At 38.6% G+C, this 72,089-nt stretch overlaps 4 protein-coding genes and 1 pseudogene across 4 annotated transcripts; 2 read left to right on the forward strand and 3 right to left on the reverse strand.

The window, feature by feature from the left end:
- Window positions 1-71: 71 nt before the first annotated feature.
- LOC104415448 (probable aldo-keto reductase 1) lies at window positions 72-2,061 on the reverse strand. The gene is given in 8 exon segments (XM_010026736.3): window positions 72-542; window positions 625-781; window positions 872-915; window positions 918-967; window positions 1,097-1,269; window positions 1,376-1,579; window positions 1,686-1,853; window positions 1,973-2,061. Coding segments are annotated over 8 exon segments (1,053 nt in total). The 5' UTR covers window positions 2,033-2,061; the 3' UTR covers window positions 72-345.
- A 14,823-nt stretch (window positions 2,062-16,884) lies between these two features.
- LOC104415449 (probable aldo-keto reductase 1) lies at window positions 16,885-19,106 on the reverse strand. The gene is made up of 7 exons (XM_010026738.3): window positions 19,009-19,106; window positions 18,722-18,889; window positions 18,416-18,616; window positions 18,137-18,309; window positions 17,909-18,005; window positions 17,645-17,798; window positions 16,885-17,563 (listed from the first exon to the last, which is right to left on the reverse strand). Exons 1-7 carry the CDS (start codon window positions 19,066-19,068, stop codon window positions 17,367-17,369), a joined length of 1,050 nt encoding a protein of 349 aa, XP_010025040.2. The 5' UTR covers window positions 19,069-19,106; the 3' UTR covers window positions 16,885-17,366.
- An 18,436-nt stretch (window positions 19,107-37,542) lies between these two features.
- Window positions 37,543-40,000, reverse strand: LOC104415450 (probable aldo-keto reductase 1). The gene is made up of 7 exons (XM_010026739.3): window positions 39,888-40,000; window positions 39,530-39,697; window positions 39,223-39,426; window positions 38,943-39,115; window positions 38,429-38,525; window positions 38,161-38,314; window positions 37,543-38,080 (listed from the first exon to the last, which is right to left on the reverse strand). The coding sequence occupies exons 1-7, from the start codon at window positions 39,912-39,914 to the stop codon at window positions 37,884-37,886; spliced, it is 1,020 nt and encodes a 339-aa protein (XP_010025041.1). The 5' UTR covers window positions 39,915-40,000; the 3' UTR covers window positions 37,543-37,883.
- A 2,629-nt stretch (window positions 40,001-42,629) lies between these two features.
- LOC104415451 (probable aldo-keto reductase 1) lies at window positions 42,630-45,015 on the forward strand. Its single transcript, XM_010026740.3, has 7 exons — window positions 42,630-42,772; window positions 43,024-43,191; window positions 43,303-43,506; window positions 43,592-43,764; window positions 43,954-44,050; window positions 44,150-44,303; window positions 44,625-45,015. The coding sequence occupies exons 1-7, from the start codon at window positions 42,713-42,715 to the stop codon at window positions 44,819-44,821; spliced, it is 1,053 nt and encodes a 350-aa protein (XP_010025042.2). The 5' UTR covers window positions 42,630-42,712; the 3' UTR covers window positions 44,822-45,015.
- Window positions 45,016-63,541: 18,526 nt separating this feature from the next.
- Window positions 63,542-65,648, forward strand: LOC120287424 (annotated as a pseudogene).
- Window positions 65,649-72,089: the final 6,441 nt, after the last annotated feature.

Raw genomic sequence — 72,089 nt, forward strand, 5'->3', positions numbered from 1 at the left:
TTGTCCAGCTAGAGTTAGAAAAGGCCGTCGGAGGCATGCATATCAAGCTGTTATGCCACGCAGAAAGAATCTACAACTTCGTCCAGGCGGTTTTAAGTTCATTGTCAGTTCAGTAGAATGAATATTTGCCGTTGATATTTTGATTTCTGGCACCTTATTGTATTAGAGAAGAATAACCAGCGAACAAATGCTTCATGAGTACAAAAGAAGCCAATAACTTAGAGTTGCCTGGTTTGGTTTTATTCTTATTCAAGCTATTCCGAGTTTTATTTTCTGGCTGCAGTTTCAAGGAGCAAAAGAGAGCAGAGAGCCCAACATTGCTTCATCACCACACTCAAAAGAAGTCTAATTAGCCGACGGTTTCCCATCTCTCGGGGGCGTGTTCGCGTACTTCCACGAGGAGCGGACAAAGTGCTCACTGACTCTGTTGCCGGCAATGTCATCAATTGGCACAGCATCTGAGATCTCTTTCACGTCTTCCTCTGTAAGCTTCACTCTCAAGGAACCAACGTTGACATCGAGATTCTTGATTTTCGTTGTTCCTGCAGAAACCGCATAATTTCAAAACAGATATCCCAATTCATGTTATCTGTGTTAATGATGTCGTAAACATCTGATCCTTACCAGGTATAGGGACAACATCATCTCCTTGATGGAGAACCCATGCGAGTGCAAGCTGAATAGGGGTGCAGTTGTGCTTTTTTGCTAACTTCTCCATTCGAGCGTAAACAACCCTGTTTTTGTCCAAATTCCCTGCTTGAAACCTAGGAAATATCATTCCCTGAGAAATGAGGGAAACAAATTAGCGAGGATTAGTGAAGAAGCTTTAAGGACATCTAAGAGAGAAGAGCCCATTTAACCATTAACATACCAGAGAACTATTTGCAGGCACAGTTTCTGTGACTCCCTTGCCCCGAAGAACCCTTGACCGAGAGGGCTAAACGGAACGATGCCAATTCCGAGCTCCCTGAAAATTTTGAGAGGCGGGCTAAAAGATTTAGGAAGGAACAACATACAAAGCGAAAAGGCTGTTTTTTGGAAAGCAACTTAGGAAAGAATTTGAAGTCTCCTCTGATGGAGATGAACAACAATATACCTGCAGAGTGGGACAATTTCTTGCTCGATTTCGCGAGTCCAAAGCGACCACTCCATCTGTAAGGCCGTGATGGGATGAACTGCGTGCGCTCTCCGTATGGTGTCAGGGCTAGCTTCCGACAAGCCGATATACTTGACTTTTCCTTCTTCCACCAACTTCTTCAGTTCTCCCATCTGCGTTTTTTCAACACCAGTTGGTTTTATGAATTGCTGATCGCTAAAGCCCATTTAGAGCATCGAAAATCATACACGAGCAGGAAAAGTTGCTAAACAAACTTACAGTTTCCTCTATTGGGATTGATGTGTCAATTCGATGCACATAATAGAGGTCAATGTATTCAACACCAAGGCGTTCGAGGCTCGACTCACAACACGAACGGACATATTCTGGCGTCCCCTTGATCACAAGATTGTCCGCTTCAATTTTCACAATACCGAATTTGGTGGCTAGCTGCACCTCCTCCCGGGGCAACTTCTTCAATGCCTGCGTCAATGATATCATGAAGTTTCTCCAATAACCATAAAACTAAAATGTATCGGTCAAAAGATTAAATTACCAGTTTTTGTGGGTTTCGGTTTAATCACATTACCTTTCCAATAAGAATCTCATTGATTTTGGGTCCATATATATCTGACGTGTCGAAGAATGTTATCCCCTTGGCGAAGGCGTCGGTGATGATTGAAATGCCGACTTCCTCCGGGACAGGATCATTGTAAATACCCGTGAGTCCCATGCAGCCAAAACCCAACTTCGAAACCTGCAATTATTCAAAAACAACAGAAGAAGAAGAAGAAACCATTACTCATACATCTCGGCACGAAGCAGCTTAAATGAATCCGCAAGAATTTGAACAACAGGAGAAGTTTCAACACAAACCTCAAGACCCTGAGTTCCGAGTTTCACTCGCGGAATCTGAACCCCCTGATGCTCAGCCATCTTCGGATGATATCTTGAAGTTGCTACTTGCTGTATTTTCTGGTTTCGTGATCGTTATATTTCGTGCATATTTATAGGAAGGCGGCAAGGATAAAGAAAGGGAAACTTCAAATAATGAATAGTAACAGGTAGTCTGGAAGGCGGCGTTTGACTATGAGCGTAAGCAGACGTGTCTTGAGCTGTTGGATACTTGAGTTTTGCATCATCCAATATGTCACGAGCATTTCAATTTTTTAAAAAGTTTTTTTTTTTTTTAATTTCCCTCCGCCAAACTGCAGTCTTGACGCCACAATGCCATCTCGACAGTGGCCGGTGAGGGCGTTGCTACTAAACGTCGCTGGCTCACAATAGAAAAGGAAATCGAAAAATGAAAAAGAAGTTCCAAAATATTATTTAAAATTGTTTAAAAATTATACATATCAACGTTGACTATTTCATATAGGATAGTCGACATCCATCTCGGTGATTTCCGACTATAATTGATTGAAAATACTGCATTGGTAAATCATCAAGAAGTTCATAATCGTTGGCAAAATTAAAAAGTTCAAAACTTTTGCTTGGCTTCTTGCATGTTATAGTTGGATATTTGCTCAACAATAAGGTTAATTTAGTTTGTATTCACATTTAGCAACCAAAAAAAAAAAAAAAAAAAAAGAGCAAATACTATAGTATATATCATTGGCGTCCAGCTAAGAGGTAATATTATCAAAGGAAGAAGCTTTTGCTCTTACGAGGGCTTTTGCAGCCTATGTATTTAATATACAAGCACAACAAGCTCTATGAATGCATTTATTTTAACGTGTCGGTGTCTGCATGTCTCATACTTGCGATATTCTGTGTGTCTTTTTCTTCTTCGAGAAAAAAGAATACTTTTTAATTTGTTAACATCCGGCTTATCTTGAGATTCAGACGAGAACTGAAATTAAACATTTTAAAGACATCATATGTTATTTTTCATAGCTATAATAATATACTAGCTCCTCAATATTTGTCGGGGTGTGTGAGCAAAAGTCATGAAAGGGACTTGTGATGTATTGGGTGATGCAAACCTTGGAGGATCCAACAGCACGTGGAGACAATAGAGTCGTAGCGTGTCTGCTTATGTTGACGGTTCTAACCCCTCTTCTACGGGGCTCATTAGGTCAAACTGTATATTGTTTTAATATTCCACCGTATTGCGGCCATAGAACCGTCAAGGATAAGGAAATCAAACTAATTCATAAGCAAAGTGTGACATCCCCTTCTTCCCCCTCTTTTGTCTTCTTCTTCTCTCTTTCCTCCTTCTCTTCTCCCCACGTAATTTCTCTTCCCCCCTTCTGCCATCCTTCCCCCTTTCCCCTTTCCCCTTTCCCCTTTCTTTCTCTCTCTCTCTCTCTCTCTTTCTTTTCTCCCCTTTCCCCCTCACGTCACCTCTTGCAGCCCCTCTTTTTCTTTTTCTCTTCTTTTTCTCTCTCCCTCCCTCTTTCTTCTTCCCCCATGCGGGCCTGGGCGCGGCCCATCTTTCCTTTTCTTTTTGCCCTCACGCGACCACCAGCCCGGCCCATCCTCCTTTCCCGCTTAGCCCAGCCCGCGCACAGCCGGTCGTCTCCCTCCTACTGTCCTTCGCGCGACTACCTTCAAAGAATAGAAAGGATGAGCAACGACAGAGAGCAGGGGGATCGGTGGCAGGCGAGCGGCGTGATCCGCGGGTCCGGGGCAGTCCGGCCGGCAAGCTGGCAGCTGCAGAGGCCATGCGCGCCGGCCGGTTGCTCTAAAAGGGAAAGACAACGAGCACAAGAAAGAGAGAGAGAGTGAACCAGAGGGAGGAGGGAAGCTCGAGGGAGCAACTAGCCGTTGCCGGAGGCCCGTCCACCCGCCGTTCCCCACCACAACTCTTCCCCGAACGAGCTCAGCAGAAGAACTCCACAAACAGAGGAGGAAACACAGGGAGACATCCAGAGAGAGATCAAGAGGGAGAGAGGAGGAGAGATCGGGGAGAAGAGAGAGTTTAGAGGGCCGAGAACAAGAGAGCCTTAGCTAGCGACTCAGCCACACTCCACCATTGTCCGACGACCTCTCCCAGCCGGCGCCCTTGAGCCAAACCGGTAAGCCCCAACCTTCTTTTTGCCATATTTTCAAGCATACCTGGCCGGAGCTCGCGGCCGTTCGGCTCACCGAGCTCTAGCCATCGCCCGTCGTGAGCGTCCTGGTTTAGCTATCAAGAGTCTCAACGCGGATCCCGATCCTATTCAGGCCGGGAATCTTTTGTTTTGATAGAGTACTCCACCTGTTCGGTAAAATGTCTGAATGAGATCTAGTCTTGTTTCGTCGTTTTGGACCGGAGCACACGCGGCGGCTCTTGTGGCCATCGAGTCGCCTCCGGTCGGACAAGAGCTGAGCATTAGGCTCGGCTTGGTCAAGGCGGTGCCGTCATGCCTCGGTTGGACTCAGAAACGCGGCATCTTGCTACAGCACCACCTCCGTCGTCGCGACTGGTCCGTTGCGAAGCAGCAGGTAGCGAGATGGGTCAGCAGGCCAAACCCGATGTTGTCGCTGGACTATCGTCGTCGATGCCCTGTGTAGAATATCAGTCGGCGGCCAAAGAAGTGTTGGTGTTAAAGAGTTTTAGGGCCTGTTTGGTTGTGTTTCTTTTTTTTGTTTTTAAACACTTTTTCTGTTTTTTTGTTCTCGGAACAAAAAATGAACAACGCGTTTGGGTGCGTTTTGTTTTTTTGTTGTTTTTGTTCCCGAGGAACAAAAGAAAGTAAATAAGAAACACAAAATTTGTGTTTCTTATTTCGAAACACATTTGAGAAACACATTTTATTTTCTTCTTCTTTTTCTTCTTTTTTCTTCTTTTTCTTTCGCCGGTCGCCGGCCTCGCCATGGCCGGCGGCTCGCCCAGCCACGGCGAGGCTCGCCGCCCCCTCGCCGTCCCCGGCGAGGCCGAGGCTCGCCGTAGCCGGGCGAGGCCAACCTCGCGCCGGCCCGGGCGAGCTCGATCTCGCCCAGATCCGGCGAGGCCGAGCTCGCCCCAGTCGGCGAGCCTCGGCCTCGCCGGATCCGGGCGAGTCGGCGTCGCGCTCGGCGGTGGCCCGGCGAGGCCACGCCTCGCCGGCCGGCCGGGCGAGCTCGGCCTCACCGGATCTAGGCGAGCTCAAGCTCGCCCGGCTACGGCGAGCCTTGGCCTCCCGGGGGACGGCGAGGGGGCCGGCGAGCCTCGCCGTGGCTGGGCGAGGCCGCCGGCCAAAAGAAGAAAAAAGAAAAAAAGGAAAAATAAGAAAAAAATAGAAAAAATAAAATAAATAAAAAAATTATACAAATTTACCAAACGTGTTTCTGTTTATTTTTTATTTCCGGAACAAGTTTACCAAACGCGTTTTTTTGTTCAAAAATTGTTCCCCGGAACAGAAACACTTTTTTTTTTATTTCTATTCCCTGGAACAATTTTTAAACAGAAACGCAAACAAACGCACCCTTAGTTTCTAGAAATAAATTGCAGACGGAGGGAGACGTTCGTTGAAGAAGACGTTTAGTAGAGGAGTAGGGGAACGAGACCAAAGGGAAGAGGCAAATAAAAAACAAAAGAAAAAGCAAGAGAAAAAGTGCAGCCAATTTTTTTTTTTTTAAAAAAAAAAAAAAGAGAAAAAGAAAGCAAAAGTTGCTTCGGGAAGGAGAAAAAAAGTGGCAGAAAAAGAAATAGTGCAGAGAAGAAGACGAAATGGGGAAAAAAGAAAGAAAGAAAGAAAGAAAAAAAAATTTAAAAGATTAAAAAAAATTAAAAAATTAAAAAAATCTTTTTGTCCGAATCTGGGTCTAGGCCGGGTCAGCGGGTCGGATCGGGTTCATCCGGTCCGAACCCGCTCCCTCGAATATTATAATATAAAAAAATTAAAATCAAAATTAAAAATTTTAAAAAATTAAAAAAATTTTTAAAAAAATAATAAAATAATAATAAAATGCAAAAACTCCTCCAAAAATTCAAAAATTCAGAAAACATAAAAGTTCGAAATTTAAAAAAATTCAAAAAAATTGTAAAATCTAGTTTTTTGGGGAAATTTGAAAATTATTTTTTTATATAAAAACAGAAAAATCCAAAAAATTTGAAAAAATTAAAAGTCTTCAAAAAAGTTAAAATCAATCTCTTGGGTTATTTTCTCCTAAAAAATGGAAGTATTCCAATTTAGAATTATGCTTAAATCCGATTAAGCCTTTAGGGCTTTACCTTAGGGGTTTTAGTTGTCCTTGAAGACAAATACCTAATATTGCGCAATTTTGGTATATTAATTTTGACTTCCCTTTAGTCTAGTTAGGATTAGTATTTATCCTTTCTTTGATGTAAAATCTTTGCTCTCCCATGCAATTTATTTAAATGCTTTCATTGGTTGTTAATTGTTATTTTAATGATTGCGTACCCACATGATCATTTCACATGTCAGTGGATAAGTATAAAATCAATCTAAACTGCATGACAAAAATATTTTCTTTTAAAATGAACAAAAATTAGGTATCGAAAGAGCACTAATTTGTCAATTAGTGTAATCAAGTTCCCGACCCTAGATTCTCTGGTTGCATGGGAAGTGAGATACACTCTCATGCCTCACTTGATTTCTAGCCGAATCTAATAGGCTAATGACGACTTCTTTTTGCAAAATTCTCAAGAATACCCCAATGTCGCGAGAGGTATGGGTTTAGGAGAGCTCGTGCCTAATCATGGGCCTTAGGTCTGTCCCTTAGGTAATACCCCTAAATCTGTTCCCTCCCCCCAAGGATAGGTTGAGACAGCTTGACGACTCAACTAAGGAATTAGTTTAAATCTTAGAGGACTTAGACCTAAATCTATCTTGTTCAAAAAAATAAGTTTTGTTTGGCAGCGAGGATATCAAGTATGTCGCTAAAGTGAGTGTTAAATGTTTTTACAGTTGGGAGTTATAAAGGGAGGAGTGATTGTTAACCTCTTGTTTTGCAGGTGTGGAGTTGGGAATGGATGTTTATGTTTTGAATTTATGAAGTGCTGTTTGCCTATAAATTGTCATTCATGTGTTCCTTGCATTGCACTACACGATGGCACACACTACCTGCCGCTGAACCTGGGCCGCATAGTATCACCTAGGATGGTGTTAAGATGGATACTACTCCGACTACAATCATGTAGTACAAGTTGCGAATCTCGACTCTAAAATTTCTTTCATGATGTCAAATGTCCATACCCTCGTCTACAACCACGAGACATAAGTCGGTCATTTGACGAAGCCGAAGTCATGGGTAACACGACTTAGCCATGATCTTGTTGGTTTGGTCCGATGATCCTATTGCTCCATTTTGAGTTGTATAGAGTGAAAATTGAATCACATCTCATGTGCATGTCTATGTAATTAAAAAAAAAAAAAAAAAAAAAATTCGTCCCTCATTGTAAATATCATTCTTCTTTTTATTTGCTTTTTTTAATTCAATTTTCATCTTGAAATTTGCGGAAATCAATCGAAAGCCCTCGGTGATGTAGGCTTATGATTGAAAAAAATTGGCAATCACTTTTGATAAGTTATCATTGAATGCAAGTTCTAAACACTTTGATGTGGCCCTGTTGAACAAATGGTTTTGTTTAAATTTCTAATTATGGGCTCAAAACCGCATTAAAAAAGGTGTCAAAAAAATTTCAAATCAAGATTATGTATTGGGGCAAAAAAATTAAAATGTTAATATCATATTTTTGATCAAATTCTTTTTTCTCACATTCTCGGATTGAAATTCATATAATATTTTGTGTATAGATTTCTCAAAACAAAAGTTACTTCATTTGTGCAAGAGAAATCATAAATCAATCTTTAAAAATCAATGCCACTTTTGCATATAAAACTTTTAGAATAAGTGTGGACATTCGATTGATGACCGATGATCAATTTCCAATGATGTCTTCTCTTATGATAAAATTTTTGTGAAATACTAAAACCCCGTAATAGGGACCATGAGACATGTATCATCGCCTCAATTTTGTTATAAGAAGTGACCTCATTGAGAGATCATTTTCTCATTCACATACTAACATGGTTGTCTTCTTTGTAGGTTATGTTTAATGCTCCTTGACATTCTTGTGTTTGACCTCATAGAGAAGTGAATTCTAGAGTTATTACAAGAGTTGATTTTCTCTTATCTATACAAGAGTTATGTATTTTATCATTGTTTTTATTCTTGTTAAGAATCTTGTTTTTCATTTTGGGTTTTGATTGCGAATCCAATTGATGCTTTTGTAAATCATGCAACTCACATTTTTAAGTAATTAAATTCGAGTTCATAAAAAACATCATTCTTTAAAAAGCACTTGAAATATTTCAAATGGATCCTTGGAGCTGAATTTGTATATCTTAGCTTTGAAATGTTTTGAAGGAGGAGTTTCAAGAACCTGCATAAAATTTTATCTCTTCACTTAGTCACTTTCTCGAGTTGGTCCATAAATGATACTTTGATATGGTAAGGTTATAATTGTACCAGTAGGAACTTCTGGTATAACAACTCATTCGTTCATCAATTTTTGTTAAATAGGCAAAATAAAGGGATCATCTAAGATTGCCAATCACACCTTCTAAAGGACAAAAGTGTAGGCTCATGGAACTCGAGGAGCAAGAAGGCTTTGGTGGCACCAATCTTCTGTAGAGGCGGAACGATGTTGAATTCCATTCTGGGAAGTTTCTTTATTTTGAGATGTTTTAGGTGCCAAATTAGCCCATCGATCTCGCTCACTTTGCTTAATGAGACAAATGAAAGGAGTTGCCAAGCATCCAAACAAGGCGAATTCGAACAAAAAGTAAACTATATTAATTTCAATTATCCATTCTTGATACCATTTCTAACATGACTTCTTCTTCATTGTCAAGGAGACATCAAAAGTAACTAAGTTTTGTAACGTTTCAACAAACACGATGAAGCAATATTAAGTCACATTCATCTTAAACAAATAAAGATTCAAATGAAACAAATGAGCAATATTATCCCTTCCTCCATAAGAGATACCTTGGGATGTTGATCGCTCGACTTTAGAAAATGATGTATTTCATTCCTAAACTTGATTCTTTTCAGCATAAAAAATGATATATTCTTTTCTTTGGTACAAGATGGACTCAAATTGAACAAATATTTGTCAAATAAAGAGTGGGAGAGCAACGTTTGATTTAGAATAATCTCTCCTTCACCCACCAATGAAATGTGCTGGAACAACATTGTCAAATTCATCAAGAATGATGTATTGTTCCTCAATTGAACCTAATTAAGAATGGAGATAACTCGTTTCATCTCCCCTTCTTATAAGGTGATATAAAAAAAGTTACACATTAACCATAGAAGTGACGCTTTCTACCAAGGAATCAGGAAAACATCAAACACTTAAAAGCGAATGCAAGGAAAGGGTATTTTGTTGAGTTACCAAATACCCACGAAATTGGTGAATTCAAGAGATGTTAGCGCTCAAAGGATGAAAGTGAATGAAGGGCAATAATGTATCTTTTCCAACATTTCTATCCCTAAAGATTTTTGCACTAACATATTCTTTCACATTCTTTACAGGGTTATTAGGTTACCATGCCGCAGGTTAGTACCCTCATTCTCAAAATTTTAAAAAAAATAAACGGAGAATTTCCATTACAAAAAAGAACCATTTGTGCTTTTCTAAAGACAAGTACAAAAATGAATAATTGAGAAAACAAAAACTTTCTACAAGCTTTTTGAACATCATTTTTATCTCAAAATTGTTTTCTCGTTTTGAGGATTATTCATTTTAAATCAAAATTTCCTATGGAGATTAATCTATTCAGACGATCTCAGTAGAGTGAAATGGAGATGCTAACATGCCAAGCAGAGGATACTTAGGATGAGGAAAGGCAAGTCATTTCCAAACACATCCTTCAAACACTTTTGAGAGTTGAGTGAAAGGCGACATTCTCTTAGGACAAAGGATTCATTCGCATTGTGATAAAAGCTTTTTCTTCATCAATCTCAAGCATCAAGCTGACATCTTGCAACCCTTTTGGGTCGAATAAAGATATCTCTGTCAAGAACGATCCTATGTTGGGGTAGCATAGGAGGTTATAGTGATGTTGTGTAACGAAAGATTGAAAAATATTCTATTACTTTCACTCACATCAATTTTTTGACGATAGCTTCAGAGGAATTCTCATCAAAGCTCGACTTATCCCAAAGTGAAGAAGAGCATTTCCTTCTCTACCCAAACATTGATACCCATTGCTTTAACCAATTTGGGCCTGATTATTCATTTTTGAATCCCAAGCGATGATCATCTCCCTTCACTAGGGTAAGGCATAAGGATTGACCACATACAATTGGCATTTACGAGAAAACATGAAAAGCATCTCGAAAGTTATAAGAGCTCCAAGAGTTCAAAGAGCAAAAAGTTCGACAAACTAAGGGGCATGAAAAAGCAGTGTGCCTGATAAAAGTAAGGCCAATGCCCGTCAAGAAAAAGAGCCAAAAAGCTGCATCTTATGTGAAAAAATAATTATAGTCCAAGTGCTTGTATAAAAAAATCATCACAAGTGCAAAGGAAATTAGAAAAATGAGTTAAGCTTCCATGCATACATGATTAGTCAAGGGACTTTCGAGATGCGCTGTGTTTCAAAAGTCAAATGATTTTGAAAGATCGAGTGACCTGGTCATGATGCCATGATAATCACCGACTCTTAAAAATCCTCTTGAAAATTGTAAGCCTTTCAAGCCTCTCTCAAGCCAACATTACAACCTCCTTCTGAAGTCTCTTCTGATTGGGATGGTTTGAGTGAGAATAAGAATGCCACAAAGAAGCTACTACTTGAAGGAGTGGAGGTAATCTATCTTGTCTTATCTTCCAAGTTCTTGACTTGTCAATCTGATGAAGATAGCGACAAATGTTCCTTTATTGGCCTCAAAGCAATAATTCCTTTGTGTAAGCCCTAACCGAGCCTATATTGCGGTCCTTTTAAAAGGCCCTTTTGATCGATCGGATTGTGCTCATCGTGAATGTTTCTGAAGGCCTTTAACATGGGTTATGTAAGATACCCTTAGCAATCAGTTATTTCCCATGCGAATAGATGAGATCAAGCAACCATTTTATCAAGAGTGTGTGAAAAGCCCTTTCTGACTAAGAAACTCTTGTTCAGCATGCTTAATGAGCATTTTTCACGAGTCGTAGCCGTTCTAATAAGAACTTGACTTCCAGAGAATTTGATGATTAATGATACATGCCCGAGCAAGATGATAGTTTTGCACCACATGATGTTGATTAACATCGAATGTTCTTCTAAAGTAGTCGGACTTAGCTTGATTAGTTTGTTCAATTAATGCTACAATATTGCCTATACATCTCTTGATGACGTCTCTAATGACATTTTCTCAAGTTGAATTTGACAAGATTCCTTAATGAAGCCATGCGGTTTTCAAGGGATTAGTGGGTGCTTTCCTAAAAACCAAAGGTTCATGGTCAGCTTTAAACCATGTTATCTCCAAAGATTCATAATCAGCCTCAAACCATGTCATCTACAAAGTTCATGGTTAGCCTTAAACCATGACATTTCCAAGGTTGATGGGTTTATCTTTATACCATGGAGTTGTTGGCTTTTCCTAAACCACACGGTTCATGAGTCATCCTTAAACCACAAGGTTAGTGGGTCTATCTTTAAAACCACAAGGTTGGTGGCTTTTCCTAAACCACATAGTTCGTGGGTCATCCTTAAACTGGTGGATCTATCCTTAAAACCACGGGGTTGGTGGCTTTTCCTAAACCACACGGCTTGTGGGTTCATCCGAAAACCACGCTTATCCGCATTCGGTCAAGACTCGTTTTTATACGGTGAGACATTTCTTCCAATCGAAACCCGTTTGTACATGGTGAGACTATCATGCAATCGAAACCCATTTTTACACAGTGAGACTATCACATCCGATTGAAACTCGCTTTTTACACAGTGAGACCTTTCTTCCAATTGAAACCCATTTGTATACGGTGAGATTATCATCCAGTCGAAACCCGTTTTTACATGGTAAGACTATCACATCCGATCGAAACCTGTTTTTTACATAGTGAGACCTTTCTTCTAGTTGAAACCCATTTGTACACTGTGAAACTATCATCCAGTCGAAACCTATTTTTACGCGGTGAAACTATCACATCCGGTCGAAACCCATTTTTATATGGTGAGACATTTCTTCCAGTCAAAACCCGTTTGTACACGATGCGATTATCATATCCAATCAAAACTTGTTTTTACACAGTGAGACTATCACATCCGGTCAAAACCCATTTTTACACGGTGAGACATTTCTTCCAGTTGAAACCCGTTTGTATACAGTGAGACTATCATATCTAGTTGAAACCCATTTTTACACGGTGAGATTATCACATCCAATTGAAACCCGTTTTTACACGGTGAGACATTTCTTCCAGTTGAAACCTGTTTTTATACGGTGAGACTATCACATCTAGTCGAAACTCGTTTTTACACGGTGAGACCCTTTTTTCTAGTTGAAATCCGTTTCTACACGGTGAGACTATCATATCTAGTTGAAACCTATTTTTACATGGTAAGAACTTCTTTTTTCCAGTCTAAACCATAGGGTTTATGGGTCTATTATTAAATCACACGGTTCGTAGGTTTATCCTTAAACCATAAAGTTAGTGGGTCATCCTTAAACCACGGGGTTCGTAGGTCATCCTTAAACCACAAGGTTCGTGGGTCTATCCTTAAACCACATGGCTCATGGGTCATCCTTAAATCATGCTTTTAAAATGTTCATGAGTTTATCTTTAAACTGCGATTTTTTAAAAAGTTCATGGTCAACCTTAAACCATGTCATTTACAAAGGCTCATCGGTTTTCTTCAAATCATGCATTTTCAACTTGGTCGAAACCCGTTATTACATGGTGAGACCTCATTTCTTTCTTCTTCTTATAACACAGCGTGCTTCTACAGCTCGGGGTTTTTCTTTTTTCCTATGACACAACGTGCTTTTGTAGACCGTGGTCTTTCTTCCTCTTATCAAAACGACACACTTCCATAGCCCTAAATCATTTCTGTCGACTTGGTGCGTGCCTATGCACCCAGGGTCCCTTTCTTGTCGAAATAATTTCGGCGTCTTCTATCTTTAAATGCAATCTCTTCGAGCTTCCATTTAAAGAGGGACAGCTATTGACACCTAAATTTCATCATTTTATTTAAAACTTAATCGCATACAAAATTAGGAATTAGTCGCTAAAAAGTTTAATAAATTTTCTTAAAAATTAATACTAAAATATTAAAAATTAAAATTAAAAATTAAAAAAATTTAAGAATTGAAAAATAATAAAAATTCAAAAACTCCTCCAAAAATTCAAAAATTCAGAAAACATAAAAAAATTCGAAATTTGAAAAAAAAAAAACCAAAAAATTGTAAAATCTAGTTTTTTTGGGAAATTTGAAATATTCTTTTTTTTAATAAGAAAACCGAAAAATCCGAAAAAATTCTAAAAAAATTAAAAAAATTCAAAAAGGTTAAAATCAATCTCTTGGGTTATTTTCTCCTAAAAAATTGGAAGTATTCCAATTTAGAATTATGCTTAAATCTAATTAAGCCTTTAAGGCTTTACCTTAGGGGTTTTATAGTTCCTTAAAAACAAAAACCTATTATTACGCAATTTTGGTATATTAAGTTTGATTTCCCTTTAGTCTAGTTAGGATTTATATTTATCCTTTCTTTGATATAAAATCTTTGCTCTCCCATGCAATTTATTTAAATGATTTCCTTGGTTGTTAATTGTTATTTTAATGATTGCGTACCCGCATGATCATTTCACATGTTAGTGGATAGGTGTAAAATTAATCCAAACTGCTTGACAAAAATATTTTCTTCTAAAATGAACAATATTGGGTATCAAAATGGCACTAATTGGTCAATTAGTGTAATCAAGTTCTCAAATCCTAGATTCTCTGGTTGCATCGGAAGTAAGATACACTCTCATGCCTCACTTGATTTTTAGCCGACCCCAATATGTTAGTGGTGATTCCTTTTTGCAAAATTCGCAAGAATACCCCAATGTCACGAGAGGTATGGGCTTGGGAGAGCCGATGCCTAATTATGGGCCTTAGGTCCGTCCCTTAAGTAATACCCCTAAACTTATTCCCTCCTCCTGAGGGTAGGTCGCGACATATATATAATATTGTGTAGAATATATACATACATACACATACATGAAATGGAGGGTAGTTCTAAGAATACTATTCACTTAATATGTATTCGAAAAGTTAATTTAAAAGAAAATATATACTAAACCATTGATTTATTTAGGGACATGTTAGATGCAAGTTTCACTAAACTTAAAAGGGCATTTAATATTTTTATAATATGTTTGACAAACTCTTTAAAACTTCATAGGCGGAAGAACAGCCCAAGTGCCATAACTTGGCACGGGGACACTTAAGTGTCATAACTTCAAATGGTACACTTGAGTGCCGGTTTGAAGTTAAATGGGACACTTAAGTGTCACTCCGGCGAAAATCCGGCCAAATGGCTGACGTGGCAACTTTCCGGCGAGTTTGATCCGGCGTCGTTTTGCATGCCGACGTGGTGGAGAAAATGTAAAAATGACGCCGTTTCGCGTCGACGTGTAAATAATAATATAAAAATTAATTAAATTTTATTTAAACTTAATTTTATTTAAAATATTCAAAAAAATTTAAAAATTAAGAAAATTTAAAAAAATTTAAAAATTAAGAAAATTAAAAAGGGGGAGATCGAACGGGCGGGCTGAGGGTCGAGCCTCGCCACCGCCGCCTCCCCGCCGTCTCCGGCAAGGGCCGTCGACGGAGAGGGGAGGGTCGGCCGGGGGTCGCATAGAGTGAAAATTGGAACTCAAGTTCTTGAGGTAATTTGAACAAAAACTACTTATCGATCACATAGAGTGTGAAAATTGATCATAAGTTTTTGTCGTTTTCTTATTTTAAATTCGACTTCTAAGTCCAGAATGAATGGCAGAAGTTCAACACAGATGATAGATTCATTCAGTTCCTTTGTTTTAGGGGGAGAGATCATGATTCTTCAAAGCATATTTTGCGTTCTCTTTGATAAGTTCACCAAGGCATATTCTACTATAATATTTGCATATCTTTGTGACAATGTATTAAATACAGGATTGATATTCGTAATGGAAAAGGATCACAAATCCTTTCTTTTCATAAACAGCACCAACGGACTTGAAGATGAGCTAATGATGATGTTTGTGTTGATACTGAAAATATCATGTCATTGGTGATATTAGAACAATGATTATCAGTGGATGATCATTTGGATGCTTGGATATGCGTAGCAGAAGAATAGGAAGATGTCAGAAGAATTGGAAACGGGCTTTTGTTAGAATTGTCAAAGTTATCAGCGACGGGACAATAGCAGCAAAACCTATTTTGGGATAGCTAGCTAATGTTTATTTGAAAAGATTATATAGGCAATCCATCTATGAACAGCTACACGAACAGATTTCTAACTACTATATACTTTTCTAAAGCATTTCCAACGGGAAGACTGAAAATGCCTACATTAAAGAAGATCTTGAAGGCCAAATGATAGATGAGCAATACATAGAAACCAAATATTACTTTCAGCTATTCTCCTAGCTAATATTGTTCCTCTATTTTGTAAACTTCACTGTTGCGCTCTTGCTATATTTTTATCGTGTAAAAAATCAAGTGTACAAGAGTGATGCCAGCATCTAACTTCTGATAGTGTGATCCATCATTGGATAAGATCAATGTTTACTAATTGTAACTTAGCAGATTATTAGTGCAATCCAATACAACTTAAGGCTATTAGTGTGGAAAGTGGGCATAGGATTTTTGATAAAACCGAACTACTATATATTGTTGTGTGCTACTATTTCTCTTACTCATTCTAGCACACAATCAGCTCTCAGCATTTGAAATATTTGCTTGACTTGATTTTCATAGTAATTGCCAATTTCCGCAAAATTGTCAAAGCTTACTAAAATAACCTATTCATCTCTCCTCTAGGTAGTGTTGTTAGCCCTAACATAAGTAAAGAAACATGTATTATTTTCTAGAATGAGGTGTCATAAGCACATTGAAACATTAGGCGTGTCAAGGAATGGACTTGACAAAAAAATAAAAAAAAAAAACCTATCTACTTTGATTGTTGGGGGCAAATGATCATCTATCTTGAAGTTGAAGCTTGTGCCAAGAATTCGAATCCCAACACTCTCTCTCTCGATCTAATTCCATTTATCTACTTATGACTACTCTTTCTACCCTGGTTCCCAGTTCAATATGTCACCTAAATATGATGCGTTCCCCTCTTTCTACCTTGGTTGCTAGTTCTATATGTCACCTAAATATGATGGGTTCCACATATAAAGTCCAATTTATATATTAGGAATTGAGAAGAACAGTAGTTGGGAAAAAAACTCACATGGAATTTTGGTGATTCCAAAATTATACTTGGTATTAATGCCTATTATGATAAGTGCGAATGGTGTGATAATTTTGCATATGTCAATGTTTACAAATGTCAATATGACAAGTAGCTCATGGTGACTTGTAGATACCAAGGTCAATCTAGTGTTTTGGATAAGTCTTTGGAGACTGATTAAAGTCAAAAGGATCATTGAACTTGTAATCGCGTCATTTCATCAATACTGCAACTGAACTTATTGAATGGGATGATAACACCATGAGAAGAGGACACGTATTCATCGGGCCAGGGTGGAGTGGCCTAAACCCGAAACTGTTTGCATTTGGTGGCATGTAAAATTGAATTTGTGTCGTGAGCTTCATCCGCAAGCACATGTTCATTCTTGAAGAACAAAGCCGTACAAGATCAAGTGATTATAAACCATTTGCCAGAAGAGATGAAGAAACGAAACAGGTATAACATGACCACATAGTGGAAATGGTAATTCCACTCAGCTACTACTTATCAAGTGTGGTATGTATTTTTCTGGTGCAAGCACGTGCAGGGCTCGTGCCATCGTCCAACAAACTTGTCCTTCTCAAGTTAGAAAAGGCCGCAGGAAGCATGCATATCAAGTTGTTACGCCACACAAAGAGACAGAATCCGCAACTTTGTCAAGGCGGTTTTAATTTCATTCTGTTCAGTAAAATGAAAATTTACCCTTGACATATTGATTTTTTGGCACCTTCTTGTATTAGAGAAGAATAACCAGCAACCAAATGTTTCATGAGCAGCACAAAAGAAGCCAATAACTTAGACTTGCCTGGTTTGGTTTTATTCTAATTTAAGCTATTCTGAGTTTTATTTTCTGACTGCAGTTACAAGGAGTAAAAGAAAGCAGAGAGCTGAACGAAGCTTCATCAACACACTCGAACGAAGTCTAATAAGCTGACGGCTTCCCATCTCTCAGGGGCGTGTTTGCGTGCTTCCATAAGAAGCGGACACTGTACTCATCAATCCTGTCACCGGCAACGTCATCAATCGGTATAGCATCCGAGATCTCTTTCATGTCTTCCTCCGTAAGCTTCACTCTAAGGGAAACAATGTTATTATCGAGATTCTTAATTTTCGTCGTTCCTGCAGAAACCACATAATTTCAAAACAGAAATCCCAATTCATGTCATCTGTCAGTGAATGTCATAAAAGTTCGATCCTCACCAGGGATGGGCACAACATCATGTCCTTGATGGAGAACCCACGCGAGTGCAAGCTGTACAGGGCTGCAACTGTGCTTTTTTGCTAACTTCTCCATTCGAGCGTAAAGAATCTTATTTTTGTCCAAATTCCCTGCTTGAAACCTAGGAGTTTGCCCCTGAGAAATAAGGGTAAAAGTTAGCGAGGATTAGCAAAGAGCGCGTAGACCATCGTGGATATGAATGTGAAACATCAAAGAAAGATGTGCCCATTTAACTATTAACATACCAGAAGACTATTAGCAGGCAAGGCTTCTGTGACTCCCCTACCACCGAAGAACCCACTACCAAGAGGGCAATATGGAACAATGCCGATTCCGAGCTCCCTGAAAATTTGGACAGGCGGGCCAAAAAAATTAACGAAGAAACATCGTACCAGGCAAAAAGACTGTTTCTTTGGGAAATAGCTTAGGAAAAAATTTGAAGTCTACTCCAATGGAGGTGAACAGCAATATACCTGCAGAGCGGGAGTATTTCTTGCTCGATTTCGCGAGTCCAAAGCGACCACTCCATCTGTATGGCCGTGATGGGATGAACCGCATGCGCTCTCCGTATGGTGTCAGGGCTAGCCTCCGACAAGCCAATGTACTTGACTTTTCCCTCTCCCACCAACTTCTTCAGCTCTCCCATCTGCATTTTTCCAAAACCATTTGTTTTATATTAGTTGCTGATTGCTAAAGCCCATTTAGAGCATAGGCAATCATCCACAAATAGGAAGACTGTCAAATAAACTTACAGTTTCCTCTATTGGGACAGTTGTGTCAATCCAATGCACATAATAGAGGTCAATGTACTCGATGCCAAGGCGCTCGAGGCTTGACTCACAACATGAGCGGACGTATTCAGGCGTCCCCTTGATCACCATATTGCCCTCTTCGAAATTCACACCGAATTTGGTGGCTAGCTGCACCTCCTCCCGCGGCAACTTTTTCAATGCCTGCAATAGCGATGTAATGAAGTTTTTCTAATAACCATATAACTAAACTGTATCGGCTAAAAGACTAAATTACCGGTTTTGCATGTTTCGGTTTATTCACATTACCTTTCCAACAAGAATCTCATTGATTTTGGGGCCATATATATCCGACGTGTCAAAGAATGTTATCCCCTTGGTGAAGGCATCAGTGATGATCGATATGCCAGCTTCCTCCGAGACGGGATCATTGTAAATACCTGTGAGTCCCATGCATCCATAACCCAACTTCGAAACCTGCAATTATTTGAAAACAACAGAAGAAGAAACGGAAACCACAACTCAGGCATCTCCGCATGAAGCAGTTCAGATGAATCCACAAGAATCGAATCAACAGAAATAGTTTCAATACAAACCTCAAGACCCTGAGTTCCAAGTTTCACTCGCGGAATCGTAACTCCTTGATGCTCGGCCATCTTCAGATGATATCTTGAAGTTGCTACTTGCTGTTTTTTCTGGTTTCATGATCGTTATATTTCATGCATATTTATAGGAGTTCAGGCGGCAAGGACAAAGAAAGGGAAACTTCGAATAATGGAGTTCAAAAAGTGGCGTTTGATCATGACTTACGTGAGGTTTGCATCATTCCATACGTCAGGAGCAGTGCAAATTTTTTTAATTCTAATTTTTTCTTTTTTCTTTTAATGTCAGTCCGCCAGTCCATTGCCTTGGCGGTGGCCAGTGAAGACGTTGCGACTAGAAAGGGTCGTTGGCTCACAATAAAAAGAAAAAGTTTCAAAAAATAATTTAAAATTATAAAAATTATTCATGCAAATGTTGATTGTCACATAAAACAATGGGCATCATATCCGATCAAAATTGGCCAAAATTATGTAAACATGTCAGCGCTAGTTATTTAATTAATAGTCAAAAAATTTAGAATTAAGACAAAATTAAAAAGTTTTAAATTGACTTTGTCATTTTTTAATTAGTTTAAAACTTTTTGAACAAATTTCTCCAACGATAAATAAGGATACCGGGTGGCCCTTGCTTGGCTTTATGAACCCATACATCAACAATCATGCATTACAATGGGATTTCTGCTCAACGGTAGGGTTTATTTAGTTTGCATTCACATCTAGCAACAGAGAAAAAGACAAATACTATAGTAGGCGTCCTAGTTGGCACATCATATGTTATTTTCTTGGACTTCTATCTCATTTATAAGATAACTTGGCAGTAATATTACTAGTTTCTCGATATTTATGGTTGTGAGAGTGGTGTCGTAAAAAGAACTTGTGACATATTGGATGATGCAGATATACTGTTGCTTCTCTGCTTACATTGATGGCTCACGGTCAGACCCGTCTTTTGCGGGAACCGATAGGTCAAACCATCTCTTGTTCCAATAAATTTTCGCCATTTTGATTCATTGATTAAGAAGAGAGGGTTGGATGCAGTTCTCCTGAGCTTAAAAGGACATTTGACTTTTTATAAAATGTTTAATAACAACTTGACAGCTTCCCGTATAATGGCAGATCAAGGGAGCATGTGATGGTCCCGCGCCTCCAGTCCCAAAAATATTCATATTGTATTCGTGAATTATTCTCTTTTTTTTTTAAATAATGTAATTAAAAGGTCAGTTGAAAAATTTGGTCTCAGCTTGCCAAACCTAACCTTTTAGATTTGCAAATTGGTCACACATAATTTTTTAGGAAGCCGCTCCTCTGTCGTGGTACGATGTTGAAAACTCTCCTATTGTACCTGAGGTTTTGCATAATCCAATACGTCACGAGACTTTTCCTTCTTCTTCTTTTTTAATGAAACTTACGGTCTCTTCCATTGGTTTTGCATCACCCAATAGAAGAGCTTTTTCTTGCGGAATAAGGCAAGAAATTAATCATATAAATAGCTTCTTGATTATGGACAGAAATTTACGGGCTCCACATCATTCAATAAGCTACCTCTGCAAACCAATCTTAATATATATGGCGATTAGCATTGTATGTTTTTGTAATTAAATAAGACTATTTAGAGTAAATAAATCTCAGAGCTCATAAAATACCATCTTAAGCCCGAATGGAGTGACCTAACATCCCCAAGTTCCTGCCAAGGTCTAGCTTGCCTGACGGACCAATCCGACGCCGGCGATTGTCCAGCTCTGTTAGGCCCCTCTGGATCGACGCCTTCAATTCGTGGGACGACGTAGTTGCGGTTCTGGAATCTTAACCAAGAATCCAAGCGGTGGACAGTCCAAGCTTGAAGAGGAAAATCTTAAAAAAAAGAAAAAGGAGAAGATCATGAGACCAAAGAGGAGGCCACGTGTTGGGATTCTGGAGTATGCAACGCAGGCTTCTAAGGAGTAAGAAGAGGGCAACAAGAGGAAAAGCCTAGCATTCGCTCACCAGGATTGCTCTGTCAATCCCATCAGGGCGTTCCCCTTCCGCGAGCCGAGTTGTTCGCGCTAAATTGCAACCTGCGCCGCTGCGCACCGCTCCCAGCCGTGACACCCCCGGAGTCCTTTTTTTTTTTTTTGGGGTCAATCCTACGCTATTCTTACTCTACACTCACTCTCAGACTTTTGCCCTGCTTCTTGCATAGCCTGGGAGTCGAAACCCACTCTTGAAACTCACACGTCCCCACCCCATCCTCCCTTGAGAAGATGGGGACTTGAACCCCTCACCTCCCCCTTCCATGTTGGAAGGGTGGCCACTGGGGCGAATCCCAGTGGTTTGACACCCGGAGTCCATCCGTGCCATTTTTATATGTTTTCGTAGGTTTCCTAGGGACGCTTCATGAGCCCACCACCCGTCGCCGCTTGCCACCGTCAAAGTTGTCTGCTACCATGCCGTCGAGAAGCCGGTCGTCATTCCGGTCTTATTGTGTTGCAGTCAAATTTGGCAAGAATATTCTCAAATTAGGTAAGGTGCTTATCTTTAGTATATTCTGTAAATTTTACACTCTTATTTGAGTGATTGGATATATTATGATATATCCTATTAGATATTACAAATATTTTGTTGGATACTAAAATATTCAATTAGATGTTTACTTAAATAGTGTGATATCCACAAAATCCCAAGATGTCCCTCAAGTTAGAAAATTTTCATAACTTAACAACATACCTTGATAGCCGTCCATTCTCTAACTATGAGATACGGGGTGCGGAAAATCTTTTATATATGATGATTGAATTACCCATTTCCAAATTTGAATGGATAACCTTTCATTAATATTCATAGTCACTTGGATATGATTGTTAGATTATATTGTGTCTTTATCGAGAGACAGATTACGTAAGATTGTGGATTGCATTATTTAATTAAATATCTATCTATTGTTTGATTGCTCGCCTTAAAAAGAAAACACAAAAAATTATGTTTGAATTAAATTTGATTCTTGCTAGAATATTGCTTATTTTAGGCCAAAATTGCAAGTCTAGATTAGGTATTTTATTTATTCCGAATTTCTAAAATAAAAAATGCCAAAAATATTACTCTAGGATGTTAGATTTTCCTTTTGTTAATTTAAATTGCATTTTTTAATTATTGGGTAATTTATTTTCGATTTTTTAATTAAAAATAAAAGAAATGTATCTAATGTAGAATTAGGTCATCCCTTGCACACTATTTAGTCATTGCATGTTTAGGATCATTTAAATGTGTGACCTAATAAGATAGTTTCATTTATTATTTGCCTGTCATTAAATTAGGTCATTTAATTAATGCCGCATGACATATATTTTGCATGTTAGTTTTATTTAATTGTATGTTGCATGTCATGTTAGTATAGACTCATGTTTATACGTCATTGCATTGTATTATACATATATTAGGTTTTATTAAATCAGAGAAAATCCTAAAAAAGATTGAGTGATTGCATGTCAATTAAAAATCATATATGAGGCTGTTAATGTAAATTATGAGCAAACATTGCAACGCTTCCATAGTTATGAGGTAAGTCTTGTAATTTATTTATTACTTTATTGGATATTAAATTGGTGAATTGTGCATTCACGTGATCACCTCACTTGTTATGAAATAAGGGAAAATTCCAAAAAGGGACTTAAAGTGCTATTTTTTTCTCAAATAAGAACCCGAAGTGGATTTTGTTTCAAATAAGAACCTAAAGTAATTTTAGTTGTTTCAAATAAATGCCCAAAGTAGTTTTGGTCGTTTCAAATAAGGACCCAACCTTGCCGATCGCTCATTAGCTAAATTTTCCGACCAATCAAGGGTATTTTCGTCATTTGGCATTCCCTCCCCACCCCGCCTTCTTCCTTTTTTTTTTCTTCTGATTCTTCTTCTTTCTCTTCGCTAGTCACCCAGCCCTCGCTGACCGTGGCGAGGCCACCCTCGCCAGATCGGTCTCACCTAGGGTTGCGAGGGCCGACCTCACGAATGGCCCCTAGGTGAGGGTCGCCTTGCTTGTGGCCGGCATGGGTGGCCCTCGCTAGCGAGGGCAACCATCACCTAGCCCTTTATGGGCATTGCCGGTGTTTGGCCAGCCATTGGCGAAGAGGAAGAAGAAGAACCAGAAAAAAAAAAAAAAAAAAAAAAAAAAAAAAAAGGAAGGAAAAAGGGGGAAAATGACAAATCACGAAAATACCCTTGATTATCAAAAAGTTGAGTCCTTATTTGCAATTAACATAACCATTTCAGGCCTTTATTTGAAATAAACATAATTACTTCAGGTTTTCATTTGAAACAATATACACTTTAAGCCATTATTTGAGAAAGTAATGCCACTTTAGATCCTTATTTGAAATAATATCCACTCTATGTCCTTATTTAAGGGAAAATGGCACTTCAAGTCCCTTTTTAGAATTTTCCCATGAAGTAATAAAATGAACTTTTTTTTTTTTTTTTTGGTCAGAAAATGAACTTAAATTGCCTAATAAACATTTTTTTTTTCATGAAAGGAATATTAACAAAAGGATATTATAAAAATCTAATGAAATCAAGTCCTTATACTGAAAATCTCTAGTTCGTAGAATAAAAGTAATTCTCCTATTATTTTACTTAGATTTCTAATCAATCTACCATAAACTGAGTAGTAGCACTCCATATTAAAAATGATTTGCATTTTAAGAAAATGAATATTGAATTGCAAATTGGTATGGAATTGGGAGAGCTTAGGTTAAATCTAAACTTAATAATCTATTAGCCGAATCCCTAAATGGTGCATTGCAAGGGTAAGATTGCAACAGGTACTAAATTTGATAAAGTGTTTTTGAAGGTCTTTGGAGACTAAAAAAGCTGAAAGGATCATTGAACTTGCAATCTCATATCATTTCATCGATACTTCCATTAAAGGTGGTCAACCGATTGACTAATAATTTGCACATCCTAATGATGAGATTTGGATCGTGCTAATATCAAGTCACGAGTGACGATGGGAAATTATTCATCTAAGTATGACCGTCGATGATACAGAAAATAAGCCATTACAAGCTTGAAATCTGCATAAAAAAAAGCTAGAAAAAAATTGGAAAAGCAACTAACAGCTTTCAACATCAACCCGAGTACAGTGAGTTGACATCTGCAGTAGACCCTATTTTAGGAAATCTACAGATGTCAAAGGAAACGATTATATGGCCAATCCCAATTCTGGCAAGGGTCTCCATTGCTCTCAAGCGGCCATCTTGATCTTCTTCAAAGTCTCTAGTCGGCTATTTGAAGACGTCTATGAAAAGAGGACCGATCAAGCATGAAGAGGTTGGAAAAGTGAAATACTAATAATACTATAGTTGTAATTTGTTATCAGATAGGAAATCTTCGCTGTTCTTTATCTGATATTACCAGTAAAGGTTTCTTATTGTATTGTAATTACAAACAGTCAAGTGTACAAGTGTAAAAACAGTCTGTGTCCTAATAGTGTAATCTATCATGTAAGAGCCTAGTGGTAACTTGCACTGCAAATTACTAATAGAATCCAGCCTATGTTAATGATGTTATTTGGAAAGTGCACATAAGTTTGAGGATAAAGCCGTGCCACTATAAATCGTTATGTGCTTTACCTTTCTAGCTCATTATCTGTGGTATCTGTTCACTATCACCACAAACATTGATTATCATCTCATCTCACTTTCTTATTGCTTCTGACAAATTCCGTGAAATATTTTCATAATCCTCATTAAAATTATTCGACCTGCTCTAGGACGTATTGTTACCCCAACCAGTACTAACAAATAAATGGAATTTAGAAATATTGATTTACTTACTGAATGGGATGATAACACCATGAGAAAAGCACACGTATGTATCGGACCCGGGTGGAGGGGCCCTAAACCTGAAACTGTTTGCATTTAGTGGTATGAGAAATTGAATTTATGTCGTGAGCTTCATCCGCATGCACAAATTTATTCTTGAAGAACGTAGCCGTACACGAATTGGAAAATGAGGAAGATTATAGGAACACCGATCAACCTTTTGCCAGAAGAGGTGAAAGAAACGAAACAAGTTTAACATGACAACATAGTGGAAATGATAATTCCAGTCAGCTAATACTTAGCAAGTGCGGTACGTATGTTACAGATGCAAGCAGTCGCAGGGCTCGTGCAGTCGTCGGACAAATTTATCCAGCTAGAGTTAGAAAAAGCCGTGTACGTATGCATATCTGATTGTCTGTTCAGCGGTATAAATATTTGCCATTGACATTTTGATTTCTGGCACTTTATTGTATCAGAGAAGAATGACCAGCAAACAAATGCTTCATAAGGACAAAAGAAGCCATTAACTTAGAATTGTCTGGCTTGGTTTTATTCTTATTTAAGCTATTCTGAGTTCTTTTCTTACTGCCGTTACAATGATCAAAAGAGAGCAGAGAGCCAAACAATGCTTCATCAACACACTCAAAAGAAGTCTAATAAGCCGACGGCTTCCCTTCTCTCGGGGGCGTGTTTGCTTACTTCCACGACCTGCGGACATTGTGCTCATTGCTCCTGTCGCCGGCAACGTCATCACCCAGTGCAGCATCCAAGATCTCTTTCACGTCTTCCTCAGTAAGCTTAACTCTCAAGGAACCAACGGTGACATCGAGATTCATAATTTTCGTTGTTCCGGCAAAACCGGCGTCATTTCAAAACAGATACTTAATTCATGTTCTCTGTTATGATGTCGTAAACATTCAATTCTCACCAGGGATAGGCACAACATCATCTCCTTGATCGAAAACCCACGCGAGCGCAAGCTGTATAGGGGCGCAATTGTGCTTTTTTGCTAACTTCTCCATTCGAGCGTAAAGAACCTTGTTTTTATCTCTAGATTTCCCGGAAAGACTTCCCTTTCATTTCTATTTCTTAAATCCATACTATTTACTATATTGTCAATTCTTTTACTTGTTGATTTAAGAAATCTTCTCTAAAACGAAACCTTGTATTTTCCATATTTGTGCAATATTACTTTATAACGTGAAATATATTTGATAAAGGGTACTAGGATGCAACCGTCTTACCAATATCTTTGCATGGGTCCATCACCTTCCGCACTTGATAACTGGGGATAACATCCTTCTCTTTTCACGCCTCACCAGGATTAAGCTGGAAACACACAACCACCTGCCTTCAATCAACAGCACTCCATGGATCCATACGCTATTGAGAGAGATTGGATATCAAAGGAATAATTGTATAATTTGTGCAAGGGAGGGATTTATTCCGTATGATAAATATGGTTACAACTGTGCAGTCCTAGACCCCAAAGTACGACAAATATGGTTACAACTGTGCAATCCTAGACCCCTAACGGTTCTAGCTGCTCATAATAACTCTATCTAGAAAGTAACTATGAAGGAAAGGACTAGAGAAAGCTTCCCAATCCTTGGCAGTCGGGTTTGCTTGCTCGAATGCTCGAGGGTTCCGATTGTGTCCTTCTTTCCGGTTGCATCTCCCTATTACAGCTCAAGGAAGGATTCATTACATTTATTGAAAAGTAAGAAGTAGTTGGATATACCTACCCACGCATGGCTGCGTTGGTGGGGCGTTCCCCCTTGAACCAAGAGAACTCCATATATGCTCCGTGATTTAAGTGGAGGGGCCCCGGCGGTAGTTTGCTGGGCCAGTCTCCCCCGAAGTATAATCGATACTATGCTCCCGTAAGATGAGCTAGGTGTTAGCTGGATTCACTTCTATGTGGAGGAAGCCCAATGAGTTGCAAGCCCAAAAAAGGCTTGAGCCCATATAATAAGTTATATGAGGAAATATGGTTTCTCACTAACTATATAAAGAGGTAGTAGCAGAAAAGGAAATAGTAACAAGAGAAAAAGAGAAAGCAGAAAATCTGGGGTTTTGGGCAATATCTAATTTACATCAAGCTAGCGTCAAAGGTCGATTCGTGGTCCGATTGAGCTGAAATTTTGTTAGCATGTTTGTGGCGCAATTTAATCGAATCTGAACGGTTTGATTTTTATTTGAAGCTCCATACATCAGGTTTTTCGTGGATTGATCAAAACCTGCGTTTTTTGTCAGATTTATCCTTGATCTCTTGTGAAGTTCATGTGTATTGCCAAGAATTATGTTCTTGAGGTGTTTACTGCTATGTACCTCTAGTATTTGCTAGAGAAGAACAATTTTATTGATAGTGAAGATTTTCAGGTGGACTCCGATCCCGTGGTTTTTTTATCTCCTCACATCGAGGAGGTTTTCCACGTAAAAAATCATCTTATGTTCGCGTGCTTGGTATTTATTTTACTCTACTATATCGACTCCTATTAGGTTTACACAAGAGGGGAGATTATTTTATTCCGCTGCGTTGATTCGATATTGTTCGAATTATTACCGTTCTCCCATCAGAGTGGTATTAGAGCATTAGGTTATTGCTTGATTTTTCTGCCTTGTGTTAAACAATAAAAACGAATATGAGTAGAATGGTTACACTGAATGGTTCGAATTATCATATCTGGAAGGGGAAGATGGAATTTTTATTTGCCTGTATTTGCTGAGGAGAAACCAGATAATAAAACTGATGTTGAATGGTCTATATTTCATCGTCAAGTGTGTGGTTATATCAGGCAGTGGGTAGATGATAATATTTTGAACCATATTATTGAGGAAACACATGCACGCAGTTTATGGGATAAGCTCGAACAGTTATATGCTCGAAAGACTGGGAATAATAAGTTATTTTTGATAAAACAGATGATGGCTCTGAGATATCATGATGGTACTCGTTTGACTGATCATTTAAATCTTTTCAAGGAATTATAAATCAGTTGGCTACGATGGGAATCAAGTTTGATGATGAGATACAAGCACTATGGTTGCTTGGTACTTTGTCGGACTCATGGGAGACGTTCCGAACATCTTTGTCTAATTCTGCCCCGGACGGTACAATTACCATGGATTTAGCCAAGAGTAGTATTTTGAATGAAGAGATGAGAAGGAAGACACGGGGATCGTCCTCTTCACATTCGATGCCTTGGTTGTTGAGAAAAGGGGAGAAGTGAGTCTCGAGGTCCGAGAAATAGAGATAAAAGTCGAGACAAAAGCAGAGGTAAGTATAATAAATTTGCTAATGTTGAGTGCCATTATTGTCATCAGAATGGACATATTCAGAGGTTTTGTCGCCAGTTAAAAAGGGAGAAACAAAATGAGAAAGGTAAAGAGAAGAAAAGTGATGATGACAGTGATGACAATCGTGTCGCTGCACTTAAAGAAGACTTTCTCACTATTTTTTATGGTGATGTGGTGAATTTTGTTTCTCATGAGATCAGTTGGGTAATTAATAGTGGTGCATCTGTTCATGCTACATCTCGTAGGGATTTCTTTACATCATACAGGTCAGGTGACTTCGGATCTGTGAAGATGGGAAACAATGGACTAGCTCAAGCTGTAGGCATCGGTGATGTGTGCCTAGAAACCAGCAATGGCACAAGGTTAGTATTGAATAATGTTAAACATATACCTGATATCCGCTTGAATTTGATTTCTACAGGCAAGTTGGATGATGAGGGGTATTGCAGCACATTCAGTAATGGTCAATGGAAACTTACCAAAGGTTCTCTTGTTGTGGCTAGAGGTGAAAAATATTATTCGTTATACATTATGCAGGCAAAGTTGTCTACAGACAAAATTAATGCAGTAGATAGCGAAGATGCAGCTTAGTTATGGCATAAGAGGCTCGGTCACATCGGTGAGAAGGGTTTGTCAATATTGGCCAAGAAGAAGCTCCTTTCGGATTGAAAAGTTTAGCATTAAAGAAGTGTGCTCATTGTTTAGCGGGAAAACGAACGAGTTGCATTTAAAGCTCCCCTCCTTCAAGAAAGTTAGGTATCCGGATTTAGTGCATTCGATGTTTGCGGTCCTATGAAAACAAAATCACTTGGTGGCTCTCTTTATTTTGTTACCTTCATAGATGATTTTTCAAGGAAAATTTGGATTTATACCTTGAAAACTAAAAATCAAGTGTTAGATGCTTTTAAGCAATTTTAGGCTTCAGTTGAGAGATGGACTGGAAAGAAATTGAAATGCATCAGAACTGATAATGGGGGAGAGTATATTGGACCTTTTGATGAATACTGTAGACAACAAGGTATTCGACATCAAAAGATACCTCCCAAGACGCCTCAGTTAAATGGCTTAGCTGAGAGAATGAACAGAACACTGGTTGAAAGGGTAAGATGCTTACTTTCACAATCAAAGCTATCTGGATCCTTTTGGGATGAGGCTTTAAGTACAGTTGTGCATATATTAAATCTTACTCCATGCGTTCCTTTAGAGTTTGATGTTCCTAATAGAGTTTGGACAGGCAAATAAGCTTCTTATGATTATTTGCGTGTCTTTGGGTGCAAAGCATTTGTGCATGTTCCCAAAGATGAGAGGTCTAAACTTGATATGAAAACGTGATAGTGCATATTTATTGGTTATGGACAGGATATGCTTGGCTACAAATTTTATGATCCACTTGAAAAGAAAATTGTAAGAAGCAGAGACGTTGTGTTTATGGAAGATCAAACAATAGAGGATATTGAGAAAGCATAGATGATTTCAGCACCATAGGTTAGTGATAATCTGGTTGATTTAGATCCAGTTCCTCTTACAAATATTCCTACACAGGTTGATGAAGAGCAGCAGGAAGTCAATGTTCCAAATAACGCACATGTTCTGAACATGTTGAAATAGATAATACTATTCCTGAACCGAGACTCAATTAGATGTTCCCTTTGGATGTTCCAGTCCGGAGATCCGTTAGAGACCGACGACCTTCCACCAGGTATTCTGAAGATGAGTATGTATTATTGGAGAAAGCGGGTGAACCAGAGTGTTATGCGAAGCAATAGAAGATGAGTACAAAAGCAATTGGTTCGATGCTATGCGAGATGAGATGCAGTCACTTTATGATAATCATACTTTCGAATTGGTGAAGTTACCTAAAGGTAAAAGAGCTTTGAAGAACAAGTGGGTATACAGGTTGAAGCAAGATGAACATACTTTACAACCACGGTACAAAGCTAGATTGGTTGTTAAGGGATTCGGTCAGAGAAAGGGTATTGATTTTGATGATATATTTTCTCCGGTAGTGAAAATGTCTTCTATCCGTGTGGTACTAGGCTTGGCAGCTAGCCTAGATTTAGAAATTGAGCAAATGGATGTTAAAACGGCCTTCCTACATGGTGACTTGGAGGAAGAGATATACATGGAACAACATGAGGGTTTCAAAGTGAAAGGGAAAGAGGATTATGTGTGCAAATTGAAGAAAAGTCTCTATGGCCTAAAACAAGCACCGAGACAGTGGTATAAGAAATTTGTGTCAGTTATGACAGAATAAGGCTATAAGAAGACTTTCTCGAATAACTGTGTGTTTGTCCAAACATTTTTTGATGATGACTTTATTATTCTCTTGCTTTATGTTGATGATATGCTGATTGTTGGCAGTAATGCTTCAAGAATTGAGTTATTGAAGAAACAGTTGAGCAAGTCTTTTGCCATGAAAGACTTGGGCTTGGCGAAGCAGATTCTTGGCATTAGAATTACCCAAGATAGAGATGCTAAGAAGTTATTTTTGTTGCAAGAGAAATATATCGAGAAGATCCTTTAGAAATTTTACATGGACAAGGCTAAAGTGGTTAGTACTCCTCTTGCTGCCCACTTTAAGTTAAATATGATGCAAAGTCCTATGACTGATAAAGAGAAGAAAGATATGGAAAGTATTCCATATGCTTCAGCTGTAGGAAGCTTAATGTATGCGATGGTATGTACACGCCCAGACTTAGCACATGCAGTTGGCGTTGTTAGTCGCTATTTGTCAAATGCAGGTAGAGAGCACTGGAATGCAGTGAAGTGGATTATGAGGTATCTTCGGGGAACTTCAAATTTGAAACTCAGTTTCGAGACCGGGAAACTTGAGTTAGTTGGATACACAGATTCCGACTTGGCATGAGATATTAATACTTGTAAATCTACTTCTGGTTATTTGATTTCTTTTGCGGGTGAGCTGTGTCATGGAAGTCAAGATTGCAGAAGTGTGTTGCACTTTCTACAACCGAAGCTGAATTTATTGCAGCGACTAAAGCTAGTAAAGAGATGCTATGGATGAAGAAGTTCTTAGAAGAACTTGGGTTCAAGCAAAAAAGGTATGTGCTATTTTTTGATAATCAAAGCATAATTCATCTTGGTAAGAATTCATCTTTTCATTCTAGATCAAAACATATTGATGTTAGATATCATTGGACAAGGATGTTCTAGATGAAAAGTTGTTGGAACTTGAGAAAATTCATACGGATCATAATGGCTCCGATATGATGACAAAGACTCTACCAAGAGAGAAGCTTGAACATTGTCATTTGATAGCAGGGATGGTGAATCCCTCCACATTGTCGTGAGGGGGAGATTTGTTAGCTGGGTTCACTCATATGTGGAGGAAGCCCAATGAGTTGCAAGCCCAAAAAGAGCTTGAGCCCATATAATAAGTTATATGAGGAAATAGAGTTTCTCACTATCTATATAAAGAGGTAGTAGCAGAAAATGAAATAGTAACAGGAGAAAAAGAGAAAGCAGAAAATTTGGGGTTTGGGGCAATATCTGATTTACATCAAGCTGGTGTCAAAGGTCGATTCATGGTCCGATTGAGCTGAAATTTTGTCAGCATGTTCGTGGCGCAATTTAATCGAATCTGAACGGTTTGATTTTCGTTTGAAGCTCCATACATTAGGTTTGTCGTGGATTGATCAAAACCTGCGTTTTTGGTCAGATTTATCCTTGATCTCTTGTGAAGTTCAAGTGTATTGCCAAGAATTATGTTCTTGAGGTGTTTGCTACTATGTACCTCTAGTATTTGCTAGAGAAGAACAATTTTATTGATAGTGAAGATTTTCAGGTGAACTCCGGTCCCGTGGTTTTTTATCTCCTCACATCGATGAGGTTTTCCACGTAAAAAACTTGGTATTTATTTTACTCTACTATATCGATTCTTATTAGGTTTACACAAGAGGGGAGATTATTTTATTCCGCTGTATTGATTTGATATTGTTCGAATTATTACCGTTCTCCCATCACTAGGCTGAATCCTTGGTATCAAAATAAAATAAAAAAAGTAGTTGGATATGACCTACTACTGACACATGGTAGATAGGCCTTAATTACTATGCAATCCTAATTATAGACTCTTCTTCAATCATCATGTCAGAAGAGTCAGTTGAGCAGTTGAGGGCGGTGCGAACTTTACGGACTCCACATCATTCAGTAAGCTACTCCCGCAAATCAACCTTAATATATATGGCGATTAGCATTGTACGCTTTTATGACTGCAAATAGACTATTTTAGAGTAATTTAGTCTTAGAGCTCATAAAATTCCACCTTAAAATCATATGTGCTAGGCCCAAAAGGAGTGGCCTAAACCTGAAACCGTTTGCTTTTGGTGGCATGAGAAGTTGAATTTACGTCGTGAGCTTAGTCCACGTGCAATGATGAATGCCGTCGATGAACTGGAAAATCAGGCAGACTTACATTCGGAACAACCTGAGTTATCAATGGAAAATGTGAAGGTAACCGATCCGTCCCCATCACAAATGCGACGGAGCTTTGTCCACCTTCAATTTTTCCTCGGAAACCGACTTGTATATCTGGTATTTTACGAAAAAAATTCTTAGTTATATCCCAAAGTGATGAAGTTTTTTTTTTGATCGAAACATATAAGTATTATTTATGCATTCGTCAAAGTACATCCCGATGCTATTGCATCAGCAGCAACAAGATCCTGCAAAATGTAAGGGGTAAAGATGTTCCAATTATGGGCTAGGTCAAGTCTGCCATGGGCCTTGGCGGCCCAGTCGGCTGCTCCATTGGCTTCCCTGCGACAGAACTACAGACGCACGCTAGGGTATTCGGGGAGCAGAGCTGCAATTTTGTTGAAGAGCGTTCTTTCTTCCCATGGTGGCGTCTTCTTCCCGTGGACTGTATCGATCAAGATCTGACAGTCAGATTCGATTACTATCTTTCCTGTGTAGATGCCTTGATTCCTAAGATGATGCATAGTGAAGGTAAGCGCTTGAACTTCCGATTGAAAAGCTGAGGCTGCTGGAAACCGCTTGGTGAAGACATCTGTTAGGATACCTTGATGATTTCGACTAACACATGCCATCGTTCCTTCTAAGATCCGTCGATATTGCATTTGAGGAAGTCAAGTGCTGGAGTTTAAAAGGAAGAAAAATATGCAGTTGGCCAAAAAAATAAAGTACAGAATAACAAGAGAGAAAAAAAGAAGTAATCAAAACCTGGATATATTGAATTATTATTTAACAAATGGACTATGCAAATGTTCTTTTACCGATTATATCGGAATTGTGTCAAATTTTTGTGCTCAATTTTCATAAATAAATAAATAAATAATGAACCCAATTTGGGCACCAGATATTAAATTATAAATTCCACCATCTAGTATGACGCATTTTACATCCCTGGATGTAAAATAAAAAGAAATCAAATTTTATGAATTTGTGATGTTAGGATATGACCAAATACAAAATTTTGCAAAGTATATCTTCCCTTATTTTATATATTCTATAAAGAGTTGTTACGTTTGATCATAATCAAGTACACAAATGATATCATAAAATGGATTTTTGTGTAGTTTTGCAATTAAATTACCTAGTTTTATCTAATTTTACAATTAACAAGCATATTCTCTTATTAAAAAAGATGCAAACATATACTAAATAAACTTACTGAAAATTGATCTAATCAACACGTTCTACATCATGTGTCAACTAAAATTATAATCAACCAAATTTTAGATCTGCATTCACTAAATCACGTAGCTTTAATTAGTAGGGCAATTCCATTTTCACATTTCTATAACCACAAAACTATCACAAACACATTTATGTCGGCCGCCTCCGCTGGTCATTGGTTGCCGGTGGTCAATGCCAGAGATTGCCAATCCCACTGCCAGTCAAATCATAATCTACGATGTTTATAGTATTCTCTTAACTTTGTAGACTCCGGATTTTCATAGCAATTAAGCGTTGAAATTTCGTAAAAATATAAAGAAAGATTTGTAAATTTTCATGTCAACATAGTGGACATGATAATTCCAGTCAACCTAACAGTAAGCAAGTGTGGTATGTAAATTTTGGATGCAAGCAGTTGCAAGGCTTGTGGCGTCGCCATCGTCGGACTAATTTGTTCGGCCACATTTAGAAAAAGCCCTCATAAGCATGCATATCACGGAGAGAGGAAATCCGCAGCATCGTGTAGGCAGTTACGATTTCATTGTCTGTTCAGTAGAATGAATATTTGCTGTTTACATTTTGATCTCTGGCACCTTCTTGTACGAGAGAGGAATAACAAGCAAACAAATTTTTCATGAGCACCAGAAAAGAAGGCCATAAACGAAAGAGAAAAAATTGTTATTATCATAATTACATATTACATCAATATATATCGTGTGAGCATTAGGGCTCACTATCAATAAAAAGACTAAAGTACTCTTCAACACTTCCCTTCAAGTTGGAGCATAAATATCAAAGAGCCCAAACTTGTTACATAAAGTAGTCGCTCTACTACCTTGCAATGACTTAGTGAAATGATCGGAAGTTGGTCTTCGGTCCGCGTGTATTGAAGTGTTATTTCATTGTTCTGAATCTTTTCTCGCACAAAATGGCAATCTACTTTAACATACTTCATGCGCTAAAAAGAAAAAAGGATTTGAAGCAATATGCATAGCAGACTAATTATCACAACACAGAACTGAGGAAGCTAAAGATGGCATGCTAAGTTTGGATAACAACATCCTCAACCAAAGCAACTCAATAGTCAAATGAGCCATGGCCTAATATTCCGCCTTGATCGAGACACCCCCTATTGCTTCTTACTTTTCCAACTCACAGGATTGCCTCCCAATAACACACAATAGCCACAAGTTGATCTCCTATCAATAGGACATGCAGCCCAACCAACATCAAAGTAGCCAATAATACTATAATGTCCATGATTCTTGAACGAAATCCCTCTACCTGGTGCTTCTTTCAAATACTTAACAACATGTAACACTGCCTCCCAATGTGTAGTGTGAGGAGCACTCATTAATTGACTAACCACACTAACAATGAAAGAAATATCTAGTCAGGTGATAGTTAAATAGTGGAGCTTATCCACTAACATTTGATACCTACTTGAATCATGAAATAAGTCTCCATGTTTTGCATCAAGTTTCACATTAGGATCCATTGGAGTATCAACAAGCTTAGCTCCAAGAAAACCATCCTCTCTGAGGATATCAAGAACATATTTCTATTGTGATAATGAAATACCATCTCGTTAGTAGGCCACATCAATGTCCATGAAATACCGCAAACAACCCATATCTTCTTCACTGAACTCTGTCTGAAAAAAAACTATTTCAACTTGTGCATGCCCACAAAATCACTATCAATGATGATAATATCATCTACATACACAACTAGGAGAACACCCCTTACAAAGGAAGTGGAACTAAACACATAATGATCCATGGTATAATGCCTCAAACCAAACCACATAACTGACCACTGAATGATCAAACCAGGCATGAGGAAATTGTTTCAACCCATATAATGCCTTGTGCAGGCGACAAACACTAGTAGACCTCCCTTGAGCAACAAACCCTGAGTGCTTCATGTATACCTCATCTATCAAGTCACCATGAAGGAATGCATTTTGAACATCAAGCTAATGGAGAGTAGAGAAATGAAAACACAAACAGAAGGTATCTTTGCTACAGGAGAAAACGGATCATCGTAATTAACTCCATAGACCTAAGTATAACCTTTGGCAACCGAAAGCACCTTTAGACACTCAACAAAACCATAAAGTTGAAACTTCACCGTGAAAACCCAACGACACACCACAACCTATTTGTTGGTAGGTAACGATGTAAGATGCCGTGTCTCATTATCTTATAGCACCCGCATTTCATCCTCCATAGCCCACCACCAACCTGGTTAAGCAAGGGCCTCTGCAATAGGACTTGGCATAAACATAGTAGATAAAGAAGCAATGAACAAGGAAAATGTAGGAGAAAGACAATCATAGGATAAAAACTAAGAAAAAGGGTGATGAATGCTCCATATATACCTCATCTACCAAGTCGCCAAGAAGGAATGCATTATGGACATCAAGCTAATGGAGAGTCCAATCATATCGAACAACAAGAGAAACAAAAACACAAACAAAAAGTATTTTTGCGACAGGAGAAAATGTATCATCATAATCAACTCCGTAGGTCTGAGTATAACCTTGGGCAACTTAATGCGCCTTTAGACACTCATCAGAACCATCCAGTTGAAACTTCACCGTGAAAACCCAATGACACCCCACAACCTGTTTGGCGGCAATTAACGGTAAGATGCCATGTCCCATTATCCTATAGCACCTGTATTTCATCCTCCATAGCCCGCCACAAATTTGGATAAGCAAGGGCATTTGCAATAGTACTTGGCATAGACACAATACATAAAGAAGCAACAAACGAGGAATATGTAGGAGAAAGACAATCGTAGGATAAAAACTAAGAAAAAAGGCAACGAGTATGTGCATGACAAGACAAATCAGTACAGGGGGTAAATTGGGAATTGGGTTGACCGATGTAAAAATGCATACCTTTGCTTTATGCAATGGAAATATTACTAGTGGGATCGGGCTCAAAAGAAACTAGCGGATCAAAGGCCAAGGCATAAATTGGTGGAGAATCATGCTTATCTAACGCGGGCGGCGACCATACTACCTCACATTGAATAGAATGACGTCGTTGATAAGTCATCTCGGTGAACTAAAAATCGAGCAATATCCTAGGTATACCCGACAAGGGGATAGGTTGTAGAGAGGCCATGTCCAAGGACAATGTATCTTCAGAAGGAGTCGCCGGTTGAGTAGTGGAGGAATAATATGACCGATCCTCGAAAAAGGTTACGTGTGCTGAGACATAGAACCGTTGACTAACTAGACTATACACTTGTATCATTTCTGAGTTCGAGAGTACCCAAAAAACAAACACTGGTTAGCCCGTGGATCGTGCTTATCATGACCACAATATAGCCAAATACACAAAGTGGTAGATAAAAAAGCGAACTCATAGGATCGAAAGTAGAGAAAAGTATGCCCCACAAAGCACAGAGGATGGGAGACAACTTATAAGATAGCATGCAGTAGGAATAGCATGCCCCAACGTTTTGGGGAGGTTCATATGAAAAATTAGACAACGAGCAAGATCCAAGAGATCTTGGCGATTTTTTTGTTCCGCCACCCGATTTTGCTAGGAAGTGGACTAAAGGTCTAATGCAGAATCCCAAAGAAATGATTGAACACCAGAGGAAATAGCCATATATTCTTTGGCATATCAAAGTGCAAACATAAATACGATTTGATTGAGAATCTCTAAGTAAAACATATAGAAATAGGAATCAACTTCAATTCAATCTTTTGTCAAATATAACCATGTTACACAAAAATAATCATCCATGAATGTAACAACATACTTATAACTAGATATATCATTGACACGATAGGTTCCCCAAATTTCATAATAGACCAATTCAAAAGGACTTGACACTGGACATGGGAAGGAAAAGATACTCGATGATGTTTGCCAAATTGACAAGCATCGCACTGGATAGGACTCATAAACAATGAAACAAGAGAAAAATGACAAATTACATCATCATATAGAGTGTGAGCGTTAGGGCTCACTAACAATGAAAAGACTGAACTACCCTTCAACAAAGCCAATAACGTAGACTTGCCTAGTTTTTGTTGTATTTTTCACTAAGCTATTCAGAAATTCATTTCCTGAACTCAATTACAAGAAGCAAAAGAGAAGCCTAGGATGCTGAGAATTTCCCATCTATTGGGGGTGTGTTCGCGTACTTCCATGACAAGCGAGCAAAGTGGTCGACAAGCTTGTCGCCGGCAATTTCATCGATAGGTATAGCATCTGAGATCTCTTTCACGTCTGCCTCCGTGAGCTTCACTCCCAAGGAACCGATGTTATTATCGAGATTTTTTATCTTGGTCGTTCCTGCGAAAAGCGCTCAATATAAGAACAGAAACCCAGTTGCATGTCATCTGTTAAAGAATGCCATTTTATCAGATTCTCACCGAGGATAGGCACAACACCATCTCCTTGATGGAGTACCCATGCGAGCGCAAGCTGTACAGGGGAACAATCGTGCTGTTTTGCTAACTTCTCAATTCGAGCGTAGAGAATCTTGTTTCTGTCCATATTCTCTGCTTGAAACCTGGGATACAGTTCCTGAGAAATGAGGTGAGAAAAAGTTAGCAATGAGGATTGGTGAAGAAGCGTTTAGACCATCGTGTACATGAAGTGAAATATTCAACAAAGGAGCCCCTTTAACTATAAACCTACTGGAGAAAGATGTGCCGGCACAGTTGCTGTGACTCCTCTGCCGCCAAAGAACCCACGACCAAGAGGGCTATACGGAACGATGCCAATTCCGAGCTCCCTGAAATGGAGAGGCGGGCTAAAAGATTAAGAAAGAAGTGTTGAACGAGTCAATGTTTCTGGTTTGTTTTTTATGTGTTAATAGTCTATTAAGCACTTCTATTATGTGGATTGGTTGCTGTACGTGTGAAGTTAGTGGGTTGTGGTGGTTATTTGTTTTTATAAAGCCTATATAAAGGCTATGTGTCAGTTTTTATGTACGTGGTTCTGCAGACGGTTCCTCTGTTTTTGTGTATATCAGTATCTCCTCTGTTCTCCTCTGTTTTTAGCGCTGCTCTTGTGCACATTTGTATATCTGCATCTCCACTGTTTTTTTAACAAGAAGAGACAAACGTACGAAGCAGAGAAGGCTCTTCTTTGGAGAACAACTTTGCAAAGGATTAGAAGTCCTCTACACCGGCAGGAAACAGCAACGTACCTACAAAGTGGGACAACTTCTTGCTCGATGTCGCGAGTCCAGAGTGACCACTCCATCTGTAAGGCCGTGATGGGATGAACTGCGTGCGCCCTCCGTATGGTGTCAGGGCTAGCCTCAGACAAGCCAATGTACTTCACTTTTCCCTCTTCCACCAACTTCTTCAGTTCCCCCATCTGCAGTTTTTCAAAATCATTTGGTTTTTTGAATTTCTGATTGCTAAAAGCCTGTTTTGAGCATCAGCAATTATCCACAAACAGGAAGAGCTGCTAAACAAACTTACAGTTTCCTCTATGGGGACCGATGTGTCGATTCGATGCACGTAGTAGAGGTCAATGTATTTGACACCAAGGCGCTGGAGGCTCGACTCGCAACATGAGCGGACATATTCAGGTGTCCCCTTAATCACGACATTGTCCGCTTCAGTTTTTGCAACACCGAATTTGGTGGCTAACTGTACCTCCTCCCGTGGCAACCTCTTCAGCGCCTGCGACAATGACGTCACAAAGTTTCCAAATAACCATGTAAGTAAATCAGTCAGCTAAAACACTAAATGACCAGTTTCGTGCGTTTCAGTTACTTCGCATTACCTTTCCAACAAGAATTTCATTGATTTTGGGTCCATAAAAATCCGACGTGTCGAAGAATGTTATCCCCTTGGCGAACGCGTCAGTGATGATTGCTGCACCAGCTTCCTCAGGAACAGGATCATTGTAGATTCCGGAGAGTCCCATGCAGCCGAAACCCAACTTCGAAACCTGCAATTATTCAAAAACAAAATAAAATGAAGAAGGAGTTGCGGAAAGTCATACATTTTAGCACGAAGAAGCTGAAATGAATCCACGGGAATTTAACCAATCGCAAACCATAAGACCGGTGTTATGAAATTTTGATTTTGTACATACACCATTAAAATACGAAGAAGAAAGAAGTAGTTTGGATGCAAACCTCGAGACCCTGCGTTCCGAGCTTCATTCACGGAATCCGAACCCCGGCCATTTTGCAGATGATATGTTGAAGTTGCTACTTGCTGTACTTTCTGGTTTCTTGATCTGTCAATTTTCGTGCATATTTGTGGGAGTTTGTTGAGGTGACAAATACAGTGATAAAGAAAGGAAACTTTAGATTATTAAATAGTCAAATGCCATTGACCAGGACCCATCACGTAAGCATATGCGTAAGAGCACTACTTTGTTAGATACAAAGGGGTGAGTATAGTTCTAAGGTAGAAGCTATAACCTAAGAATCGAACCAGTGAGAACCTATAGGTTCCTTATCCAAAGCATGCAAGGCCCATCACGTAAGTAGATACACAAGAGCTCTACTTTGATGGATACGAGAGCTGAATATGGTTCCAGGCAGAATGTAAAACCTAAGAACAAGATTAGTGGAAACCTATATGTTATAGGTTTCAAGATATGCATAGTAGTTTCGGATTCTAAAAATTGAGAAATTTATTCTCAAGTTGGAGGAACTTGAAACCTGAAATCTATAACCTAGAATCTAAAACAAGTATTAATATTTTTCTTGGTTCATGACTTCACGCAATCCTGCGATATTCTATGACATTTGATGATGAGTGTATAACTTGGAAGCACTAGTCTAAGCTTTCATTTTATAACTAAAACTTTTACTTTATTAATGTTCATTTTATATAAGTTATGATAGTGAATTGTAGTAGCAAGTGGTGATTATTAAATGTTTTAATTCACTACAATCATTTAATTAATAATATGGGGGGTAAATCCTAAAACCGACCCTAAAACTTGAGACCTAGAACCTATGATAGAGTAGGTCCTAGGTTTTAGGGTATGCATGATAGGTTTCAAATTCCAAATAATGAGAAACTTGTTCTAACAGTTAGATATCATATTTCAAGTAGAACATATACGAAACCTGAAATCGCTCATCCCTAGATATATACTACCTAGATACTTCGGGTTCGCATCACCTAGTATGTCATCGTCATATTAATTTTTATTTTTCCTGGCTATCCTATAGAGCCATTCCACAGGGATTGGCTATGGCCTAGAGAGATCCTTTCAAGCCAAAAATAGGAAGATTGCGGATGCAAACTCTCGGATAAATTCAACAAGAAATCCACTCTGCAATCAACTACCCACATGCTAGGAGGAAAGGAACATACACAGATTCATAAAATTGAAAAGTGAATGGACATTTCCCTCCAAGATGATGATGACCTTGAATCCCTTCCCTTTGAAAAATGAACCCGCTCCAAACATTAGTCGTGCCATCCCATAAATTATTAGAAACTAGCGAAAGTGAAAGGTCTGATTATGCCAAAGAATTCATGAAATCCAAAGTATGCAGATGGCTCTTCATTTCCCACCCAGATTGGTCTATAAGTTGTTCTTGAATCATTCTGGGAACCACACACACCCCGGCAAAAGTTTCCGCTACTCGCTAGTGTTACAAAAATAGAAATATTGGATCTCCGTCCTCATACTGAGACATTGTCAACATCACATTACTACAAGAACCATACATCAAATCGATCCTCGTCCTAACGATGCACAAAAGGTGCTGAATTTCGTGGGATCCAGCATAGCGTTCGTTGCAGCCATAGAGTAAAATACCGGGTTACTCTTGCTCGGCTTTGTGAAGCCTAACAACAACAATCATACTTCGTTGCGGTCGGATTCATGTTCAACAATAAGGTCTGTTCAGTTCAGATTCACAGTTAACGAAAGCAACAAATATTACAGGGTGCATCCTTGTTAGCACGCCATGTGGCTGGAATTTTATAGCATGTATAAAGTAACTTAGCTACAGTATTACTTGCTTCTTGTCATGTGGATGTGAGTCACGTCATAAAAGGGCCTTGTGACGTATTAGCTGATGCAAGCTTTAAATTATGCAACAACACGTTGAGGCTGTAGGGGTGTTGCGTTGCGCATCTGCTTACGTCAATGGGTAGTTTTGCGCATCGGCTTACGTCAATGGGTCATTATCAGATCCCTCTCATCCTTTTGTGGGGCCCAGTAGGTCAAACTAGCTCTTCTTCCGATAACGTTTCACCATATTACATACAATATTGTGTAAAATACTTATTGCAACTTACATTATCGTTCATTTATTTAGTTAGATATATTTTTGGTAATTAAACAATTTTTTGTAGATATACATATACATACATATATATATATATATATATATTAGTATTGATGATACTTCTGAACCGTTTGCTTAATCTATACGAAAAGTTAATTCGTAAGTAAATATGTACTGAATCATTGATTTTCTTTTTAAGAAAATGTTTGATGTTGTTCTCACTATGTTCTAAAGAGCATTTAACATTTTATGAAGTGTTTGGCAAATGCTTTGCGACTCCACATGTAAGCAACGCAGGCTATGGGGAGAGTGATTGTCCTTTGCCACTTGTCACAAAAAAATATTTGTATTGTTCACTTGAAAATTTTATGAATTTTAAAATCATGCGCTTAAAAGTTCAATTAAAAAGATGTGGTTCCAGATTGCCAACACTAAAATTCTAGACCTGCAATTGGCCACACGCTATTTTTTTTTTCTTAGGAAGCTACTCCACCCTATCGTAATAAGGTGTTGAAATATTTATATTTCAGCATGGTTATTATAACATAACTCTAATTATATACCATATAGACTACAGATGTCGACATTACAAATTTTTCTTTGTGTTTTGACCGCCTTGACTCCTATATATACCTGGAATTTGACTAGGATTGAACCAGAAGATAAAGGAGCTAGCAATTCCTTGCGGGTGCATCTGAAATATGGCCCAGGAGCAACATGTTCAGATTCCCAGAGTGAAACTTGGAACTCAGGGTCTTGAGGTAATTTGCACAAAAGCTACTTCTTGATCGCATGGAGTGCGAAAATCGATCACGACTTTTCGTCGTTGGACAATGATTTCTCGTCCTAGATTCGACTTCTGAGTCCGCAACGAAAGGCAGAAGTTCAGTGCAGATGATAGATTCATGCGGTTGCTTTTTCATAAGGCAGAGAGATCATAATTTACGTGATTGTTGCTGACAAGTGACATGTGCAAGTTCTTTTGCTCTTTCTTGGTTTTATGCTGCTGCAGGTTTCCAAGTTGGGCTTTGGCTGTATGGGACTGACAGGAATTTACAACGATCCTGTCCAGGAGGAAGCCGGCGTATCCATCATCACCGATGCGTTCGCCAAGGGGGTAACATTCTTCGACACGTCGGATGTATACGGCCCGAAAACTAATGAAATTTTGGTTGGGAAGGTAATTGAGGACAGAAACATGCAAAATTCAAATCGTTTATAGTTTTAGTTCATGGAATTTTAGTTACGTGGTGAGGAAAAAGGAAGAGAAACTAAGGGACTTTTTTTACAGGCGTTGAAGAAGTTGCCTCGCGAGAAGGTGCAGTTAGCTACCAAATTCGGGGCGCTGCAAACCAAGGGATACGATGCGGCAATAAATGGAACGCCTGAATATGTCCGCTCATGCTGTGAGGCCAGCCTTAAGCGCCTCAATGTCGACTACATAGATCTCTATTACGTGCATCGAATCGACACATCGGTCCCAATAGAGGAAACTGTAAGTTTGGCAATGTCAAAGAAAATCTGAATAATTTCTCTGCTACGACGGACTTTAAAATCATCAGTTTTCAACAAATTTGCAGATGGGAGAACTGAAGAAGTTGGTGGAAGAGGGGAAAGTGAAGTACATTGGCTTGTCGGAAGCCAGTCCCGACACCATACGGAGAGCGCACGCGGTTCATCCCGTCACTGCCTTACAAATCGAGTGGTCACTCTGGACTCGTGACATCGAGCAAGAACTCGTCCCTCTCTGCAGGTACATTGCTTGCTCTACTCTAATCTCTCGGAACATTTGCAACGAAGAAGTGGAGGAAAACTCTGTCCACGGACTTCCTAGTAGACTCCGAACCTTCATAAATTGGTCCATTTTAATTACATAGTCGGACACTTGGATTTAACTAGCGGAGTTTCTTTCTTCGTGTTGGCCCGCTTCTTGGATTTCCAGGGACCTTGGGATCGGCATAGTGCCGTATAGTCCTCTCGGTCGCGGGTTCTTTGGTGGTAGGGGAGTCATAGGAGCTGTGCCTGAGAAGAGCTTTCAGGTGCGAGACATACCTTGCTTCTTTTGGCTTGCGTATCATTTAGTCCAAGCTTCTCCAAGCCAATCCTGAATCCTCATATCTGTTTCTTCAAATTTCCAGGAAAGGCATCCCAGGTTTCAACCCGAGAATTTGGAGAAGAACAAAGTCTTTTACACGCGAATCGAGAAGCTAGCAAACAAGCACGATTGCACCCCGATCCAGCTCGCGCTGGCATGGGTTCTCCATCAAGGGGATGACGTTGTGCCGATACCGGGTGTGTAGACAACTTGTATAGAAGCATCATTTATACGATAATTACGTTCCCTTTTACTATGAAAAAACTGGACTGCGACCGCCTGTCCGGTCCCTAAAGCCCTCAAAAACAGTCTCTAATGACTACTGGCAACAGCGTTCCTATCGGCAGCAGCCGTCGCCTTCCACTTGCTACTAAAGAGACTAAGCGACTTTTTTCTGGTGCCCGTCGCTTGATCTCTACACGTCGTTTTATAAGTTCTCTGAATTTATGAATTCTCGGTTCATTAACAAACCTGCCGCCGCATTATGAATTATCTGAACTTGTATATCGCTTCTGTAGGAACGACAAAGATAAAGAACCTGGACGTCAACATCGGCTCCTTGCAAGTGAAACTCGCAGAGGATGATTTGAGAGAGATATCGGATGCCGTGCCAATCGAGGAGGTCGTCGGTGGCAGTATTCACGAAGGGTATGCTCGTCTCTCGTGGAGGTACGCGGACACGCCGCCCCTGAGAGCCGGGAAATCGTCGGCCTAGACTTCCTTCAGTTTCATGGAGCACTGTTCGGCTCTCTACATTGTTCTTTTCCTGTCTGTAACTGAGGTCTGAAATCGATCATGGGATCCCGATGCAAAAATAAAACCAGGGATTGTTAAGTCCCTTGGATCTGGAAGGGAAAGCTTGAATTAATCATCAATGATGATGTTGCATTTTGCGGTTGCTCTTTGATACCGTTTTGCAGATTTCTAGCTTTTTGCCCGAGAAAGTTCTCGGACAAAATATCTTTCATCAAAGGTTGGCTCTTCAGCTTTTTTGTGTACTAGGTTTTGTGTTGTTTCGGAAAGGAAGCGATTGGCTATAACTATTCAAATAAAAGATAAATCTAAAATACTTGAAAGTAAATTGGAGATAAAAGATAACTATAGGCAAGAAATAACAGATAAATGGTGTTCTTTGTTCATCTTTTTTCCGATCCTTTACAACTTAGTCTTCGGCTATCTATAGCCAGATAGAGCGAATAACTCTGGTCCGACGGTTATTACTTCAATTGTAAATTGTTCGCGGAATACTCGGTGTTTCGATAATTGTATTGCCTAATCCACGAAGTGGGTAATGCCGAGTGCTTCGGTAACTGATCTCTTTCTTATCCTCTTGCTTCCGAATGGTAATTGGGGCTGAGCCGTCGATAGTTGTAACTGCTGCTATATCCGAACTCCCGCGGCCCGATATATCCATTACAAGCCCAGTGGGCTTTATTGATTATCAACGGCCCACAGAGTCAACTTTTGGTGTTAACAATTTTTTAAAGCTTTGGTAACTCGTAAAACTCATTTATAATAATAGTCGATGCATGATGCGTAACTAACGGACCCCCTTACTAAACTACCAACGTTATTAAATAAAAAATATGAGCTGATTCAATAATTTATCAATATTTATTCGACTAGGCTTATTAATGTGTTAATTTAAGTCACTTTTATTGTGTTGAAACTCCTAAGTCTTTCAATAATTGACCAACACTCATTTGCGGCCCTTACCATTTTGTCGATCCTAATTTAAGTGATGACCGATTTTTCTCTTCCAACTAATTTAAACTTATCCAACATTTATTTGATTAATTTATAATGTCCATGCTTGCTTCATTATAATTTACCGACATTGTTTGACTAACTTACCAACCTTTTAGAATTTTGCTGACTTTTATATAAAATTGCCAAAGTGATTCTGTCAACTTTTCTTTGATTAAGGCACTAACCAGTTTTGGCTTATGAGCTCTTATTTTAGTCACTCGCCGCACCTTTATGCTTGTGAATTTACTTTAATGTTGCATAGTATCCTATTCATGCACGTTGTTTGTGCAGGGAAAAGCAAGATTTCATCAAATCAAAGATCGGATTTTCATCCTTGATCAATCAATTTGTGTGTTTGTTCCCTTTCTCAAAGGGGCAATCCAAGGACATCCATTGTCGAGACAATCCTTCATGGGACAATTCCTTGGATGAATGCTGAAAACCATGTTTTGAGTGCAATAAATTGTTTGTTTTGAAGTCACAAACACTTTTCATGTTTAAAGTTGCTGGACTCTTTTGAAAAGAGAATTTTCATATTGATTTAGCTCACTAATTTCATGTGGAGATTTGTCAAGATAGACAATTTAATGGAGTGACATCAATGCTTAAGAATGCTGAATGAGATGTGTCAGGATGATGAAAGGCAAGCTTTATCCTATACACAGTCCCATATTCATACACTTGTGAGATGAGTGTAGGAATGTTCATATTCATAAGGTTCGCAAAAGGTACGGCAACCGAAAATGATGAGAGGCAATTCATATCTCTATCCCAAACACTACGTGTGATCCGTTGCTTAACCCTTTTGAGCCCATACACTTATGGATATTCTTTTCAAATCACCCTGTCAAGAATCACCCCACATTTGACTAAGAGATCAAATGGCATCATGAGGTGGGGAAAATGAATTGAAATCTTCTTGCTCCACTTGCATCAATCTTCAAGTCATGCTATTACATTGAACTCATGTGTTAATTTAAGTGCCTTAGGATGATGAAGAGCATTTCTTTCTCTATCCCATACACTTATATCCTTTGCATAGCCCATTTGAGCCTGCAATTTTATTTCTTTAAACCCAGTTGGTGATCATCCCCCATACTGGGGCAAGGCAAAAGACGATGAAGACAGTGTGCTGGTAAAAGCAAGGCCAATGCCCATGAAAAAAAGTGAAGAAAAGTGAATGAAAACTAGGGGGCGTGAAAAGTGGTGTGCTTATAAGGCCAATGCCCATAGATGAAAAATGAGTCAAGATAAGTGACTGTCAATTACAAGAATTGAATCCCAATGGAGCAATAGTCAAAGAACTCAAATGCTGAGTTTTTACAATCAATGGGGCATTTCATGAAGACGATCCCCAATGGTGAAAAAGATAGCTGGTGGCAATGCCAAGATGATCATCAATTCACACCCTTTACACACATTTTGAGCCTGATGATCCTTTCATTTCTCAACCCATGAACCTAACCTATGTTACATCCCTTACAAAGTCTCTTCAGATTAGAGCACTTGAGTTAACATAGAGGTTCACATGTTTTAAGCATCGCCGAGGAAGTGCGAGCAAGATTATTTCTTTTCATTTTGCAGGGTTCTTGACTTGTAAACCTGAGATGATTACAAGACAGGTTCATTCAATAGCTTTGACTCAAAGAGTCATTTTGTTAAGCACCAAGCCACAATCCCTATTAAAGACCTCTCGATTGGTAAGATCGTACCGCTTGCGAGAATACTTGGACCCATGTCGATATGATAAAATTGAGTGATTCTCATAACCATTCTAAATGAGAGTGAGTGAAAGTCCTTTCTAACGGAAAGTCTCTCATTTAGTATTCTTAAGAAATCCATGTCATGAGTAAAGATTGTCTTAAATGATAATTCTCTCCAGTGGAAATTTGGGTGATGCAAAGGTCATTATGCATAAACGATTGAATTGATGAAAACCTTGAATTTTTGAAATGTGCTTTTAGAGTAGCTTAGATTGTCTATCTCTTTGATGAATGCATATCGGGTTTTTGCTCTAAGTCATGTCTCGACGGGTAATTCAAGTTCCTTTCGAATGTTTCATGATATTAGAAGATGAGAAACTCCATCAGAGGTGAAAGACCTCCATAGGATATCTAAATATCCCCAAGAATTAGAGGTAAGTATATCTCTACTTTATTCTAAAATACTTGTCATGTGCGGGTATTATCTCTTTTCGACACTTGACTTGGTCAAGTCTGTCTAGTTTTATCGACACGGGCGTGCTTTTGTAGCCCGAGTCCCTTTTAAGTCGACACTCGACTGAGTTGTCCCCCCAAAGATTTTTCCTCTAGAGTCAATCGATTAAGGCGACCTAAGAACGGTTCGGGTCCGGTGCTGATCTCTACAAGGTTGGGCGATCCAAGAATGGTTCGGGTCCTAGCCAAGCAAAACCTCAGTCTAGGTGACCGTAGCATAGAACGGGTCCTAGACAACATCTATTTCCCTATTCAGGCGACCGTAGAATGGTACGGGTCCTGAAAGGTAAACCCCCGTTTAGGTGACCGTAGAATAGAACGGGTCCTAAACAAAACCTATTTCCCTATTCAGCATCAGAATGGTACGGGTCCGGAAGGTAAACCCCGTTTAGGTGACCGTAGAATAGAACGGGTCCTAGACAAAAAACCTATTTCCCTATTCAGCGATCAGAATGGTACGGGTCCTGGAAGGTAAATCCCGTTTAGGCGACCGTGAGAATGGTCCGGTCTAGACACAACCAAACACTCACAGGGGGTCATACTAGGCGTAGAATGGTAATGCACGGTCCTCGAAAAGATTCCTTACAAAACATTTATGCCGTCTTGGCGAACGTAGAAAACGGGTCCTGGGAAAGCATTTCCTTACAAAACATTTCTGTCTTTGGGCGACCGTAGAAACGGGTAGCGATTCCTTATAAAGCATTTCTGCGTATTGGGCGACCGTAGAATATGGGTCCCGAGAAAGCAGCTCATTTCTGCCATACTGGGAGCCGTAGAATGGTACGGGTCCCGGGAAAGCAGCATCTCCACAAAGTCATGTTACTATTCTAAATCAGTAGAATGGTACGAGTCCGAGACATGTAACACCAACTATCTTGAATCACTCTACCCTCCTCGAAGGTAAGTTATTTTGTGTAGGTTCTTTTATCATATGCATTAGTATTTCCATGCATCATATAAATTGCATTAAAAAATGGAATTCATTTTCGAAAAAAATCATCCATTGCATACACATAACCAAAATTTAACCCCCTTACTAAACTACCAACGTTATTAAATAAAAAATATGAGCTGATTCAATAATTTATCAATATTTATTCGACTAGGCTTATTAATGTGTTAATTTAAGTCACTTTTATTGTGTTGAAACTCCTAAGTCTTTCAATAATTGACCAACACTCATTTGCGGCCCTTACCATTTTGTCGATCCTAATTTAAGTGATGACCGATTTTCTCTTCCAACTAATTTAAACTTATCCAACATTTATTTGATTAATTTATAATGTCCATGCTTGCTTCATTATAATTTACCGACATTGTTTGACTAACTTACCAACCTTTTAGAATTTTGCTGACTTTTATATAAAATTGCCAAAGTGATTCTGTCAACTTTTCTTTGATTAAGGCACTAACCAGTTTTGGCTTATGAGCTCTTATTTTAGTCACTCGCCGCACCTTTATGCTTGTTTCATATTGTTAATTTTACTAATAACGTACGGTATTAATTTCTGTTAAAAAATTTGTGATCCATTTTCGATAAAAAAAAAAAAAATCTAGAAATTACCGTATAAATCTTGCAAGTGTGAGAAGACAATTGAAGGAACATGAGAAGACTAGCTTGCAAAGGAAAACATTCTGGAAATCAAGGTTGCTTAATCATGAGAAAGCAGAGCCAAAAAAGTAAACAAGGAATGTCCACACAAACCTACAACCTGCCAACTAGAAGCATCCAAAGAGAATGACATTAAAAGTGCCAAAAATTGTGTACGGTACTCACTTTAATGTTAAAATAAAAATTACAATCACTTAAATGCCACTTTAAAAAAAAAAAAAATCACCTAGATGTCAACTCCGATTTGGAAGATCGGAAATTCAACATGGCCATATTTTGTTAATTTATTAGCCCTATGTGGCTCGCCAGCAAGTCCAATTAGCATATAACTCTAAAACAATTTCATTTAAAAGTTGTAAATAGTGATTATTTGAGTATCAAACTTTTTTTAAAGTGATCATTTCAGTATCGGTTATTATTAAAAAGCAATCACTTCAATGTCAAGCACACCTAGTGGACTGATTTTTTTTTTAAATAATATGTCAAGTCATATTAAATTTTTAATTATAAAAGTCACATATTATTTTTGGTTGGAACTTATTGTCATTGGTACTTAAGTAATCATTTTTCTTTAATTTTGCACTTTAGTGATCCTATGAAAACTTTTGACATAAAAGTATACATAACTTTTGACACTTTTAGTATTCTTATGTTGAAAAATCTATTATGTCAGTTGTAATTGTCAATAAAAAGACTTATAATTCATCCATTTGAATATGTGAGGTTTAAGCCCTCCACTATGTGTAGAGAGTACAGCTCAAACCTACCGCTCTTGTAATTACCAAAACTAAATAAACTCTATCCTTAAATTATCTTATCTCGTCCCCTATCCATCATCTACCAAATATATCCTACACATGTGCACTCGCACACAATCAAACCACAAACTATCATAGATATCAAAATCATGCTTCCGCACACAATTACAAAATTTCAACAATTCCGTAGCTTTCTTATAATTATATTGAAGAGTTGTTAACGATTATACAAAGTTATAGTCTGTACTTTGATATATTCGCCGACTTTTCTATGACAAAATCACCTACTAGGTTTAGTTTACCAATTCTTATTGTGTAGTTTAATGATGTTTGTTTGGCACTTTACATTACCAATTTAAACAATAATTACCAATATAATTTAAGCTTACTAAAATGTTAAAGCTACTATCATTTTGAAATTTCTAACCTTAATATGAGTGATTTAATAACTTCCATTTGATTCAGTTATCAACTAATTTTAGTTTACCAATTCTTTTTCAAATCTTTAGCGGTATTTATTTGGTTGCTTCGGGGAAGCAATCGTAATAATTTATCAAATTGCATAGTTTAGCAACGTGTTAAAGAGTTACTAATTGCCATACGAAATTATCAATTGTTGGAAAAAGAATTAAGAGTCATATGAAAAGAGCTCAAACAGCATTTTAATGTATGTCAATCCATCTGGATTGATTTTTAGATGCGACTTAATCTATATCTTGTAGCTCCCGCGTTTTTTTTTTCTTTTTTCCTTTTAATCTGTAGCTCTTAAAGCTTTCATACACTCACGTAGCTCACATGTAACATTTTCATAATTTTGAAAAGATTAAATAATATATTGAATTATGACGGGAAAAATGGGAAAGTAATCAATAAAAAAACCTTTTTGCTTGTTTTGGTGTGGCATTCGGAAATTTTGACAACCCTCGAATATGCGACGGTTCCTGACTAAGCGATGGAAGTATCGTCGGACGGTGTTATCAACACCACAACATACATCATTCTGTTATCGTCATCGGACCAATGTGCCTTGTTTAGTAATGGTCCGATCATCGAATAAATCATAGTCTTATTGGAAACCTTTCATACCTTCAAGTGAGACCAAGACTCATTCCAAATGATTCTCGACCCTGCCAACTCGGGTATGCCAGTGAAGAAACACCCAAGGATCGGCCACCGGGAGCTGCCCATTTTCTCATGTGCATGAGAAATAGGAAACCTCGAATACTTCATGCACGTTTATATTTTTCTATAGGCAGCTAACAAAAGGAAGATTGGATCACGCATGGGGGCTGTTTTCCCATCCAAGCTGCCCTGCGAATTTGTGTTTATTGACTAAAGAAGTCAATTAACTTAAGAGAACGTCCAAAAGCGTGCATGCAGACGTGAGGAATCGTAACCACCGAAGGACAGCTCCATATTGCTTTTCTTTTATATGGTCGGTCAATTATGGAAGAGGATTATTGATTAAACGCCAAGTGGCTCTTCTTTCGGTGGACAACAAAAAGGGAGGATGTGGCTTTGCGGAAGACACGCCCTGCATGAGGAGTCGAGCTGGCTCGGCAAGGAGAGGGACTCGCATGCAGGAGGCCACGTACACCCCAGCTGTCTTCGGTTCCTGCAGCCACCGAAAGAAGCCCCATGCAGTTGACTAAATTGTCAACAAAGTGAGGAACAATACCCTCGTACACAGAGGAGAAGAGAGAGAAGGAACCGAATGAAACTTGGGGAAAGAGAGAAACCGAGAGTGAGCGGGTGAGCGAGTGAGAGAGTTTGGGCGAGAGTGAGCAGAAAGCGGGTGAACGGCGAGGAAGGAAGAGAAGGACTGCCTTCTGCCGTGCTCGAGCTGCCGCCATCATTGCCGCCCATCTTCGCCGCTGTTGAGCCGCGTTCAAAGACCCACGAGCTTCCCGTTCGGTTTGTCGATTGAGCTTAGGAGTGAGGCAAGTAGAAGTTCTTCAATCTATGTTGTGCTTGCTATTTTATCTAGCTAAGAGTTGGTGGATGTGAGAAAGGTGAAATTTTAGAGCTGCATGTTGGATTTTGGACATGAAAGATGAAGCCAGATCAAGAAAACTAGGAAAAATGGGGCATGCATTGTGGATTTCGAATATGAGATGGAACAAGAATTTAAAAATCTGACTATGGAGGATTTTTGGAAGTGATAAGGCTGTGTTATAGTGTAATACACTTCTATCTATTTGATTGTGGATGTTGGAGGTCGAAATTTAAGGAGTAGGAGAAACTCTCATTAGGTTAAATGACTGTTTTGTTAAGAACAGTGTGATCCTCGGTGACCTTTTGATTTTTCTGTAATTTTCCAGCCACAATTTGACTAGTACATCTGTAGGTACAACATATAAAATAATTTAGGGTAAATGGACGAGATTTAATTGATGAAATGATTTTCATACGGAAATGTTAAATCTGGAAATTTTACAGAAACTGTAGCAAGAAATACCGAAGTTTTTACTCTAGATATGTATGAAATTTGACTTGGTGTTCTTCATTAAATTTTTTCCTTTAGATCTCATTGATATCGTGTCAAAATTTCATAATTTTCTGAGTCCATTTAGTATTTATTTCAAAATTTCTACCAGAACTGTGCATTGTAAAAAAATTGGGCTATTCTGTTCTTGAATTTTACAAAAGTATCCGAAAGTGAAGGTATTTCGAATGGCTATGTGATATGATGGTAATGGCTGTGGATATTTGTGCAATATTGAGATGTGATAGAGGGTCCATGAGATGTCTTGTTTTAGCATTTGAGAATATTTTGTGAATTAAAATGCTAACTTGTTACCGTTGAACCCTCGGGTCAACAATGTCCTGGGAGTCGGGATGCCCAGAGGATCGAGTGAGTCGATGCCTTGTAGATGCCCGGTGGCCTTAAATGGCTGAATGTCGAAGGTTACTCCTCGAGAGTTTCGGGATGCCCAGTGGTATGCTAGTCAGTACGTAATTTCGGATGGCCAGGATAACCATTTTCATGGGAGGCTCTCGAGGTTCCTTGTGATGCCAGGTGGGGTATGAGATGCCTGGAGGCGTGATTCGCTCCAGATGCCGGTGGCCTTAAATGGCTGAATGCCAGAGGTTATTCCCCGAGAGTTTCGGGATGCCCACTGGTATGCTAGTCGGTACGTAATTTCGGATGGCCAGGATAACCATTTTCATGGGAGGCTCTCGAGGTTCCTTGTGATGCCAGGTGGGGTACGAGATGCCTGGAGGCGTGATTCACTCCAGATGCCCGGTGGCCTTAAATGGCTAAATGCCGCCGAAGGCTTTTGCGATGCCTAGAGGGATGCGAATGCCGGAGGGATGCAAACACTGGTCCTCCGGGGATGAAACCCTTTTGAATGATAAAATGAATGATTCTACTATAAATGTGTGGGGTCTGGATATAAGACTGAGTGTATGGCATGGAACGGAACATGATATTTCAGTTTGGCCCTATGATTGAAATTTATCTATCTTGGATATGTTATCATCACATGGAAGGATTTTATGATTTTGGTGCATAGCTATCCTCTATTTCTTGTCTTGTCTACTATACTTGAATCTGGATATTAATAGTAATGCTTGATATAGCTTAATGAATCTTTTACTGCGGAATGGTTGTACTCACTCAGTTTGTGGACTAAAATTTCATACTAAATCAAGATACCTCTACTACCACCGCCACCAGTAGATGGATCGAGTGATTGAATATGACCAGGAGGAGGAGGACAGCAGAGGAAGGAACTTTTGGACGCCGACACTGATCGATGGACTTTAAGTATACAACTATTTGAAAAGATGTCGGTCATCTTTTGAAGTATAGCCGAGTATAGAAGATTACGGCATTTTGGTGTATCGACTAAAAATGTCCATCTAGTTTTATGTGAATAAAAGTGTTCGGCTTATTACCTATAAATGTGTTTAGTTGGTGTGTATTGCTTTAATTTATGAAAGGGGAGTTGATGGATGTGCTTCCGCTATATAAACTGCGTAGGAATTGATTGAGTGATATAAACCCTCAGGACTTATGGACCCACTATAATTTTATGGTATCAGAGTGACATATTATCAGGACAATTGAAAGGGAATCAAACTGTGATGACCCTGACGGATCGGGGGCCATTCGGGGGTGCCACATTTGGGGCTAAACAAATAGGATATTCTCCAAGGCTGCGTTGAAGTAGAGGTCATTGACCTGAAACGTGGATGTCAATAAAATATCTTAATACAACCAGAAGCGACGGGAAAGATCAATGGACAACCTCAACGAGTCTGCTAACATATGCGCATACTGTCGTGCCAACTGTTGGGGAGAACCCGGGCACAACAATTCACCACGGCCAAACGCAATCCATGATCAATTTCTCCCCCGAAGCTAAATCAACTAAAATTTTCTTAACCCCCAACAACAACCAGCAATATTGTCGCGACCAAAATTTCGGGTGTGAACCACCTAGGGTTTAGCTAATGGATTATTAAGCCTAGACTTAATTCGGGCTCTCCCAAGCCCATACCAATTCGCGACTTAAGTTCAAATTCTTAACATGCAATTGATTTTTTAATCGAGTCGCCACTAATCTATTTTTTGGTGGGTCGATTAGAAACCCAAGTAAAGTAACGGAGTTTCACTTTACTCCTACGAACCGAGAGACTATGGGTACGGGGACTTTGTTATACTAGATTTCTCTAATGCCCTTTCGGTACCATTCTTTTATTTTCAAAAAATGTTTTTGCAGGCAGCTTAAATTGATTTTAAATCTATTTTCCTAACATGTGAAGTGATCATGCGGGTGCGCAATCCACCAATTTAACACCCAGATAAACAATAAATAAATTGCAAAAACTTACCTCAAAGCAACGAAAGCATCTGCAATGTTAAGTCAGAATTCACATTGACAATCTTAAATATGATTTCTAATTAACAAGCAATTTCTTTTTTTGTTTTCACTTAATTAATGGAAATCATGCAATATGCAATGCAATATTAATTAAATGACCTAATTCTAATGAAATGCAATTACTAATTAAATGGACCTAGCAACAATCACTAAATAGCATGCATTTCATGAATCTAATCCTAATGATATGCGCATGACATCTTTTATTTTCTTTTTCCTTAAAAGAATACAATCTATCCTAGAGATTGAAACTAATTTATTCTAAGACATTTTTTGTGTTTTTTTTATGAAATTCGAAATTAGAAAAATGTGAAAATTATCTAATTAGATTAAGATCCTATTCAATTTGTATTAGGAATAAGGTTGAGCTAAATCCTAATTTAAACTAAAATATTATCTTAACCCGAATAATCCTAAAATGTAATCTATTTAAGAAAATGCCTAAACTTATAATAAATTAAGAAAAATATTATCTAAAATTAAACTAAGTGCAATTTAACCCTAATATGCAATGACGTACAAAATATGCCCTAATTCTCCATGACATATGCATGATGATTTTTGTTTTTGTTTTTGTATTAATTAATTTAAAATGTCAAATAAGTAAACATGCAATTTAAGATAATGAAACGAAAATCTAACATCCTAAATTTATGTCTTTTTGGTATTTTTTTTCATTTCGACAATTCAGAATAAATAAAAATGCTTAGTCTAAATATGCAGATTACCCTAAAGCATTCGATATTCTAATATGAAGCTAAACTAACTCAAACATATTTCAAGATAAATAAATCAATCAAGATAAGACAAGCACCGAGCCATTCACAATCTTCAAAGATACCATATCCATTGTTCAAATTTGGAAACGATATCTACTCAACTTGGTTATTTCGCTGGTAAAATCGATAAATTGATCTTAAACCTTAAAGATCAAAATATTAATTTTATTTCTGCGTGATTAATTATTCCATCTAAAGCCTTATAGATGGAATAAAAAATTATATGCGGTTGCAAATTAGGAAATAAATCCTAATTGAAAATTATGTCTATCGCCCATGGATATGAACATTAGATATTAATAGACATATATTAGGCAATAAAATACCGAAATCAAGTTCGGATAAAATAATTACCTAATGTTGCAAGAGTTATTGCCACATTTGAGCTTGACGGAATCGGCTTGACAGATGACCGGGAATAGCTCGTGGGTGAGGCTCGGCACAACAGATGGGTCTCGGGTTGGCACACGACATGGCAAGGATGGCTGCTGTTGCTCAACTCGGTGTAGTCTCAGCAAAGGTAGCAGCAACTCGGTGACAGCAAGAAACGTCACGGCGGTGCAGTGATTATGGAGAACACCGGGCACGGCTCCGCGAGACCTACAAGAACGCTAAAAGACGCTGGACTAACAAGGAAATTTATTAGCGACGCCTTCGTGAAGCAAAGAGAAGACGAGATCCGGCACTAGAAAAAGGGCGTCTGGCCATGTCGTGCGCGATGAGAATCGGAGCAAACACGTAGCTCGTAGCACACGCGGGAAGTAATTCGGCAATAACCGTTAATGATGGCCTTTCTCTAAAAAATTCAAGTAAAAGAGAATCCTCCTTTCCTTGACCAAAACTCGTGCCTTTTGATTTTCACTTCTTGCACTCTCGGTGTTGACTTTTCTTCTCAAAATAGTGTATTGCCCCCGTGAAGAAACCTGGACTTGGGTGTGACGCGTGGATGCCCATGTGCTCCTTCACGGACGTCCTTGCTTCGTATTTTATAGTGGGAGTTGGGCTGGAACTCTCGATCAGCAAACGACGTTCGCGCAGCTTCATCGTCGAGGGCTAGTGCAGAATCATTATACTTGGACTTCTTAACGGTGCACCGAGCTCGTTGGGCCCGGATGGCGATGACTTGATGGCAGATCACGAACAGCAGCGGCTTGGCGTGGGCAGCTCCGTCATCATAGGAGTGGTTGGCTCGTGGCTGAAGGAGGGGCGATGCAGTAGTGTTGTCGATGATGAGGGCACAGTGGTGGTGTCGTGGCACGCCAAGACGAGCGTCTCCGCCAAGGGTTGACCGAGAGCTTCTTCTCTCCCTCTTTTCTCTCTATTGTGGCCATATGTTTTCAATTGTGTGGCCTCTGTTCAACATTGAATTGCCTGCGACCACAACATCAGAACAAAACAAAGTAAATACCGAAAATATGGAATGAACAACTTTAATAGGGAGAGAAACAACCCGGTTTTATCACAGTGAAATCACTGGATGGTAATTAGTGCTTGGGTACACTGGCCACTTCGATGTCTCGCTGCTGGAATCATCGTCGGAGATGTAGGAGTTTAATCTAGGCAAGAAACAAAAATAAAATCACTTTAGTTCGAATAGCAAATTGGAATCGCACACAATCAAACTTAAAAAAAGGAAGCTCGACTTAGCTTTATGCTTGTCCTCAATAACCATGACGCATGATGAATGTGAGATGTCGTCAAGAGGACTGCACCATCCAATAGACCAATCGGAGAATTCTCGAGATCGTCCACCCTCCAGTCATGAAAAATGAGCCTCTCTTTTATAGTGATTCGAAACGATCTCTTTACATGGCATTTCCCGAGTTACTATTTCTTGTCACATTAAATCAAATCTGTATGATTTGGCAATCAGCTCAATTCTTGCCCATTTTTCACTTGATTTCAAAATTGTTGCTGCATTTAATAAAATCCGGACATCCATCATAATTCCATATTTCCTTGCATAATTCAATCAAATCAATTTCCCCCATTTTCATTTTTTCTCTTTTTGTTTGTTCAAAATGCAATTTTATTTTTCCAAAATTAGGTGTCAACAAATATATAGCCTCACAAAATGCAAATATAACGCCGAAATGATAAGTAGACAAAGCAAATAATGACACCAAAGATTTAACGTGGAAAACCCGATGCGGGAAAAACCACGAACCGCCCAAAAACATCCACTAATCACCAAGAATAGCAGGATACACAAAGTATTCTTCTTTAGTCACACACTAGAGGCTCAATATCAACATTACAATCATCTTCTTCTCACCACATAGGTAGATAAATAAGTTTGGAGTAAGAAAACCTTAACCACAATTGGATAATTCGAAGACGGTTCTCAACGAACAAAAACCATCAACTCGCAGCCCTTGGTCTCACAAACAACATATTGAAATTTGAGCCGATTCCATCAATATTTGGCCTTCGAATCAAAGCCGCAAAGTTGCAGCCCTCTTCTTTCTTGTGCAGTTTTTGTTTTCTTTTTCTCTCTCCTCTCTTCACTTTTTCGACGGACACCCCACGCACGACAACTTCCACCTCTTTTTGTTCTTTTATTTTCTTTTTGTTTTTTTATTTAATGCTGGCTGGGCCCCACATGAAGGTGGACCCAGCCAACAAATCTCCCCCTCCACCTCATGTGGGAAGATTCGTCATGCCCGCTTTTCTTCTACAAGCATCAAGCTTCATCACAGGCAAGGCTTTGGTCATCATGTCAGACTTATTGTTATCGGTATGAACTTTCTCAAGTAGGAAGAGCTTCTCTTTTAGCTTTTCTCGGATCCAATGATACTTCACATCAACATGCTTCGATCTTGAATGAAATACCGGATTATTGCTAAGATGGATGGCACTCATGCTATCGCAATATAGAACAAACTTCTCTTGCTTCAAGCTCAACTCTTGTAGGAATTTTTGCATCCACAAAAGTTCTTTACCTCCTTCGATAATAGCAATATACTTCGCTTCAGTTGTAAACAAAGCGGTACATTTTTGCAATCTCGATTGCCATGAAACAGCTCCCCCTACAAAGATTATTATAAAACCCAATGTGGATTTTCGGGAATCAACATCACCGGCATAGTCCGCATCCGAGAAGCCACTCAACTCAAGTTTTGCATTTCCATAGCACAAGCAAAGTGTAGAAGTGCCTCTAAGATATCTCAAAATCCATTTAACAGCAGTCCAATGCTTCTTACCTAGATTAGAGAAAAATCTACTCACAACACCAACTGCATGAGCAATATCCGGTCTTGTACAAACCATGGCGTACATCAAACTACCCATGGCCGATGCATAAGGAATTTTCATCATCTCAACCTTCTCTTTCTCACTTGAAGGACACTCATTACTACTCAACTTGAAATGGCCTGCAAGTGGAGTACTCACCGGTTTACATGTGCTCATGTTGAATCTTTCAAACACCTTCTCAATATACTTCTCTTGAGAAAACCACAATTTCTAATTCTTCCTATCACGAGTAATTCTCATGCCTAAGATTTACTTAGCCGGGCCTAGGTCTTTCATTGCAAAAGCTTTATTCAACTCATTTTTCAAACTCTTGATTTTCTTGGCATCATACCCAACAATCAACATATCATCCACATAAAGTAGAAGAATAAGAAAATCATTATCTGAGAATCTTTTCATAAAAACACAAGAATCGGAATTTGTCTTACCGTATCCTTGTTCTTCCATGAATGACTCAAACTTCATATATCATTGCCTAGGCGCTTGCTTGAGACCTCAATCTACATACAAGGTGCTCCTTGTCTTCAACTTCAAAACCCTCTGATTGCTCCATATATATCTCATCTTCTAGGTCTCCATGAAGAAAAGCCGTCTTTACATCAAGTTATTCAATTTCTAAATTTAAACCGGCGGCCAACCCAAGAACAACTCGAATAGAAGACATCTTTACAACCGGTGAAAAATCTCTTCAAAGTCTATGCTCTTCTTTTGACGAAAGCCCTTCACAACAAGTCTAGCCTTGTATCGTGGTTGTAAACTATTTTCTTCCGTCTTCAACTTATACACCCACTTATTTGTGAGTGTTCTCTTACCTTGAGAAAACCTCACCAATTCAAATGTGTGATTCTCATGCAAGGATTTAAGCTCCTCTTGCATGGCTTCATGTCACTCATTCTTTCGTTCACATGATATAGCCTCTTCATAAGTTTCTAGCTCCCCTGCATCAATGAGTAACACATACTCATGTAGTAAATATTTTTTAAAAGGCCTACGCTCTCTTTCAAATCTTCTAACTTGAGGTAGGATAAATTGCTCTTGCTCAGCTATTTCACTTGTATCAGCTGAAGAATCAACATTATGTGAGGACTCACCATCTTCATGACTTCCATGCACTTCTCCCCCATGATTTCTATCAACATTAGAAGGATTTGGGCTGAAACTAACTAAACGTTGAACTGTATTCTTTGGTCTCTCCACCTTGTCAATGTTTTCAATAGTTTGATACTCACAAAACACCACATCTCGGCTTCTAATAACTTTCTTTGTAACTGGATCCCATAACCTGTAGCCAAATTCTTCATGTCCATAACCTAAGAAGATACACTGCTTAGACTTGTCATCAAGCTTGGATCTTTCATCTCTTGGAACATGCACAAATGCCCGACAACCGAACACTTTTAGATGGTTGTAGGAAACATCTTTGCCACTCCAAACTCTTTGCAGAACATCCCCCTTAAGAGGAACCGATGGAGAAAGATTTATCAAGTCTACTACTGTTCTCATCACTTCACCCCAAAATGACTTAGGCAACTTCACATGAGAAAGCATACACTGAATCCGATCATTAATTGTCTGGTTAATTCTCTCTGCCACTCCATTATGCTATGATGTTTTTGGAATAGTCTTCTTAAACTTGATATTATAATCCATGCAATAGTGTTCAAATGGGCCTCTATATTCACCACTATTGTTAGCCCGAACACATTTCAGCTTCTTCCTGGTTTCTCTTTCCACATTGACATGAAATTGCTTGAAAGCCTCAAGTACCTGATCTTTAGATTTCAAAGCAATAGCCCACACTTTTCTAGAACGGTCATCAATAAATGTCACAAAGTATAATGCACCTCCAAGAGTTCTAGCATCCATGCAACAAATATCAGTGTAAACTAAATCAAGTGCATTTAATTTCCTATGTGGAGAGGAACTATGAAATGAGAATCTATGTTGCTTACCAGTCAGACAATGAGTGCATTCCTTTAGATTTTTCTCTTTCAAAGGTAAAAGGTTCTTTCTAGCAAGAATTTCAAGTCCTTTCTTGCTAAGATGACCCAACCTCATATGTCATAAATCAACTGAGGAATCCTCCACTGCATTTACCTCTTCTTTAATCAAGTCAGCTTGCATGGTGTAGAGAGAGCCTGTCTTCTTACCCTTTGCCACTACCATGGAACCTTTAGTCAACTTCCATTTGACATCAAAGAATGAATTACTATAACCATCATCATCCAAGGCACCCGTAGAGATCAAGTGAAGTCGAATATCCGGAAAATGTCTCACATTTTTCAAAAGCAAATTACATCCAACATTGGTTTCCAAATAAACATCTCACATGCCAATAACCTTGGAAACATCACTATTTCCCATCCTTATGCAACCAAAGTCGCCGCCGCGATAAGAAGCAAAGTAATCACGCCATGAGGTGACATGAAAAGAAGCCACGGAATCAACAACCCACATAGAGTCTTGGCATGTAAAATTCACATATCCGTCATTACATACAAATACAATATCGCCATCGGATGCAATAGCCGTTGTAGCTTGTTTATCTTCTTTCTTTTGATCTCCATTTCTATCATGGAATCTATCTCTCTTTGGCAACCAACACTCTTGCATAATGTCCCATTTTGCCGCAATTATAACACTTGACACTCATTCTCGGTCTTGATTTCAACATTCCTCTTGACTTGCCTCGGGTATCATTTCTTTGAAATCTTCTTGATTGACTTCTCACCTTGTTTTCTATAACAAGAGCATCCGATGTAGAAGCATAATTCAAGCATTTTCTTCTTGTTTCTTCATTGAACAAGCTTTCTTTAACCATGCTCATAAAAAGCACACCAAAAGGAGCCGAGTTATTTAATGCCACAACCAAGGTGTCCCAACTATCGGAAGAGTACCAAGTAATAAGCATGACTGCAATTCATCACCAAGATCAATCTCAAGATTTGTCAATTGATTTACAACATCTTGAAATTCACTCAAGTGTTCCGCCATGTTACTCCCCTCCCTGTATCTCAAATTCACAAGTCGCTTAACTAGAAGAGCTTTATTTTGTGGAGTTTTTCTCTCGTAAAGATCTTGTACTTTCTTCCACAAAGTGTCTGCCCTTGTTTCTTGAGCAACATGATGAAACACACTATCATCAATCCATTGTCGGATAAACCCAATTATTTTCCGATTCATTCTCTCCCATTCTTTATCTTCCTTATCTCATTTGGCTTCATCACCCTCAATAGGATCAAATAAGTCTTTGCAATATAACACATCTTCCATCCGAGGCTTCCAAATAGAATAATTCGAGGCATTTAACTTAAAAACATGGTGCTGCTGGTTTCTTCCATTTAACACTAAAAATTCAACCGTTCTCTGATACCACTTGTTGGGGAGAACCCAGGTACAACAATTCACCACGGCCAAACACAATCCAAGATCAATTTCTCCCCCAAAGCTAAATCAACTAAAATTTTCTTAACCCCCAGCAACAACCAGCAATATATAGCCTCACAAAATGCAAATATAACGCCGAAATGATAAGTAGACAAAGCAAATAACGACACCAAAGATTTAACGTGGAAAACCCGATGCGGGAAAAACCACGGACCGCCTAAAAACATCCACTAATCACTAAGAATAGCAGGATACACAAAGTATTCTTCTCTAGTCACACACTAGAGGCTCAACATCAACATTACAATCATCTTCTTCTCACCACATAGGTAGACAAACAAGTTTGGAGTAAAAAAACCTTAACCGCAACTGGAAAATTCGGAGACGGTTCTCGACGAACAAAAACCATCAACTCGTAGCCCTCAGTCTCACGAACAACATACTGAAATTTGAGCCGATTCCGTCAATATTTCACCTTCGAATCAAAGCCGCAAAGTTGCAACCCTCTTCCTCCTTCTTCCTTCCTTGTGCAGTTTTTGTTTTCTTTTTCTCTCTCCTCTCTTCACTTTTTCGACGGACACCCCACGCACGACAACTTCCACCTCTTTTTGTTCTTTTCTTTTCTTTTTTTTTTTTATTTAATGCTGGCTGGGCCCCACATGAAGGTGGACCCAGCCAACACCAACAACTGGTGGGCAATTATGAGATAGCACGAACCCTGCCCGAAAAGCAGAAGCAGATGTGCTCAAACAGTGAAGGATAAAACTCTACACAGTGACATAAAATAATGGCAGGAGTGGAGGTTCCGAGAGTGAAGCTTGGAAGCCAAGGACTGAAGGTAAAAATCAACGCAATCCCATATCTTTTTTGGTGCCCATTACCATGTATGTCCAAGAAATGATTGGTTGTTTTTATTGTTGTGCTTCTTCATGACGATGTGTCAGTGTGTAGATCTATTGGTTTTCACAAAAATTTTAGGTGGCTTGGGGAAGTGGGCATTGGATTTATACATGAAAGTTTCGAATTTGAGCCATGGGTAATGAGTAGAATTGTCGACTACACATCCACTAATGCAAAAAGGGGGCTTTGCGATGCTGCAAATGTTGAAATTGGATATGGTTTCTTATTTGTGTCTACAGTGGAAGCACAGAGGTCTTGTCCAGCCAAGTCAATTCGACACAGTTCGGGTGTGCTTGAGTTTGGCTCTACTCGATAGAGTGTTCAAGGTTGGAGTCTGGACACTCGACTTGAGCTCGATGTAGCTTGATTTTTCAAAGAGACTGAGCTCAATTCGTGGGGAATTTGGTATTCTCAACTACTCTTGACTTATTTTGGTCTAAGATCAAATTAAAAGTTATTGTGCTCAAGAATAAATTCGCGTTCTCAAAGTCCAAAAGGAAAAAGAATTAACATGGTACATGTTTTTCTTTTATCCATAACCGAAAAACTCATATATCAAACTACTCTAGCAACCTCGCAAGCTGCTCACACTAAGAATTTTAAACTTGAGCTCAATGCTCTTTGGTAATTGGGCACACATATGCCAAAGGATTTTAGTGAAGCAGGACTAATCTGCTAGTTGAGATTGAGCAGATCGCCAGTACCGACACATCTGTCTCCCCACCTTACAACGGAGTTTTTGAACTTTAATAGCAATGTTCAGCTTGGAAATATGAACAGCATTTGACCTGATATGCCCGTTCTGAAATGGTAAGCGGCAAACTCACCTCTTTTTTTACCACAGTTATCCAAGTTGGGGTTTGGATGCATGGGGGTAACTGGTGTCTACAACTCTCCACTTTCTGAAGAGGATGGCATCACCATAATTAAGGATGCTTATCGCAAGGGAGTCACCTTCTGAGATACAGCCGATGTGTATGGAACAAATGCTAACGAAGTTCTGGTGGGAAAGGTACATATCTCTACATAAGCAGTGACATTTCCATTTGACCAATCAATTAGTTGTGCCAATTCGTCCAGTTCGTATGTCAAGTGCAGAAGTTACTTTTCTTCTACTAAAGATCAAATTGGCTGAAAAGGACTCTGCATCTTTTTCTTTCCTTGTTTTAGCGAGCCCGAAAAAGGTGGAGGGTTAGTTATATGGGGTTTAATTTAGCTTCTCCCCTTCTTATATTATGAACTTGAGCTTTCTTGGATAACCCTTCTTAGATCACTTCTTTGGTCATGTAATCAAACATAATAAGAGAAAGAAGGAAAAGAAGAAAATGTTTGCTCTGGACAAATGTTCTCCTTCTAATTGGTTTTTCCAGAGATAGGGAATCTGATCGTCATATGGCAGGCTTGATTTAATGATATTGTGATTCGATTTAGGCCTTGAAGCAGCTCTCAAGAGAAAATATTCAGCTGGCCGCCAAATTCGGTAAAAGAGTGAGAGTGGAAGCACGCAAGGCAAAAATTAATAAAATAGATGGTGGTTAAGGGTGCCCTGAATATGTGCAATCGTGTTGCGAAGCTTGTGTGAAGTGCCTAGGCTTGGAATACATTGATCTGCATTATCAGCATCGAGTCGACATTTCAATTCCCATTGAAGAAACTATAAGTGCTTCTTTTGCAATTTTTTTCTTTGGGTACCCCTTTTGCATTTCTTGTGCATGTTTACCATCCTGTCTTCTGATGATTGATTTTTCTCTTGAAAAATTATATTCCACCCCATCTGAAGCCATGCATTTCCTGGTACATAGATGGGAGAACTTAAGAAACTGGTGGAAGAGGGAAAGGTAAAGCATAGTGGTCTGTCTGAGGTGAGCCCAGACACTATTAGATGAGCTCATGCGGTTCATCCCATTACGACAGTACAATTGGAGTGGTCTCTCTGGACTCGTGATATTGAGGAGGAGATAGTTCCGTTATGCAGGTTAGTTAGTCCACAGTAGCATCTTTTACTTCGTTTTATTTGGGGTAAGAAAAAAATTTTAGGAGTATATATCCCTCAAGCTCTCCCAAGCTCATAACTCACGTGACAATGGAGTGTCGCGATCCATACCCACACGAGCAACACACCTTAAAAAAAATGGTTAGGTGTGGATATTGAATTTAAGGGTACCTTTAACCATGGTAGCCTTCTCGATAGGTTCGCCCATAAGGATGTCATCACTTCATCCTTTGGGTTATTCCCATGTCGAGCATGTTAAACCATCGTGAGTTTTTCATACCCGTGCGACCGGTTATTTGAACGATCTAGTTGTTTATGACAACCTAAAAATAAAACGGGAGTTGTCGCTAGTCTCATCTTAGGGGTCGGCTAAAAAACCCAATCGAGGGTTGAGAGTGTTCTCTCGATTTCTACGCAACCAAATATATAGATTCGAGGACCTAGGTTACGTTAATATTTCTATTAGCGTCATTTCGGTACCTAAATAGTATGTTGTGTTTTCCTAACATGTCTATGCGTTTCTTTTACATTTTGGGATCATTTGTCTTAAACTAAGTGATCATGCATGGTTGGTCATTTTCATTATATTTTATTTTAGAAAAACAAGAAAAGAAAGCAATCAATGGAATTGAAATTGCAAAACAGTAAGTAAACAATCAAGGAACACAATAAATCTATCATGCATCCTAAAAAATATAGAAGAGAAACACAATTGAAAAATGATGAAAGAAAGAGAGAAAATCCATAACTTGTCGGGTTTTATATAACAAATGAAACCCGAGATATATGTCGGGAAATGAATAGTACATGATAATGGTCGGAATAGATATCGACCTCCACCGTCTTTGCTCTTTCTCCATCTTCGAGGTTCTAATCTAATCCTAATTTAAGAAACTTATAACTAGGTACATACAATAGAAAGAAACAAGCATACATATCAAAACATTCAAAAACAATGTATCATGTTAAAATCCATCATTTAAAAAAAGTGCAATACGAAAGGCAAATTATGGGGCCTCGGGGTGGCCTTTGTCTCTCATGCGAGGTCCCACTAAGACACCTACCCAATCCTCTTTTTTTTTTTCTTTTTGGGACTTTTAGCAATTGTTGACTAATTGTATTCTTGCATGACCAATAATGCTAATAAGTCTCCTAATCAAGCGATCTATATGATCCCAGGGTTTTCCCTCGATATCATACATCGACCCTACCGTTCATCTAAAAATCACATGCATTGCAAAAAAAATTAAACATGCATGCAGGTCTTTTGAACCTTGTTTCTCAACCAATCAAGCAAGAAAGTGAATCGTCAGCGGGTCACTTATTACCAAGGGCATGCGCCAATCACAAACCCAAGCAATTTCTAATGCATGATGGGATGATATGTATGAAGGGTACATGAGATATTTTAAGAAAAAAACATATCTCAACATCATTCATGAAAAGTTTTGAGACAGGGTGATGTCTCAGCTATGAAAGGCATTCAATTGCCAAGGCTAGCCCGAGCCTCGCATTAGAATTTACAAGCATTGCGGGCATTTTGAATACAATTCAAACTGTGACTTTCACATTGTCAAAACAAATTTTTTTAAAAATGTTTGAAAATATTTAGGATTAAAGAATATCTAGACTATGGAACACATTCAATTGCCAAGGCTAGCCCGAGCCTCACATTAGAAGTTACAAACATCGCAAGCATTTTGAATACGGTCCAAACCATGATTTTTCCTTAAGCCAAATCGAGTTTTGGAAAATAACCTTTTTAGGAATCGTTTTTGAGAAACATCACATGTATCAAAATATTTTTTTCGAAAAATGCAATTTGAAAAGGCCAATTGTTCAACAACAAATATCAAAGCATTCAAAACAATTTTCATGAAGATTTCATGTCCTAATTTCATGCACAAACTAACCTAAAAGGTGTAGCTAAACAATCACAATCATATTTATATTAGGAAATTTCAAAACAAACGTATAAGGATAGCAAAATTGAGTAATACCCATTGACAATCTAGCTATGGAAAAATTTCTTCATATGTATGACATGATAATGAACAACTTTCATGAAAAAAGTTTTCTTGAACGAGTTACACATGAATTTACAAAAATCAAACAACAAGCAACAGCACATCAGATATTTGTCAAAACAACAGGATATTCAGCTAATGTCACGAGAATTTATCCTATCAGAACATGTCTAGAAATTATCATATTTATACACAACATAGCCAATATGATGACAAGCAAGTTTCATTAAGAGGCCAAATTCAAATTCCAAATAGAAAAAAAGAAACAAAAATATCAAAGTTTTGTCCAAATAGGGGTTAAAACAGGGATCCGAATTTGATCCCTTGTCCAGATTGTGATCTAACTTTGAAAAAAATGGAAAATAGTCTAAATGATGAGCAATTGGTATGAAATTGGTGGCATTATTTTAAGTGTGTCCTACATCTTCCTAGAAGAGCTCGAGTCCAAATTAGGTTAATTTGGTATCCTAAAATCGAGATTTTTAAAAGTGCGCATATTAGTAATTAAGACAACAGAGCATAAGCATTCATTAGAAAACCTTAAAATCACTCAAAAAATGCCTAATGACATGAAGAAATCACACCAGACTTATGATTGGATGCGACGGAAAGTTTGGGTAGTCACTTAATCCTAAGTTGGCATGCAAAATTTCATACAATTTAAATGACATTATGAGGTAATTCATGATTCCTAATGATATGCTTGAGAATTCTAAGTATGATGAACACTTTTTGTGAGAAAATTTGATGTTGATACGTGATGGGGCGAGTGATTTCAGAATGGAAATTTTTCTATTGAGATTTTTCTAGTTAAGTATATGGAGTAGTGTATACGGGGAAGAAACAAATGGGAATAAGAAAATATAGAACGATCTCCTCCCAAGGTATAAAAGTCATGCCACCAATCGAAAAAGAAGATCGAGATCTACGAAGTTCACCACTAAGGCCTAAAGCTTCCACCAGCCAAAGATAAAGGATTTTGGGATAGGAGAAGCTCACTACCAAGGCCAAAAGATTCCACCAGCCAAGGATAAATGGCTTATTGGCTCACCACCAAGGAGTGATCTACGCTCCAAGGATAAAGAGACCGAAAGGAGTTATCCACTATCCGAAGAAGTTCACTCAAGCAAAGGAATTCTCGCAATTTCCATTCATCAAATTCGTATCTCCATATAATGGATAGTTTTCCCATGTTTATAAGAGGATTTTAGACTTAGGAAATATAAAAAACAAACTTTAATGACCTATGAACTTAAACATTTGACTCTTGAAAAAAACATAACAATAAAGATACCTAGGAACTTAGGAAATGCATTTATTAACACGGGAACTTGCATTCTTGAACCTTCAGCCTTCTAAAATTTGTGCTTCTCCCTTGACCAGAAAATAACTCTCCTGAAACTTCATCAATTGGTCATGCAAAACGTCTAAAATGGCCTCCCATTGATAGTTATTGACATGCCACAAAGTATCGATAAGTAATTGACATTATTCATTCAAAATGATCTATTGAAGTACATGATGCCCAATTTCTTTCTTGGCTTAGAGAAGTATCGATGGTTCTGAGTTGGTCAATGGAGCTATGTTGGATGCTCTCACATTAGATGTGCAAGATGAAATTCAAATAACATGACCTAAACATGTATACAAACCTTTTAACATGTGGTTCAATCATCAAGAATGAATAACTATAAGATTTGATCCCTAAAAGACTCAAACAAGCATGGGAATCTGCACAAATGACAAGGTTTCATTTCAGCATTAAGTTTATAGAACAAGCATGATTTCAGCCATCATCAAGACATGCATAAATCCTACCAAAAATCTCAAATACAGAGCATATAGTGATGAAGATTTCCCGATAAGAGATCAAAACTCAATTAAGATCATATGAATCATGGTAAAAATGACAAAACATTTCACATTATATGTCCAACACATGTTGCTGTAGTACCTTTTACTCTAATGCATGCAATTAATTTACATTGCCAAAGTAAAAACCTTGCAAAGTGCGCATCAATTGAACGTATATATCATGTATTTCAACTTTCATGAAGGATTGAGACCAAATAACTGCATTTATGGATTCAATTTCATCAAAACAAATCTTGGAATAATATAGGACAGACTGACCTATGTCAAGATCTAAGTAATTTTGACCTAATTAATCATGTCTAAATTTTTCGAAAAACACACAGGATATTCACAACACCTTTATGAGCAACTTTTATGAAAGAAAGTTATTTCAGAAATCAACACCAAAATTAACACAAAAAGAGCAAAAACGGAGATTCACTAAAAAAAATCTCGGACAAATATAGGACAGACTGACCTATGTCTAGATCTAAGGAGTTTTGACCTAACTAATCATGTCCAAGAACTTTGAAAAAAATACAGAAGATGTACAACACTTTTACGAGGAACTTTCATGAATAAAATTTATTCCATAACTCAACAGAAAAATCAGCGTAAAAAAAAATAAAATAGAGATTGATATGGAACAGATTGACCTAAGCCTAGATCTAAGTAGATATGACCTAGATGAACACATCTAAAAATCATGAAAAAATTACAGAAAATGAATGGCATGATTTGGAACAAAACTCATGTAGCAAATTTTGTCAAAAAATGATCATGAAAGCCGGCACAAAAATAACAAAGTCAGAAGGCAGAACCGGATCGAACCGAAAAAAAAAAAAAAAAAAAAAAAAAAAAAAAAAAAAAAAAAAAAAAAACCTAAACTACTACAGAATCATTAATCTTTGGAGGTGTTTTGGAAAGCCAAACAATGGCCGTTTTGGAAATGCAACCTATCATTTCGAAGCTCGGGACGTCTACTATCTAATCCTAAGAGGACTCGAGCTGCAATGAAGTCGTTTAGGATCTCGTTTTGGCCAAAATAATAACCTATGTATAGGCCTACGAAAATCATAGATTAGGCTTAAAATCACAATGATCATTCAAATCATCAACAACTCATTGCAACATTCATACTCATCAATCTTAAGCATATAAAAGCTCATAATCTTGAATCTTAGCCCCGATCGACTAACTCGATCTTACTTCATCAAATTCGAGTTTTGAATCTTTACTTTTTTCGCAATTTTTGTCGATTTCTATTACGATTAGTCGGATCAAATTGCTGGATCACGATTGAGACTCCAAGAACCTAGATTAAGTCACTACAGCTCGGATCAGGACCAATCGAACCTTCGGCTCAAGGAAAAAAAGGAAGAACCGGTCCAAAACGGACTAGCCTTGACTCGCCAGCGAAGATCGGGGCCACCGGTGAAGATCTGGCCACCAATTTAGTCTCCTCTTTCTACAACAGCGTCAAAGATTGCTACTACAACAAATCACCAGCAACTTGAAGGCTTAGAGAGCCCCAGCTACCGCCGATTCTAGCCTAGAACGAGATCGGTCCAAAATGCAAACCGAATCTAGAGAGAGAAAGTGTGCAATCTGTTTGGGGGAGGATTTTGGAGGGAGAAAAGAGAGAGAAAGGTCTAAAGAGGGAGGAAATTTCACTTATATACTCCCACATTAAGCGATTTTAGCCTTCAATTCGACCCAATGGCCAAAATCTCAATCCAACGGTCACAAATCTATTTCGAAAACTCCATTATGATCTCAAGGTGTTGGGTAATTGTTCTAGTGGGTTTGATTTACAAAAAAACAAGCCAAAATCGGGTATTGCGTCAAAATGTCTAATTATAGGTCAATTTGCAATTTGACGAAATTCGAGAACCAATTTGTAAAATTTTGGGAAATTGAAGGCGTAGAAGTGGAATTGGGATTAAGAGGGTTCCAGAACCGGTGGTCGGAGGCCAAGAATCGGTCGGTAAGGGCCCAAACCGGCCAGTCCTGTCGACGGCCGATCAGACCGAACAAACCAGTTCGGTCCGATTCGGCCAGATTTTGACAAGTTTGGTCCAATTCTTACTCTTTTGTCCACTTGGGACCCTTGTGGGTCAAAAATTTATGCAATTCGACTCCTAAATAACTAATTGAAAATGAATTTTATCATTGTTATGAAGAAATTGATCAATTAAGATACAATTAAGCTAATCAAACCTTATGACGCGATCTAGGGGTCTTTTATTGACCTAATTGAATTATCGTGAAAAAAATGAGTCGAAACCATGGGTGCTTTGAATTGGGCCTAAAGGGATAAAATGGTAAAAATTGCAATATAATTGGCAAAATTGCAAATTAACTAAAATTGAATTCAATTGGTGTCATAATTGCCATATTTAATGAGCTACCCATAGGTAAGATCACTTACCACATTCAAATTGACCTTGAATTGAAGTGCTCAAACTTAGGTAAAAAATGGATCTAAGCCTAATATTAAAATTGGACCTAGATTTATTAAATTAAACCATAGCCATGAACAGGTCAATTTGAATTTTGTC

This window comes from Eucalyptus grandis, chromosome 8 (genome assembly GCF_016545825.1).
Source record: "Eucalyptus grandis isolate ANBG69807.140 chromosome 8, ASM1654582v1, whole genome shotgun sequence".
Lineage (NCBI taxonomy): Eukaryota > Viridiplantae > Streptophyta > Magnoliopsida > Myrtales > Myrtaceae > Eucalyptus > Eucalyptus grandis.

Coding starts and splice junctions, on each gene's coding strand:
- LOC104415449 (XM_010026738.3), bottom strand. CDS start 19,068: ATGGCCGAGCATCAAGGAGTTACGATTCCGCGAGTGAAACTTGGAACT. Junction 17,799..17,908: donor TGCCTGCTAATAGTCTTCTG/GTATGTTAATAG, acceptor CTTATTTCTCAG/GGGCAAACTCCTAGGTTTCA. Junction 17,564..17,644: donor TGATGTTGTGCCCATCCCTG/GTGAGGATCGAA, acceptor TGGTTTCTGCAG/GAACGACGAAAATTAAGAAT.
- LOC104415450 (XM_010026739.3), bottom strand. CDS start 39,914: ATGAAGCTCGGAACGCAGGGTCTCGAG. Junction 39,427..39,529: donor ATGAAATTCTTGTTGGAAAG/GTAATGCGAAGT, acceptor TCATTGTCGCAG/GCGCTGAAGAGGTTGCCACG. Junction 38,081..38,160: donor TGGTGTTGTGCCTATCCTCG/GTGAGAATCTGA, acceptor CGCTTTTCGCAG/GAACGACCAAGATAAAAAAT.
- LOC104415451 (XM_010026740.3), top strand. CDS start 42,713: ATGGCCCAGGAGCAACATGTTCAGATTCCCAGAGTGAAACTTGGAACT. Junction 42,773..43,023: donor TTGGAACTCAGGGTCTTGAG/GTAATTTGCACA, acceptor ATGCTGCTGCAG/GTTTCCAAGTTGGGCTTTGG. Junction 43,765..43,953: donor GAACTCGTCCCTCTCTGCAG/GTACATTGCTTG, acceptor TTGGATTTCCAG/GGACCTTGGGATCGGCATAG.